The 72,089-nt window shown below is 36.1% G+C and overlaps 2 protein-coding genes across 2 annotated transcripts; one reads left to right on the top strand and one right to left on the bottom strand.

The window, feature by feature from the left end:
• Nucleotides 1-31,265: 31,265 nt before the first annotated feature.
• Nucleotides 31,266-31,679, top strand: LOC145061887 (uncharacterized). The gene has a single exon (XM_079009467.1). The coding sequence runs from the start codon at nucleotides 31,266-31,268 to the stop codon at nucleotides 31,677-31,679; it is 414 nt and encodes a 137-aa protein (XP_078865593.1).
• A 26,685-nt stretch (nucleotides 31,680-58,364) lies between these two features.
• Nucleotides 58,365-62,589, bottom strand: CRK3 (CDPK-related kinase 3). The gene is made up of 11 exons (XM_079008621.1): nucleotides 61,591-62,589; nucleotides 60,609-60,739; nucleotides 60,446-60,487; nucleotides 60,251-60,359; nucleotides 60,072-60,150; nucleotides 59,634-59,930; nucleotides 59,460-59,569; nucleotides 59,265-59,372; nucleotides 59,065-59,127; nucleotides 58,778-58,945; nucleotides 58,365-58,702 (listed from the first exon to the last, which is right to left on the bottom strand). Exons 1-11 carry the CDS (start codon nucleotides 62,164-62,166, stop codon nucleotides 58,571-58,573), a joined length of 1,815 nt encoding a protein of 604 aa, XP_078864747.1. The 5' UTR covers nucleotides 62,167-62,589; the 3' UTR covers nucleotides 58,365-58,570.
• Between the last annotated feature and the right edge of the window lie 9,500 nt (nucleotides 62,590-72,089).

The raw sequence follows: 72,089 nt of genomic DNA, 5'->3' as shown, positions 1-72,089 counted from the left end.
GATAGCAACTATTCAAATAATATGCACACATAGCACGTAATTTATATAAAAATACTTCATATCTATGTGTAAGCTAAAAGTAACTATGCACTCACTTGAAAGGTGGTGACTCAGGACTCGAACAGCGCTTCGATACTCTCAGAACAATTTTCCTTCAATAAAACCTAGTACCAATACCACTAGGGTTTAGTCTAATGATAACCGCGACAAATTAATTAGTCTGACTATTGTTATTTTTATTATATAAGCGTTAATAACACTCAATATAACTCATAATAATAGCCCAAATAATTATTTTAAGGACCTAATAACATTCCTATAATTATTTGAAAGCTATATTTAAAAATTGTGTAAGCGTAGCTCACTTACAGCGGATTTTAAATAAAACCAGAACTTTATTTGTAGCAGCGTTTTGAAACCGAAAGACACTTTTTCTTGGGACTCCGGGAGCCTTGGGGCTTCCTTCGGGAGCTAAGGGGTTTATCTAGTGTTTAGGGGACTCAAAAGGGGCTAGAGAGAGAAAGAAATTAGAGAGAGAGAGTGAGTTTTGGTGCAAGAAAAATGGTTTCACTCGCTGCCTTTTTATAGCCTGCGAGGCCTCGGTACGTTGGGCGTACCTCGGACCTACGCGGGGCGTAGTCATCGGATAAGGTTGCCAGCGAGCCTCTAGTTGTCTTACACTCGGAGCATATCAGAGCAAGGGTACGTGGGGCGTACAGACTTCGGACGCTGGGCTTAATGCGAGGCAACGTGTCCTTCATCCAAACCGAGCCGTGATCAGCAAGCGACGGTGAGGATTGAGCCACGTCATCGATCGAGCAACAGATTTCGCAAATTGCATTCTCGACTTCTAAAAATCATAACTTTCGCATACAAGATCCGTTTTCTACGTTCTTTATATCAACGAGAAGGTAGGAACGTACTCTACAACTTTCGTTTAGACTCCGTCGGCTAATTATGATTCGATTTCAAATTTTATATTATTAACAGGCCAGGACAGGATTGGTCCGTTAAATTCTCATAACTTCTTTATCCGACGTCCGTTTTCGCCCATCTTTTTCTCGTTACGCTACTCTTAAAGAGATCTTCGATTCTCATTCAGGTCGGGTCGGCTAAAAACCGCTCGATCTAATATTCGAATTTCGGGCTGTACACTACTAATCCGAAACTTCGAAAAATCATAACTTCTTCATACGAAGTCAGATTTGGGCGTTCTTTTTATCGATGTTCTAAGTTTAACATATTCTACGACTTTTGTTTAGAGCGCTAAGGCTAAATCTCACTCTATCGTAAATTCACTATTTACGCTTCCCGGTATCGTGTCGGTTCCGTTGCGAAACTTCGACGGGTCATAACTTCTTTGTTATAACTCGGATTTCGGCGTTCCTTATAACCCCGAAATCCTTGTTTCGACCACTACAACTTTATATAAAGATATCGGGTTTATCTCACACTTTAATTTTGATGCTTATTTTTATTCTTTATTTATTAAATATTTATAAATACATAATAAGCATAAAAATTCAATAATTCACATAATACTCAAATATTTCATTTTTATTACTTCAAAAAGAGTTACAATAGTTGACCTAGACTATTACATTGTCTAAAATGCTTAGCCCTGAAACCCGGGCATTACATCACGTGTGGAAATGGGAAGAACTGTCCATGGATTATATTACCAAAGTGCCAAAGACTGCTAGACAACATGATAGCATTTGGGTAATTGTCGACCGCCTAACTAAAAGCGCCTATTTTCTCGCCATGCGTGAAACAGCCTCTATGGAGAAATATGTGCAAGTATACTTAGATGAAATCATTGCGAGACATGGCGTGCCACTAAAGATTATTTACGATCGTGATACTCCCTTTACTTCTCATTTCTGGGCGAGTATGCAACGTGAATTAGGATCTCGGATCGCTCTCATCGCAGCTTATCATCTCCATACAGATGGTCAGACGGAGAGAACAATCCAAACAGTAGAAGATATGCTTCGTGCATGCGTTTTGGAGTTCGGTGGTAACTGGGACAAATACTTACCTTATGTTGAGTTTTCATATAATAATAGTTACCACACTTCAATCAAAATTCCACCATATGAAGCACTATATGGACATAGATGTCGTACTCCATTATGTTGGCGTGAAATAGGACAGAACATCCTTGGCGGCCCTGAAATGATTCAAGACACCACCTAGAAGATTCGAATTGTACAAGAAAGAATGAAAGCGGCCAAGGATCGACAGAAGCCCTATGCAGAAAAGAGGAGACGACCCATAAAATTCCAGGTGGGTGATTTCGTAATGCTGAAGGTATCCCCGTTAAAAGGCATTATGCGATTTGGGAAGAAAGGAAAACTAAGGCCTAGATTTGTTAGTCCTGTCAAAATCATCCAGAGAATTGGTAAGCAAGCATACCGCTTGGAATTACCGAAAGATTTGGTAGGTATTCATGATGTATTTCATGTGAGTTATCTGCGCAAATGTTTAAGTATATATGATGAAACTGTCCCGTTATCCGAGGTGAAACTGGAGAATAAGTTAACATATGTAGAACAGCTTGAAGAGATCATAAACAAAAGAACGACTAATTTACGTAATAAAGAAGTGGAGTTAGTGCTTGTCAAGTGGAAACACCATAGAGGCCCAAATTATACTTGGGAAAATAAGAATGAGATCAGAACGAAATATCCCCATTAGTTTAAATCGTTGTAATTCCGGGGACAAAATCTTCAAAAGGAGGAGGTATTTGTAACATACACGTTTAGTTATCGTGTTATGTAAAATTTCAAAGTGAAAAATATTATGAGATATTATGTGATTTTGAGTGTTGAGTTCTAATAGATAGTTTTTACTAGAATCGAAGTAAAAGTATGTTTGGAATCACTCGCAAAAAATATTGGAAGCCTTATGAGATTCCAATCTGATGTCAAATTTTGAAATTTAACAAAAATATAAAATTTGAAATAAGTAAAATTTTATTATTGAAAGTTGTAAAAAATCTCGTTAGAAACATTTATGTGAAAACCTCATTGAAATCCGAGTTATAAGGAAGAAGTTATGACTATTTGAAGTTTCACGATAGAACCGGCACGACGTCGCATGACGTAAAAAGTGAGTTTTCGATAAACTACTTTTTAGCCCGTATGATCTAAATGAAAGTCATAGTATTCTTTAAACCGAGAATTTTCATAGAAAGAACATCCAAATCTGACTTCGTATGAAGAAGTTATTATTTTCCTAAATTTCGGAAAAACAGTAAACAACTAAAAACTCGAAATAAAAATCAAGTAATTTTTAGCCGACGCAACCTAAACGAGAATCGAAGGTCTCGTCAATAGTAGTACAACGATAAAAAGATAGACGAAAATAGACATCGGATGAAGAAGTTATGAATTTTTAACGGACTTTTCCTATCCTGGCCCGTTAAAAATATAATATTAAAAATGAAGTCAAAATTAGCCGACGGAGTCTAAACAAAAGTTGTAGAGTATAATCTCACTTATGCGTGGATATAAATAACATCACAAACGGAGCACGTACGAAAAATATATGAATTTTTGAATTTTTTAAATAAAAATAAATGAAAATTCGAAGCCTTATCCGAAGGGTACGCGCAATGTACTTCGCTTCGTACGCCCAACGTACTTCAAATGTATGCAACCTGGAGTCGGCCACGTCCCCCACTTCTTCGCATGCAAACACGTATCACACAAGGTGACATGTCTGAAACCCGGCAACCGAGCAGCTGCCACGCCGCGTACGCCCAGCGTACTATGAGGCTTCGGCCAGCTATAAAAGGGATGCGAGGCTGCCGTGTTTTAGGTTACAAATTCTCACTCTCTTTCATTCTCTAGCGTCTCTCAAGCCCCTCTAACACCATCGAAGTCCCGGTATCATACCTGACTCCGGAATCAAGTCCCGACGCCCCGAAGTTCCTCAGAAAATTCTATTTTCAAGTTGAAACTTTACCCAAATAAAGCCGGTTTTCAACTAAAATCCTCGGTTTCGTCACAGAAAGTCATATTTAGAGCCAAAGAGCTGCCCAAATTATCATTTATTTCTTCGGTTATTTCACGGTGAGTTCAATATAGGGACAATCGTATGTTATGTGTTATACGTTCAATGTGCTTTCCCATGTTATTATGATAATGAGCTATTCCTTTGACCACGAAGTGTATGACATAAGCATCACTTCGGTATTGGTATGTAGCCTTTGGCCATGAAGTGTATGACATAAACATCACTTTGGCATTAGCAGAATACAAAGACAGGGCTGAAAGCATGTGTATTCTAGCAAAATGATATTCTGAAATTATATTTTATGCGCCACTTGGGCTGAAGTCTTATTGATGTATATCAAGTATTGAAATTCTTATGTCTCATTGATTACAAATCTTTAAATCTGATTATTCGTTGATATGGAAAGCCTGTCATATGATACTCATTTGCCTTTCTGGTTCCTTGTCCCTCTTTGCTTCTGTCATATTGATATGTATATGGTTTAATATTATATTGTAACTGTTATTGAACTCACTAAGCGTCACCCGCTTATCCCTCTCAATGTCTAAACTATTGCAGGTGATTAGCATCCAGTATAGTTTTGTACTGGTAGAAGATGTCGAATAGATAATATTATAACTTTTGTATTGTATTCCTGGGAAAGTATGTAATATATATATAACTTTGTAAAAATCATAATAGTCGGTTTGTATCCAGTCTATGTAAGTAAACTATCAATGTAAAATATTGTTTTATGAATATGCATGTTGCATGTTTTGGAGTAACAATATTGTGAAGTATGAAAGTTTGGGTCTTTCAGAAATACGAAAGTTTAGAAAGTTCAGGTTCTTTCAAAATCACATCTAGTTCTCCATGTGCTACATAGACCGAATCCATGTTTGTTTGTCTTTTTTGTGGGCTATATGTTCGACTTTCCACCTGACCAGTACGTCCAAAGAAAAAAAAACGGATCCCTTAGGTTCTTGGGCCATTGAAGGTGTGTCGACATGAAGAAAAAAACATGTGATTGTGTATGCATAACACCCATCAAATTTTAACCAAATTTTAAACTTTTCAAAACATTTAAATCCGAGAGTTATTACAATTTTTTTGTTTTCAAAATAGTCTTTATCAGAGTTTCCCAGAAATCTAACCAAAATGTGAGGAATTGTACGATCACGCCTTTGCCTTGCCGCAATCCCCTGATGTAACTGAAAGAATAAACTAAAACTGTAAGCCCGAAAGATTAGTGAGTTCCCCTAAAATACCCATACTCACACAATACAAATATAACCATAAACAACATACTATGGGTCCAATCAACCATCAGGTTGGTATACCCCAGGCCCTCAACCATCCGGTTGGAATGCCAATATACTATGGGTCCAATCATCCTCGGGATGGAACACCCCAGGCCCTCAACCTTTCAGTTGGAATGCCAATATACTATGAGTCCAGTCATCCTCGGGATGGAATACTCCAGGCTCGCAACCAACAGGTTGGAATGCCCAGATCTATTGGCTTTCGAACAAAGCAGATAAGCCTCAACCAATAAACAAACATGTGCACATGTAAAAAATAATCACATAACAGTCTATAGACAACAAACTGATATACCACATAACATATAATATTATCCTACCCTCTAGGATATATAACTAACAGGTCATACCACATATCACATACTATCATCCTACCCTCTAGGATATCGATCTAACAGATCATACTAGCATAACATAACCAATAAAAATTCAAAGGGCCGACCTTGGTGCCTTAGACCCTTGAGTATAGTGAGGAAAACTCACCTGACTAGTAATGCCGAAATGCTGAACTTCTAACCGCTGCCTCACGGGAAATCCCGAGTGACACAAGATAAATAGTACTAGGTTATTACCTGACATTACTCCCTTGACTATGTGTCCATATAATTCATAAAGTCCATTCTTTTTTGTTGGGCCAAGGCCCAACACCAAGTCCTTATCTTGATGGTCCATACACTAAAGTCCTTTATTGGCCTAATTTACCAAATTGGGCCCAACCTCCTTATTGGGCCTATCTCCATGATCCACTAACATAACCTGGCCCAAAATATGTTGTTTGTAGATTCCAACAAGGCCCAAATCTGTTTAGCCCACAAAACCTAAGCCCATATGACAAGAGCCCAAACAGATAGCATACGCGGGGCGTACCTCCCGGCTTACGCTGTGCGTAATGTCATTCTACGCTGACTGCCATCGGGATAGTTGACCCCCATACGTTGGGCGTGCAGAACTTACATCGGGCGTATGCAGGATTTTACTAAAATCCTAATAAGTGCTTAATGGCGTAAGCACTTAAGCCCATATCCCAGATCCATCGACCAAATAAGCCTTAACTCATCGTCTTAACCTATTAAGACCTTCTTACTTCATGCATGGGACAAGTCAAGCCTTTGGGAACTGATCTTTATCACTTAGCACCTCTCCTAAGGTCTGAAAGGACAGCTTATTTTGCCTAAACATCACATGCATATTCTTGGGACTCTTGGGACAATAAGACCTCCATAAAGTTAAATGTCTAGATCTATAAACAAGCAAGCACAAAGTTTCAATCTTTTTACCTTCTAGAGCTTTAATGGCACAACACTACTTCAGATCTACAACCTTGCTATCCTCTTCTAGCTCTTGAAGTAATGTCTTCACTTCCAATGTCCAAAATGCATACTAACTCACACTTCTTCACATACTCTAGGGTTTGGGACGTTTTCTGAAGTACGGAGGCTAAGGATGAGCAAAGGAATGAGCCATAAAGGTGATTATATACTCCTCAACCCCAAATATTAGGGTTTCCATCGAACATAAGTATGCCCAGCGTACATAAGTGTACGCCCAGTGTACTAGGGCGTGCCTAGTACACTTAGCGTACCCTTATGTACGCTCAGCGTACTATTTCCAATCCTACAGATGCAACTTTAGTCCTTATACTTCTCGCGACCCATCACAACCAACTCCAGGGACCAACAATGATAACTAATAAAAGGAAGAAGGGATTTCAAGATATACCTGCAAGATTCGGCACGTTACAACTCTCACCCACTTCACTTAGACTTCGTCCCCGAAGTCGGATGCAGCGAAAAGATCCGGGTAGTACTCACTCACATCGGACTTTGGCTCCCAGGTCCACTCAGATCCTCTTTGATGCTCCCATTGTACCTTTACCAAAGGCACCTCCTTGCTTCGTAGGATCTTCACCTTCCTCTCAAGAATAGCCATTGGTCTCTCCACGTAATTCAAGTGCTCATTGACCTGAATATCATCCAATGAAACTATCGCATCCTCATCCAGGATGCACTTCCATAATTGTGAGACGTGGAAGGTGTTGTGGATTTGACTCAGCTCCTCAGGGAGCTCAAACCTATATGCCACCTTAGCAACCCTGGCAATAACCCTGAATGGCCCAATAAAGTGGGGACCCAATTTCCCCCTCTTCCTAAAGCGGGTGACACCCTTCCAGGGTGAAACCTTCAGGAGTACCCTATCACCAACCTGAAATTCCAACTCAGATCGGTGCCGGTCAACATAGCTCTTCTACCGGCTCTGTGCAGTCTGCAATCGCTGTCTAATCTGTTGAATCCTCTCAGTAGTCTATAGAACCACCTCGGTTCGGCCCATCACCCTATGACCAAATTCACCCCTACAAACTGGGGTGCAACATCTCTGTCCATATAACATCTCGAAGGGTGGGGCACTAATGTGTGTGAAACAAACTAGTTTTAATCCTACTAACTTAGACACAAAATAAACACACGAAAGGCAATGTACCTATCGATTAGTAATATAGTTCAAGCAAGTAGGGTATCGAACACATGGAATGGTAAACAATTAAAATAAATGCTAATATTATCTAAATAAAACAAGTAAAAAAAGAGTTTTTTCTAATTTTGCAAGACTAGAAACTTAAATACTTTACTAACACGCAAACTAAGCAACTAATAGCTAAGAAAACAAAGATCAACTAAATTCAATGATTAAAAAGGCCTTCTGTTTAGGTTCGAATCCTTTGTTCCCATGGATGATTTTATGGTAAATATATCGGATTAATTCTTCATTGGTTACCGACTAAAGTGATTAGATTCACATTCGCTATAGCTAATCCTTAGAAAACATATTAATTCACGCAATGGCCAGTTGTCTAAATTAATGAATTTCCTAGTTTGTTGATTCGGGTTTAGAAAGACTTGTAATTAGCTAATCAAATTGGTGATTCAATTAACCTCTTGTTGATGGTGTATCACACGAGCTCACACATTAACTTACCTATCTTCAAGTTAATTCTAGTTTCACATTTGTTATTCCTAGACATACAACTATGTGGTCACGTAAATCATATGAAATTAGCAACTAAGAGATGTTCATACAACCTAATTACTGATTTATTAACAGAAGAATAGTTATTGTTAAGACATAAGGTTCTTTAACAAGCTTAATAAAACATAATCACCAATTAAAATTAATCCTAATCAAATAATCAATCCATGTTCACAAATTCATCTACCTAAACAGAAGTTATGAGTTTTTAGCTCATGATTACAGCATAAACAAGCACAAAAACGAAATCAATTGGTAAAAACATAGTTCAAACAAGAGATTAGGTAAGAGTAAACTTGAATTTGACTTGATTCTCCTTAAAATTGAATGTAGGGTTGATTCCCTTGCTTCCTACGCTCCAGCAGCACCTTTAGTCGACAATTGGCCTCCAAGGGTTCATCTATATGCTAGGGTATCGATCTGAAAGTCCCTTTATATAGATTTTCACAAAACAGAGGCTACTCGGCGAGTCTAGTGACCTACTCGGTGAGTCCGTCACTTAAAACCCGTGTACGGCAAGTCAGCGCGTCCAGAATCACGAAACTTCTGACCAACTCGGCGAGTTGCCGTACACGGGTTTTAAGTGACGGACTCGCCGAGTAGGTCACTGTACTCGCCGAGTTGGTCAGAAGTTTCGCGATTCTGGACACGCTGACTTGCCGTACACGGGTTTTAAGTGACGGACTCGCCGAGTAGGTCGCTGGACTCGCCGAGTAGCCTCTGTTTTGTGAAAATCTATACAAAGGGACTTTCAGATCGATACCCTAGCATATAGATGAACCCTTGGAGGCCAATTGTCGACTAAAGGTGCTATTGGAGCGTAGGAAGCAAGGGAATCAACCCTACATTCAATTTTAAGGAGAATCAAGTCAAAATCAAGTTTACTCTTACCTAATCTCTTGTTTGAACTATGTTTTTACCAATTGATTTCGTTTTTGTGCTTGTTTCTGCTGTAATCATGAGCTAAAAACTCATAACTTCTGTTTAGGTAGATGAATTTGAGAACATGGATTCATTATTTGATTAGGATTAATTTTAATTGGTGATTATGTTTTATTAAGCTTGTTAAAGAACCTTATGTGTTAACTGTTGGATTAGTGTCTAATTCCATAACTATTTTGGTATGTACTTTACCCGATGGTGCATGGTCCTTTTGGGTTGCCTTCACCAAAGCAACTTGATAGCATGAATTATGGAGAGAAAGGATTAAATATGATTTATTAATATATTATGATAATAATATATTAAAGGAGAAATCATATTATTTAATTAATATTAGTCAAGAATTAATTGGTAATTAGTTTTGTGACGAAAAAAGATTAATTAAACTTAAGGGACTGGAATTGTAATTATAAGATAATTCCAATTTGGGCTATGGATTGCCTTATATTAAGGAGTGGACGAATTCTATGGGGAAACCCATTAGAAATCGTCCAAGGCCTTAAGGAAAGGAGTCCATGGGTTGCTTAGGGCTTAAGCATCCAAATTAAGGTTCCCTTGTAAGATAACCCTAATAGCCTCACTATATATAGTACCCTTATGCTCCAAAAACGTGGTGAACTAAGAATCTAGGGTTCCCACACGTTTTTGATAGCCTCCTTCTCTTCTCTTCTTCATCCTCTTGCTCTTGGTGTTTGTGAACCATTAGAGGAGTGACATTTGTGACTCTAAGCTTTCTAAAGTCATTACAAGGAGGATTTGTGATTGTTATTGCTACATAACAATCAAGGTATGATCTAAACCCTAATTATATGTTATATTGATTATCATATGCTAGATCTAGGGTTTATAGTCTTGGATAAATTGCATGTACAATAGAGAAACCTAGATCCAAGCATTAGGGTTTGTATGTGCACATAGGATGTTCTTATGGCCAAAACCCATCAGTGGGATCAGAGCCTAGATTGGTTTCTATCGTATTGATGCATTGTATGTTTGTTCAAGTTAAAAAAATTTAATTTTTGTGGAACTAGCTGATGGACTCGGCGAGTAGCCTCCTACTCGGCGAGTCCATATGGGTACTCGGCGAGTTCGAGCGTCAGAAAGAGGGGATTTCGGGATTTCTTGCTGTTTTTCTCATGGATACTTTCCTTCTCTGTTTTAGACCATTAAAATCCGATTTTATTCATATTTTTGAGTATCTCCTTGATTAAACAAAAGATAATTACCAATTAATTAGATAATAACTTCCTTATATGAATAAAGTTGATTATTTGTATTAATTGGGTAACTTATTTTGCAAGAAATTGATATTAGGTCAAATATACATAATGATGAAATTAATTGTTTAATTTATATTATTTGTTATTTGATCCTTGTGTTATGAAAAGTTTCAATTTTCCCCCTTTAGGTTTTATAGTTTAAATTTGAACTCAAAAGTTTAGTTTTGAAATTTAAATAGTTGAAACCCTAATGTTTTGAAAAGGTTTCAAAACTTGCCCTCAAGTTTTGGAATTTAAATTTTGATTAAAAGTTTAATTTTGATGTATATTTAAATTCTAAACCCTAATGTTTTGAAATGTTTCAAAACTTGCCCTCAAGTTTTGGAATTTAAAAGTTGATTAAAAGTTTAATTTAGGAATGTTAAATTCTAAAACCCTAGTGATGTTTTGAAAAGTTCATATCACACCCTTATGGTTTTATTAATTAATTAAGGTGTATAATTAAAAGAGGTTTAACAAATCCATAAAAGTTTAGGTTTACAATTTAATTGAATTAAAAGTATAATTGTTAAATTTGACCTCCTAGTATTTTAAAAGTGTAAAAATACACCCTATACTATATATAACATTAAAAGTCTAACATTATATATATGTATGAGTAAAAGTCAGTCTTACCGTTAGTAGGCCTCATTCACGAAGCTGGTCTATAAGGGGTGTTTAAGGAAATTGCCTATAAAATGGCGATTGAATGGGTATCCACTCTTACCCACCGCACTCTTGACTAGTGGAGGGTCGTTAGCCGAACGGGTAGGATAGGACAAAACCTTCCATTATAAGTATAATGAAGTACTAAAGTAACTAAATGTTTTACAAATTCCCAATCTTAGTTACTTAGGCAAAAGTGAATTGATGCAATTCCATGAAATTACACTTTGTGCCCTTGCGAAAACGTTAGTGGAGCATGTGTGGTTTACCGGCACACTAAATAGTTCTAAGCAAAGGTAGCAAAGGGTGACTCAATGTTTGTCATAGTTCGGTGGAGCGTGTGTGGTTTACCGGCACATCAAATAGGTGACTGTAACATGTGAGGGCACCATGTAAGTTTGCATGGTTATTCACACATGCTTTGTGATCCTCGGCATCTCAGTCACAAACAAGAGGGGCATATCGAGATTTAAACATGCCATTGGATTAAACCCACGCTCACTTGGATCACTCCATGAATTGTATCACGAGTGATTGGTGAGACGATAACATATTATATTCTTGAAACCGAGATGTGTGAGTTGTATCTTGCAAATCGGTCGCACATTGATAATACGTAAACGCACCAGTAACTTGGTGTCATAAAACATATTGTTGTATGTGATTCGGTGAGTGAGTGCAAGCGAGCATTGAATCAAAGTTTATCCGTTCCTTTTATTCAAAGTAGGATAAAAGCGATATCTTTGGGCCCCTCGATGATTTAGTGATGACAAACGTAAATGCTCGGCCGGGCTAGGGCTAACTTGATTTGTTCAATTAGTCAATCGTCATAAATCGGAAGTCGAGAAATAGTACATAAAGAATGATTTGAAATCATGACTTATACGATATCTAGAATGGAGGAATATATGATCCCTTATCTAAAGGACACGCGTATCTGATAGTATCAGAGTTGACAGCGGCTTTGGAAAGCTACGATTGCAGATCAGGATCTGAAGTCATACGCAGAATAGTTATTAGACTTATCCAAGTGGGAGACTGTTGGATTAGTGTCTAAGTTCATAACTATTTTGGTATGTACTTGACCTGATGGTGCGTGGTCCTTTTGGGTTGCCTTCACCAAAGCAACTTGATAGGATGAATTATGGAGAGAAAGGATTAAATATGATTTATTAATATATTATGAGAATAATATATTAAAGGAGAAATCATATTATTTAATTAATATTAGTCAAGAATTAATTGGTAATTAGTTTTGTGACTAAAAGAGATTAATTAAACTTAAGGGGCTGGAATTGTAATTATAAGATAATTGCAATTTGGGCTATGGATTGCCTTATATTAAGGAGTGGACGAATTCTATGGGGAAACCCATTAGAAATCGTCCAAGGCCTTAAGGAAAGGAGTCCATGGGTTGCTTAGGGCTTAAGCATCCAAATTAAGGTTCCCTTGTAAGATAACCCTAATAGCCTCACTATATATAGTACCCTTATGCTCCAAAAACGTGGTGAACTAAGAATCTAGGGTTTCCACACGTTTTTGAGAGCCTCCTTCTCTTCTCTTATTCATCCTCTTGCTCTTGGTGTTTGTGAACCATTAGAGGAGTGACATTTGTGACTCTAAGCTTTCTAAAGTCATTACAAGGAGGATTTGTGATTGTTATTGCTACATAACAATCAAGGTATGATCTAAACCCTAATTATATGTTATATTGATTATCATATGCTAGATCTAGGGTTTATAGTCTTGGATAAATTGCATGTACAATAGAGAAACCTAGATCCAAGCATTAGGGTTTGTATGAGCACATAGGATGTTCTTTTGGCCAAAACCCATCATTAACAATAACTATTCTTCTGTTAATAAATCAGTAATTAAGTTGTATGAACATATCTTAGTTGCTAATTCCATATGATTTATGTGACCACATAGTTGTATGTCTAGGAATAACGAATGTGAAACTAGAATTAACTTGAAGATAGGTAAGTTAATGTGTGAGCTTGTGTGATACACCATCAACAAGAGGTTAATTGAATCACCAATTTGATTAGCTAATTACAAGTCTTTCGGAAATTCATTAATTTAGACAACTGGCCATTGCTTGAATTAATATGTTTTCTAAGGATTAGCTATAGCGAATGTGAATCTAATCACTTTAGTCAGTAACTAATGAAGAATTAATCCGATATATTTACCATAAAATCATCCATGGGAACAAATGATTCGAACCTAAACAGAAGGCCTTTTAATCATTGAATTTAGTTGATCTTTGTTTTCTTAGCTATTAGTTGCTTAGTTTGCGTGTTAGTAAAGTATTTAAGTTTCTAGTCTTGCAAAATTAGAGAAAACTCTTTTTTTTACTTGTTTTATTTAGATAATATTAGCATTTATTTTAATTGTTTACCGTTCCCTGTGTTCGATACCCTACTTGCTTGAACTATATTACTAATCGATAGGTACATTACCTTTCGTGTCTTTATTTTGTGTCTATGTTAGTAGGATTAAAACTAGTTTGTTTCACACACATCAAGTTTTTGGCGCCGTTGCCGGGGAACGGTTCTAAATACTTAATTTTATTTGCTAATTGTTATCATATATTTTTATTTTTTTATTTAGTTTAATTTTTATTTTTTTTATTTTTATTTTTATTTATTATGTATTTTCCAAATCTCGATGTTTTTGATGCTTTTCTTGAGGAAGTAATACAGGAAATTGAGCAAGAAGATGAGGAGTGTGGATCGGATGAAGATTTGAAGAAATTTGATAGATGGTTAGATAACTTCTTGACTAACGAACAAGAGCAATCTGAGTCACAAGAGCTAAATTTACTAGATGAAGAATTTAATCCAGAAAAAGATTTGGAGGAGCTGGAAAGGTTGCTAGCAGAGAGGTCGGACGAAGAACAAGAACAAGCTGAATTGCAGGAACCAACCTATGGTTTGACTATTACCACGACATGACCCCCTGTTCTTCCGGTTTGTGTTTCGAAGCATGGGGTGACGATTCCAACTTTGGAGAAATTTCTGAAGCGCGATCCATTTATGATTAGTATCCAACCGGTTCCAACCCTTGTCAAGATTGTTGGGTTTCATGAATTCGAGCTTCCTTAGCCAATTTTAGAAGAAATGAGCCAAATTTTACAAATTGGTCAAAAGAAAATATTTAATGCAATGGATGGAATGGAATTGATTTTATTAGAAGTTTATTAAGGTTGGAGTCCAGCTAAAGACTCGCACAAAAAGAAGCGCTTGCGGGAGGCAACCCGTCATTAGAGTTTGCTTTTCTTTTTCTTTCTAAACTTCTAGTATTTAGGGATAATTTAGGATTTTTATTTTGATTTATTTTTATTATTACTTGGTATTTGTTTTTTATATTTTTAGAATATAGGGTGAAGGATACAATGAACGAATAAAGCGTGAGGAAATAAAGTGAGGGGTCAAGTCATAGACGAGAAGATTAGAAGATTTGAGTGATTTTATAAGACTGATGGTTTTAACAGTTAAAAAGGAGTTTCTTCATTGAAGAATATAAGGAGGTGTATTACCTTAATACCTTCTGTGACCTCAAAAACAGACCTGAACCAGAAAGAAGAATTTGCACTATCAGAGCCGAAAACTCGTTGAGTGCTCCCTTATAACTCGACGAGTTCCAGTGAAAATTCACGATTTCTGCCCATATGACGATTCAACTCGGCGAGTCTACACATAAAACTCGACGAGTTGCTAATTCTTTTATCTTTGAGTCGATGATTTGATTCAATTCAAGGCGGCAATTGGCTATATTTTTGAAGACCATTTCTAGGCGATTCCAAGATTCTTTTTCCCACATATTTAGAGTTGTCAACCACACGAGACGAATGACACCCAAGGCGTTCCCATGTCTAAAGTCAGCTGAAGATGGAGCTTTAAATGATGAAGTTCAACCTTGCAACTACTATTCCAGGGGAGTTTGTTATAATTCCCTCTTTACTTTATTGTTCTTTATCATGCATAATATGCAATGGGGACATTGCATAAATTAAGTGCGGGGTAGGGGGTTGGTTATATTAGTTAAAATTTTAGTTAAATTTTGAAATTTTTGCATTAAAATTGCTAGGGCTAAATTAAAAAATTTTGGTAAAAGCAATTAGGGATCATGCTAGTATTATATTTGATGATTCTATGAAGACCCAAATGTTTAGTTGAGCCTATATACATTATAATGCATTTGTGGCCTCCCTTATTCCAGTGAAATCATGGGACAAAAACACGACCTCGCTTAGTTTGAAGAATGCAATATGTTTAGCATCGTGGTGAAAAAGTTTGAAGAATTTTTGGAGAATCAAAGTTAAAGTATGAAGTTCAAAGATCAAAATTTCTGAAGAAATTCAAAAGTTGAAGATACACAAAAATTAAAGATCGGATGTCAAATAAGTGAAGAATTTCAAAAGAGCTCCATAGTGGTATCATAAATTGTAATTGTCTAGATTATGTATGCTTGGGTTGCTCAACCAAAAATACCTTGAGGTTAAGAGGTTTTCTGAGGATGGATTCGGAGGGATGTATAAAATGAGTATTGTTTGGAAAAAGTGGGCGAATGTTTATGAGGATTGTGAGTATTTGGATTATGGGAGGTTATTAGGAAAAAATTTAGACACAAATGCATGCGTTGCGGTCTTGGCATAATGGCTGGGTTCGATTGGAGTTGTCTTATCTGATTCTAATGTGTTAAAATTCAGTTTTGCTTGGGGGAAAGCAAAAGTCAAGTGTAGGGTATTTTGATATGGGCATATTTAGTTATAAAATTCATGAATTATCTTAATAATTTATGTTGTTTTTATCTCATTTAATAAAAAAAAAGGTGCTTAATTAGTTTATAATTTCATTTTTCAGCAACAATGACATGCTCGGATGGAAAAGGAAGCGGAACTAGCGATTAGAAGCTTGGATCTTGGATTTTGAAGAAAGAAGGATGTTGCTGGACAGCTTGACCCCTCATCAGTGTTTTGGCCATATCTCATGAACCGTAACTCCGATTGATGAGATTCAAAATGTTTTGAAAACTAAACAGAATTTCGGACGACTTTCGTGCTTTGAGAAAATGGTGATTCCAAACGGACACGGCGAGTAGGCCATCAACTCGACGAGTTGGTCAGAAGTTTCGCAATTCTTGACTTTGCCTTGCCGTACACGGGATTTTAAGTGATGGACTCGGCGAGTAGGTCACTGGACTCGCCGAGTTGCCCCTGTTTCATTATATATATATATATATATATATATATATATATATATATATATATATATAGAAACGCTTCTCATTCGAACCCTAAGGAATGGGGGAAGTTTATGACGATTTCTTGACGCCAGAAGGGTTCTTCGAAGCTGTGGTTTTCGAGATTTCAACCTAGATATCAACTTGGAAGAAGATCAAAGGCAATAACACACTACTTTTATCTTAATCTTTTGCATAAACCATGTTTCAATCATTAGATTATGTTTTTAGTTTGTTATTTGTTGTAGATATGAGCTAAAAACTCATAACTTCTGTTTAGGATAGATGATTTTGTGATTATGGTTTGATTTATGGTAGGATTGATTTAATATTGGTGATTTTGTTGATTCTAGCTTGTTAAAGAACCTTATGTGTGAATGATAACTATTTTTCTGTTAATAGGAAGATAATTGAGCTGAATGAACATCTCTTAGTTGTTAACCTCATATGTTTATGTGACCACTTTATCATATGTCTAGGATTAATGAACATGAAACTAGAATTAATAATAAAAATAGGTAAATTCATGTGTGAGCTTGTGTGATGACCATCAATAAGAGGTTAACTAAAGGACCAAATTAGTTTTAATCCTAGTTTGAAAACTAAAGGACCATCAATAAGAGGTTAACTAAAGGACCAATAGGTAAATTCAAAAACTAGATGTGTGTGAAACAAACTAGTTTTAATCCTACTAACTTAGACACAAAATAAACACACGAAAGACAGTGTACCTATCGATTAGTAATATAGTTGAAGCAAGTAGGGTATCGAACACAGGGAACGGTAAACAATTAAAATAAATGCTAATATTATCTAAATAAAACAAGTAATAGAAAATGGGTTTTCTCTAGTTTTGCAAGACTAGAAACTTAAACAATTAACTAAAATTTAAACTAAGAAACTAAGAACTAGATAAACAAAGATTCAACTAAATTCACTAACGAAGGGAACTTCTGTTTAGTTCAACTAAATTGATCCTATGGTTGATATTATGGTAATAGTGCAATGGATTAATTCTTTTATTGGCTACCGATTTAAGTGATTAGATTCACGTTCGCTGCACTAATCCTTAGAGAACAAACTAACTCAAACAGTGGCCAGTTGTCTGATTTAATTCAATTCACTAGGTTATTTATTCGGGTTAATTTAGACTTGTAATGGTTAACTAATTTGGTAATTTAGTTAACCTCTTTTTCTTATTAATTCTAGTTTCATGTTCATTAATCCTAGACATATGATAAAGTGGTCACATAAACATATGAGGTTAACAACTAAGAGATGTTCATGCAGCTCAATTATCTTCCTATTAATAGAAAAATAGTAATCATTCACACATAAGGTTCTTTAACAAGCTAGAATCAACAAAATCACCAATATTAAATCAATCCTACCATAAATCAAACCATAATCACGAAATCATCTATCCTAAACAAAAGTTATGAGTTTTTAGCTCATATCTACAACAAATAACAAACTAAAAACATAATCTAATGATTGAAACATGGTTTATGAAAAAGATTAAGATAAAAGTAGTGTGTTATTGCCTTTGATCTTCTTCCAAGTTGATATCTAGTTTGAAATCTCGAAAACCACAGCTTCTAAGAACCCTTCTGGCCTCCAAAAATCATCCTAAACTTCCCCCATTCCTTAGGGTTCGAATGAGAAGCGTTTCTATATACATATATATATATATATATATATATATATATATATATATATATATATATATATATATATCATGAAACAGGGGCTACTCGGCGAGTCCAGTGACCTACTCACCGAGTCCATCACTTAAAATCCCGTGTACGGCAATGCAAAGTCATGAATCGCGAAACTTCTGACTATCTCGTCGAGTTGATGGCCTACTCGCCGAGTCCGTTTGGAATCACCATTTTCTCAAAACACGAAAGTCGTCTGAAATTGTGTCTAGTTTTCAGAAAATTATGAATCTCATCAATCGGAGTTGCGGTTCATGAGATATGGCCAAAACACTGATGAGGGGTCAGGCTGTCCAGCAACATCCTTCTTTCTTCAAAATCCAAGATCCAAGCTTCTAATCGCTAGTTCCGCTTCCTTTTCCATCCAAGCATGTCATTGTTGCTGAAAAATGAAATTATAAACTAATTAAGCACCTTTTGTTCATTAAATGAGACAAAAGCAACATAAAGTATTAAGATAATGCATGAATTTTATAACGAAATATGCCCATATCAGGCACCTATGGTGGAGTGGAAGTTGTTATTCTAGGAAAACTCTACAAGCGGTAGGTAGGAGTCCCAGCTCCCACCGAAGTCGATAACGCAAGCCCTCAGCATATCGAAGTTCATGATAAGAAGATTTAAGTTGATTCTCATGATGAATTTTTTTTTTTTTTGCTCGATTGGAGTTCAAACCGATGATATTTTGTGCTCTTGTGATTCGTTTGAATGAATGATTCCCTATCGGAAGTCAGTGATCCAAGAAATTCACAAGTATCAAACTCCAAAAGTTTTTATTCAAACTCACAAAGTTGATATTGTGGAAAGTGGTTTTGTTCATGAAATCAAGTCTTCAAGATGCAAAAAGATGAGAAAGAAAAAGAAGAAGAAGATCAAACGGAAGAACAAGCGGGTTTGTTCACAAAACTAGTCAAATGTTATTGTGAATTCTAAATTCGTGAAGAAAATTTGGGTTCCAAAGCAACAATCTCCAAATGTTGCATTGAATTCGAAGTCAAAACCCAAAAGTGTTGGTGGTTCTTTTAAAGATGTTCTTGGATCGTTGAAGAACACGAAGAACATGAAGAACGAGTTGTACAACACGCATCATGGGTGGTACAATGCTCAAATTGGAGATTTTCTCGATTCGAAAAAAGAACCAAGATCTTCTAAATTTGATTTGTTCGTTGAAAAAGGAACTCAATTCATCACAAAGGTGTCTCAAATTCTCAAATGGATTCCAAAACATCCATGATTTATATTCGTATTTTACGTTTTTCAAATATTTTGATCGATTTGCCTCATTGGATCAAATCCATTTCAACCCCGTTGATTGATCCAATTATTTTTGTTTAGATCAAAATCCGAAAAATAAAAATCAAAATCATTTTACTTCCATGTTCATGTGATCCGATACACTCTTGTTCATCCTGTCCGATTAGAAGCCCAAATGATTGAAATGTCACTTCCAAATGATCTCGAGTATTTGAAGTTTATGAAATGATTTGATTGGAGATTCGGATGTGATTTTCGTTCGAGATGGGTTTGGAATTATTGAATATTTTTGGGGTGTGATTTTATGCTCAACTTTAGTGTGATTATTTGGAGATTTATAGGCTCTTAATCATTCGTTGATGCTCAGTTTGTATGGTCTCACATCCTAGAACCCAAATTGAAGAATCATGGAAGAATTGAAGATTTGAAGTTCATCTCAACATGTGTCAGGCTTGAGGCTCGGATCGCATAGTTACTCGATTTTGGAAGATTTGAAGTGGGTCATCCATTCCTAACTTTGAGGGGGAAATGTTGGGGTACAAAGTTATCCATGTATGACTTTGTAAATGGTTTGACTTTTGTAGACCCACTTGCATGTGGTGCATTAGCCTTGTGAAATGAGATAGAGAGTGAGAGAAAGAGAGAGACAAGTAAACACCTCTATATAAGGTGGGTTCATACCACTTATAGACGTGTGCTTGAGAGATGTAAAATTGAGTGTGTAAGTGTGTATTATTTATGTAGATTTAGAACTAGATCCATTTTTGTAACACCATACATAATCGAATGCATCTCTTTAACACCGAAATCACCGTGTTCATTGTGCGTTCTTTAATTCCACAAGCCAAACCAATGTTCATAATTCACATCAAAAGTGCTTAATCTAGTTGTACGTTGGGCGTAACCCAGTATACGTCGCGCGTAGTCCCAATCCCAGTACGCTGTGTGTATTAGGATGCTACGCCGAGCGTACGCATCGTAGATGGGTCGAATCTGTTTTGGGCCTTTGATCCAATTGGGCCTCATTTGATTAATGGGCATGGTATATTTTGGGAATTATGAGTTATATCATCAGTTGTGGGCTATGGATATATTATTTGGGCTTTATTGGGCCAAGAGGCCCTTTAAGGATTTTGGACTTGGACTTTGGACCCATTAGCAAGGGATGGATAATTGGGCCTTATGGAAGGCTTGGGAGTTTGGGTTTCCCTTGGTTATTTAAAGTCCTGAAATTATCTAATATTATTATTCAGCACGGGAGGTTGCGGACTATTAGGAGAGCAACTTTTGTATTCAGCAGTCATAGGTGAGTCTTCTCACCATACCCATGGGTCTAAGGCACCAAGGTCGGCTCATTATGTGGTTGTGATATATGTGTTAGTCATTCTATCATTTGATATGATATTTGATTGTGTGTTTTGCGCCCATGGCATTGGACGTAAGACCATGTAAGGTAGCCCATGGCAGTCCTAGGTAAAGACCATGTGGCGTAGCCCATGGCATTGGATGTAAGACCATGTGGGGTAGCCTATGGCATTGGATGTAAGACCATGTGGGGTAGCCCATGGCACTCTTACAGGTTTTATGTATGCATGGCTTATGTGATATGTGTGTAGCTTTAATTAGCTAAATGGATATGTGTATGTGTAGTGTGTGGTATGCTCTGGGGAACTCTCATGATTTAAATAAGTTGTAATCAATGTTGTTTTGAAAACAAATATGTTGGGATTTCATGGTTTATGCAAATGTCTTTAATTAATTAAAAATGAAAATTTTCTTTGAAAAATTGAGTCTTTACAAAATAGTCCCCGGAGTTAGGTTGTTAGGACGAAGGGTAGGTCAGCACCCCAGAATGGCTTGACATGGGTAGATCAGCACCCCAGAATAGCTTGACACGGGTAGGTCGGCACCCCAGAATGGTCGGACCGGGTAGGTCGGGCACCCCAGAATTGCCCGACAGTATGTATGCTATGTGATTGTATGGTATGTGGAATGATGGGGGAACTCACTAAGCTTCATGCTTACGGTTTTCAGTTTTGGTTTCAGGTACTTCGTTTTTAAAGGTAAGGAATATCGACTCGATCGAAGCGCATCACACTATGGTTTTCCGCACATGAGATCTTTGGGATTATACTCTGATATTGTTTTATGATAACATGTTTTGATTATTTATACTTTGGTTTTGGCATGACATGATATTATGGATGTTTTATTATACTGTTGGTTTTATAAAAACATATTTAAAAATGAAAATTTTAACATGTATTTTTGGGATGTTACATAAGCCATGCCTACATAAAACCTGTAAGAGTGTCATGGGCTACCCCACATGGTCTTTACCTAGGACTGCCATGGGCTACCCCACATGGTTTTACATCCAATGTCATGGGCTACCCCACATGGTCTTTACCTAGGATTGCCATGGGCTACCCCACATGGTCTTACATCCAATTTCATGGGTTACCCCACATGGTCTTTACCTAGGACTGCCATGGGCTACCCCACATGGAATTATATCCAATGCCATGGGCTACCCTACAGGGTCTTTAAACATCCCAAAATTTAAGGCCAAATTTTTTTTTAAATAAGTTATTATAAAACCATAAGTGTAAAAACATCCATAATAACCTCTCATGTCAAAACCAAAGTGTCAATAGTCAAAAATGTTATCATAAAATAATATCAGAGTGTATTCCCAAGGATCTCATGTGCGGAAAACATAGTGTGACGCGCTGCGATCGAGCCGACTCCTTTCCTTTGAGACGAAGGACCTAAAACCAAAATTGTAAACCGTAAGCACGAAGCTTAGTGAGTTCCCCCAAAACCACATACCATACATATCAACATACTGCCTAACATATCTGAGTGTTGGCCTACCCCTTCAGTCACTTTCAACTGGATATTGTCTAGCGTGTAAACACATACTAGCATATTGTCATACATGACCATGAGCCATACATATATCATAATCAGTAAAGATGTTGTGTTCCAAACATAGTCTTGCCATTATGCCACGAGCTGCCACATGGTCTTTCTTGCAAAGTCGTGGGGCCACCCCTTCGGTCTCACAGACAAGTGCGGGGTTGGCTAGCATGTAGATATGCTAGGAAATATGGTGATATTTTTGGTATGTGGTTTTTGGGGAACTCACTAAGCTTCGTGCTTACGGTTTACAGTTTTGGTTTCAAGTACTTCGTCTCAAAGGAAAGGACCCGGCTCGATCACAACACATCACACTATGTTTTCCGCACATGAGATCCTTGGTATTACACTAGATATTATTTGATGATAACATGTTTGACTATTGACACCTTGGTTTTGACATGATAGGTTATTATGGATGTTTTTACACTTATGGTTTTATAATAACGTATTTAAAAATAAAAATTTTGGCCTTAAATTTTGGGATGTTACAAGTTGGTATCATAGCCTTGGTTTGAGGGATTCGGTCACGCTCTCGAGTGTGTCTGAACTCAAACTAAGGACTTGGTATGAAAATTTTCAAAACTAAAATCATTTTATAAAAAGGAGTTTGAAAAGAGAAAAGAACAAGGTGTGTGATGCGTGCAATCAGCCAAGCTCAAGTAAGTTTTCCCCAAGATACCTATACATGTTTTGATATGATATGTTATGATATGATTTTTAAAACTGCATGCTAGATTGGAGATAAGGATCTAGGATGATGCCTTATATGCCTATTGTATGTACTTAAAGACATGTATGTTAGTCTTGATCAGTCAGAGATAGGATAGCCTGTTTAGGTTATGCATGATTGTATGAGCCTTAGAATCTCATGCCAGTATAGATTCCTGATAAGAGGTTAAAATGATTTTATTGTAATATGTTGGTTAGATTTTCCGTTGTCTGAATGATGCTTGCGTTGTGCTTTGGGGGATTCTTAGTATTGTGAGCTAGCTATTAAGTGAATATGCTAAGTCACGTGTGGCACGGGCTGGATAATCTGAGAGTGATAGATTTGACCCTATTGCGCAGCCCTCATTTGAGTCTAACTGTTCTAGGGATGATTCTTTTACTCGAAGGATTATCTAATCTTTGTTTCATGTGTCTATGTTCATAAGATAGCTAGTTGACATTATTGGGAATCTTTTAGCATCTGAGGACTGGGTGGGTTCGGGAACCTAGGAAAGCCTAGGTAGGTTTAGTCGCGCTGTTAGCGAGCATTGAGGGTATCAGTTTGAGAAGGTGACTTGGAGGATTCGGGATGATTCTTAAGGAAAGTATGGATAGGTGTGGAAGTTAGTATTGGACCCGTACTACTGGAAGCACAGGATCCATACTCGAATCGGGGAAAGTCTTGGAGAGTCCGAGAAGCTTGTGGGATAAGGATTCTTTGGTATTTTCGGATCTTCAGAATGTCAGTTCAGTATGATGTGGAGCACCTAAGAATGAGATTCAGATTCTAGTTTCGGCTCAGAAACAGGGCATGGGCCAGTCAATGCGCAACCGCAGAAGTTCATCTCATCGGGGATTACTTGCAGAGTTATGGAAATGGACCTTGGTGGTCTTTTGTTCAGCCAAGGAAGGACTTTAGAAGCTCTTGGTAGTTGTCTCAGGGCTTTTTGGGATAGATTTGTTGCTGGTAAATTAGGGGTTCATTTGAAACCCTAGGTCTGAGAACCCTTAGAATCCATTGAGAAGGAAGATTTTATAGTTGGTTCCTGTCATCAAGACCAGGATTTCGTCAGATGTTCGCGGGTATGTCATCTTTTGCCACTTCAAGGTGGATATTGGGAATCTATATCGCTTCAGAATTATGAGAGAGTTGGATAATTCAGATCTCGAGTAGGTTCTCTTCTATTGCTTGGGTTTATCAAGGATTGTTAAATGCATCCTGCACGTCGAAAGTTCCTTGATGAACCTACGGAGGAACGTATCTAGCGGAGTGGGCTCTACGTGTACCGTTATCATTTTTGATCTTTGTCAGGATCTATGCAGGATTAGTGTTTAGATGATATCAAATCAGGGTTATAGCGATAATTCTCCAAGGAAGATAGAGTTCAATAGTTCTATCATGGTTCAGTTATGGCTGACAGTTGTGTATGGAAGAACTTTGGAGTTCAAGGCACCACCATTGCTAAGAAAGGATTAGTAGCATGAAGATGGGAGTGTTAGTTGTGGGGGTTGGATGCATAAGTGTCCGGTCATAGGATGTTCAAAAGAATGGTATTTTCACATTGGTTGTGTCCGGTTAGAGTTCAGTGGTGCTGCAAGATTGAAAGTGGGGACGAGAATTCGTCAGCTGGGATGAAGATTGAGGCCTCCAATTGTCAACATTGGAGGTGGACTGAGGTGTCAAACTGGACCAGGTTTCATGAGTACTCTTCAAGATTTCAAAGGATGGGCGATCTTAGGATGTAACCGGTGATTGATCACTAGCATTAGTAAGTAGGTTGTCATCAGTGGAATACTAGAAAGCGAGAAGGATTGGGAATCCTTCAATTCTCACAATCCATGAAGACTTATCCGAAGCTAAATGGGGGAGAATCGACCAGTTTTCCAGGAGAAAAAATAGGTGTGAAACTAGGATAAGTTTCGCATCCCCGTCAGGGGGAAAGTCGGTCGAGTGCCCGTCTAGGTTGAGGATTGGGTGTTATTTTGATGTTAACAGATTCTGGAATCTATCAGCCAGCAGCCACAACTTTATCCGTGGTACTTCAGCAGTGTGAGGTGAGTCTTATCACTTTTTGTATGGGTCTAAGGCACAAATTCCAGCCCATTTAGTTTATGTATGGTAGGAAGACTCGGGGGTTAGCCCTAGGCAATATGTATGGAAGACCAAGAGGTGGCTCTAGGCACACTGTATGCTATTATGTATGAAAGACCAGGAGGTGGCTCCTGGCACACTATATATTGATTAGATAAATAGAGTAGTATGTATGATAGTTGTCTTTATGATGCTTGCATGGAAGACAAGGAGGTGGCTCTTGGCATTTGTCTGTGAGATCGAGGGTGTGGCCCCCAACTTGGCAAGAAAGACAACATGGCAGCCCGTGGCATAATGGCAAGAATATGTTTGGCACATAGCATCTTTACCGATTATGATATATGTATGGCTCATGGTTATGTATGACAGTATGCGAGTTAGTGTTTACATGCAACACAGTGTCCGGTTGAAAGAGACCGAAGGGGTAGGCCAGCACCCAGATATGCTAGGAAGTATTTGTTGGGTTTTGAGCATTCTAAAACTCCTAAGTGTACATGCAACCCTAAATACCTTGGATCTATGTTTTCTCTATTATACATACAAATATGAACATCCAAGGTATTATCCTAATCTAGCATACAAAACAATGAATATAACAAGATATAATACATACCTCTTTGATGTACAATGTCTTCATGAAGCTTGAGTGCCTAGTGCCTCAAGTGTGACACCTCAAATGGTTCACACAACATCAATTGCTTTTGGAATAACCTTGAGAGAAATGTAGAACACTAGAAATCGGCTAGCCCTTCTCTATAATGATACTAGTGCCGATTTTGGTCAAGAATAAGATGCATATATAGTTAGGGTTACACCATGTAAACCCTAATTGACATGGCCTTTCATTTCCATGATCCATGGGTACAAAAACACCATGGAGCATCCATGAAGCATCATATGGGTTTTAGCCCAACTAGATAATCCATGGAGCATTAGCCCACTATATAAGTATGGATGATTTACACAATCAACGCATATATTTAATTAGTCTTCTTTTCACCAATTAATTAATCCTAGATTAATTCTTGATCAATACTAATTATATAATCTTATTAATATATTAGAACATATAATATTATAACCAACCTTAAGTGTTATTTCTCTCATTATAGTCTATCCAAATTCATGATGCCATGCAACCCAAATGGACCATGTCGGGTCGGGTCAAGTCTTACCAATTATAGTTATGGACTTAGACATTAATCCAACAGTCTCCCACTTGGATAAGTGTAAAACTATTATAGCGTATGACTTCAGGAACCAACTGGCAATCGTAGCTCCCAAAAGCTTCTGTCGAACTATAACCTTGCCGATGAACTCTGACCTTTGTCAATGACTTGTCCATTAGATAAGGGATCATATATTCCTCCATTCTATATATCATATGGACTGAGACATGGATTATAATCATTCTCTCTGTCCATTTGTTGTTTCCCGATTTCTGATTTATGACGACTGACTAATTGAACAAATCAAATCAGTCCTGGCCCGGCCGAGCACTTCCATTTGTCATCATCAAATTATCGATGGGCCCACAGATAACGCTTTTATCCCGAAGGTAAAAGGAATGGATAAACTTCGACTCATATGGCTTGTTCTACTACTTGTTGAATCATACACAAAGGCACGTTTGATAACACCGAGTTACGAATGTGTTTTCGTGCAATCAATGTACAACCAACTCATAGTAACAACTCATATCTCTAGGTTTGAAGAATATAAGATATTATCGTCTCATGATCACTCGTGATCAAATCCAGGAAGTGATTCCAATGAGCGCGGTTTGAATCCAATACTCAGAACTTATGAGCACTCATGAGTGTTGTAGCCCTTTTTCCAACATCTTAGACCGCTACAATCCAACCCATGACAGTCTTGATTCATATCTACTTCCAACATATGACCGACTGTAGATGGTTTGAATAACTTAGTCATTCCGGAAGAATAACCTAGTTTATTCTAGAAGTCAAAACATGCCAAATGAAACAGAAGAATAATTGAATCCAATATGGTATCAAAACCTATGAAGATAAATAAAACACCTTTTATTTATCACCATATGATTACACATTATTCATTGTATACTGTTTCAGCTATCAACTTTATTCTTGAATTTAAAACAATAGTTGTCCCATGCTCCAAGCATGTACACTATGTTTTCTAAACACTAGTCATGCCATACACCAAGTATGCATATTATGTTTGTCTATGATCTTTACTTTGTGAAATAGATCAATTGAACATAACTCCAATGATCCTCTTTTCACAGTCCCAAATCCTTACTGCAAATGCAGCATTCCAAATTCATGCCATTTACTAAAATCTGTTAGATTCTAAACTTATATGCATTGATCCTCTTCTAATGATTATGCACAAAGTTAGAAAGACTTAACAACAACCATTACAGAGCATTCAAAAGGATATCAGCTCCTTGGAAACATCCTTCTTGCACTAAGTTTCCTAATCTTACACATATTGAATAATTTCTAACTTTGAAACATTTCCATATACCATTTTAACTATTACTTCTGAACAAGAGTTGCCTCCTTACAGAATATGTCAATATGGTCCTTCCAGAATTATCACTATACTTCCAACTGTACTTGAGCAACCAATATTTGGTAAACCTTAGATTGTCCTCGACAATTGTTTAATCCTTTTAGTCATATCCAATTCTAGACCTTTTCCCTTATTAATGCCCTAAGCATTTGGAAAATTTTAGAAAGGATGAATATAGCACATGTAATCGATCCTATATCCGAAGCATATGGGACAGGATTCATGATGTCTCACATAAAGACTAAACCAGTCTTTTGCTATAACATTTCCATTTCTATTTGACAAGTTCTCATAATTCAGATTATGAAAAGGGATGCCATAATCATAATCGAATTTTAGAACGCAAATAATGGACCCATATACAGAATTTCCTTATGTTGAGCCATTCCAACATGAAATTCATATATATATATATATATATATATATATATATATATATATATATATATATATATATATATATATATATATATATATATATATCCTTGATTAAATGATTAAAACCTCATGATCTAAGCTTATAGATTTGAGATGAAGTATAATTTCCTCTCCCTTAATTATAGCAAAACAACTCTTTCCCAATTGAAACTTTTGTTTCCTATAATTACCATTGCTAACTTGCAATACTTATCATAATTATCATGCTCCCACTAACATGATGATTATTAGCATAACACTTATGCTCCCACTAGCTTTGACATGTACTCAGAAATCAGCTGGACTTCTAGAAATCAATACTTTATTGACTTTCTTACCAAAGTTCAGATTTCTGATACTAGATTGCTTTGATAAAACTTTATCAAAATCATACACCTTGCCTTAGATAGCACACTTGTGTGTCTAAACAATTTTAAGAACTATGAAAAGGGATGTCGTAATCATAGTCTCGATTGTTTAGACCTTTGCCACTATTCACAAGTCCATGTTAGTGTGCCGGTTAACCACACATGCTCCACTAACGCCTTTGAGAATGCAAATATCATAATTGCTATCTAGCTAAAATCTACTTAGTGAAAGTATTTCCTCACCATCATTTTCATGAATCGGAGAGAAACCTTATGACACTTAGATTTAATGGTGTATGTGTTATTATTCATGTGAATTGTCAAAACCATAGTCACAAGACAAGGATAATGACAAATCCAAACTCATATGGATTAAACTTGTGCAATCTTAAATTCTTGCCACCTGACAGCTCAAGGGCCTGCCATTGCTTCCAAGTTGTTGTGCTACCAATTGAGAACTCTGGACTCCGATTTAGGCGATTCAAGATGTTTCGGAAATTAGACACAATTATCTACAAGTTTCGTGTTTTGAGTTTTCACTAATTCAGTCGTTTTCCAATTCAAAATCAACGTGGAAGTTGGGGTTAGTTTGCTGGAAGAGTTCCAATTCGAAAATAAGGTGCAATGTGGTAGACTAAAGTTGTACAATGGTAAAAGTGAAAGATCAAGTGCTAAAGTTGTTCCATGCGGAAAGTTAAAAGCTAGGGGCTAAGGTTGCACCATTCATGAAAGTTGGAGGGGCAAGATTGTATTATGCTTTATATATATATATATATATATATATATATATATATATATATATATATATATATATATATATATATATTACGTGATCAATTGGGGGATTCGGACGGGAGATACAGAGAGGAAACCACAAGAAAAACCTACGCAAAGAAACCTACACTACCGTCGTTCCTTACACCTGATCCACCATAACAATCTTTCTCAATTATCATCCATGCACAACTAAAATAAAAGAAAGAGGGCATGTACGTCAGTGACGCAAAGAAACAAAAGTTCTGTTTTTGACTTCCCTGTGTAACCACGACAATTGGGTGCAAAACAATCTGGTGTTTTATTTTCCTTTTAAAGTCTTTACCTTTGAAATTAGATATGATTTTAAGTTATTTAAATAATTAGGATTTGAGTAATGATGATGTTTAACTTTTATTTGCTCACTGTTATGGTTTTTGATTTTAGTTTAATGGAGTAAACTTTTTTGTGGATTTGGTTGACCAGGGCCACATGGTAATTTTAATGTAGTTGATTTTGTTTGAACCAATTTTGTTGAAATCGAATAGCATATTCAAATGTGTGCTTATTTAAAAAATGTGAATTTTGACCGGTAATTTTGATTTTGGCTAGCACTTGATCAACATTAGTTAGGTTATTTTGCTTGGTTACAATTTTAATATTTACATGCAATATTGACATCGAGAGAAGCTGTATTTGGGACATCGTTTGAATATAAATGTGAGGTTTCATTATCTTGCTTAAACTTAACATAGACGTGTGTTAGGGCATTTTTAACAAAACCATTGAACTTAATGCTTTTTAAAATCATGAACTACATAGAGATATGAGTGAATGTTTTTAAATTGAATCATGAGATCGAGAGGTAACTGATAACTTTTTGTTGGTGTTAAGTTATTCAGTTCTACATAATTGGTTTGTCAAGTTAATTGCATTAGAAGAACCATTGAACTCGTATAAGTCAACTAAATCCCATTTTTCTCGTAATTGTTAATTCGTTGAATTTTTGGGTGTGCTTGTTTATTCGGTTATTTTAGTTTTCATTATTACCTTGCTGAATTTACTTAATTTTATTTCAATAGTTTCCTTAGTTTTATCAAATCAATCACTTTGTATTTTACAACTTCAACGATTACAACCCAAGAATCAACCCACATAACAATAACCCATAAAATTCAAATTCGTTGACCTTGTATTTTACAACTTCAACGATTACAACCCAAGAATCATACTCCAAACGCACCGTGATCACAAAAACTTGAAGATTTCTAGAGAGAGAAAGTGATTTTGAATTGGTTTTTCTAGAGAGAGAAAGTAAAAATCACTTGAATTCTAGTGAAGAAAATCAAATTTTGAATAGAATCAAAGATGAATTTGATTTCTAGAATCCAAACTCTTAATAACACGAAGATCAAAGATCAAAAAATGAATCACCAAATCAAGATTGCCACCATGGATCAATTCTTGATCAAATCAAGAACACCCGCTCTGATACCAATTGTAGTGTTGTTGATTATGATGGCATGTGCGGAATAAGAAAAGATCTAGTGAATCATCATGTATACTCAAGAACACAAGGAGTAAATAAATCTTTGTAAGCTCATATAAGATCTAGAAAGAATATACAAATGGGTTTATATAAATTTTCTCTCTCTAGTCTAACACTCCAAATGGTTCCTTTTATAATGGGAGTCACTCACTTCCTATTTATAGGAAAGACTCAACCCATTTACTCATACAAGAAGGTAACACTAAAACATTACATCCAAGAGTGACTTTGCACCCTAACAGAAACTACGACTCCCGAGGAGATTGTTGCATATGAGACTCACGAGCGAGATGCTACAAAAGTCCATTGCATCATGCTTGCCACCATAATGGCAGAACTCCAAAAAGTCCTATGAGGACTTCTACCCCTATGAGATGAATCAAGATTTAATGGATAGTACCATCAAAGTGTGAGGCAGGAGAGGTAAAAGATCATCACTTCGATGAACACGACCAAGATGAAAGACGGAGAGTCTGTCACTGCTCATCTCCAGAAGATGCAAAGATATGTTGACCGCCTGCAGAAGTTAAATGTAGACTTCAATGAGGAGCTAGCAGTTGACATAGTTCTTCACTCCTTACCTCCTTGCTACAACCATTTCTACATGACGTACCACATGAACAAAGAGGAGATCAAGTTAAACAAGCTTCAAGGGTTGTTGAGGACTGCTGAGAGCAACCTCAAGGATAAATATGTTGCATCAACTTATACTACTGCCCCTGTCTTGGGTATTGGGCAGGGGAAGGGTAAGAAGAGGAAGGCTCCTTCAAAAAACCACCATAAAGGAAAGTCCCACGATGGCTCCTCTTCTAGTGGAACCAAGGTTGGTCCCATTTCACCCACCTCTAACCTAAAGGATGCAGAGTGCTAATACTGCCACGAAAAGGGGCATTGGAAACAAAGCTGCCGAAAGTACCTACAAGATATCAAGGATGGAAAGATCAAGCCATCCTACACGGGTATTTACACTATTCAATCTAATGATTCATTAGATGCTATTTCTTGGGTACTTGATACAGGATCTGGTTTTCACATTTGTTTTGATTTGCATGGCCTAAGAAGAAATAGGGATGTGGAGCATGGGAAGATAAACTTGATCATGGGGAATAGAAGATCGTCGCATGTCACCAAGATTGGAGTTTACTCTTTAGTGCTTAGTAATGGATTAGGACTAGATTTGAATAATTATTTCTATTCGCCGGAAATGGAAAGAAACATCATTTCTTTTCATGGTTTGTATAGGAAAGGATGTAGATATTCATTTGATAATGAAAAGGGTTCTATTAATGTTTATCTCAATGGCGTTTTCTATTTTGAAGCATTGCCTTGTAATCGAATATATGAAATTGTGATGGTTGTAGACAACTTAGGAAATGATGTGTTGCATATCGATTCATCCAATAGTTTGGACAAAGCTTGCTTGTGGCATTGTCGTCTTGGACATCTTAACAAGAAACACATAGCCCAACTCCAAAAGGATGGATTATTAGAGTCATTTGGCCTTAGGGACGATGACGTGTGCGAGCCTTGTTTAGTTGGAAAGATGACCAAGTCACCCTCCACTGGTACTTGTGAAAGTGGTGAGGGTTTATTAGATCTCATACACACTGATGTGTGTGGGCCCTTTAGATCTACCACAAGGGATGGAGCTGCTTCTATGTGACTTTCACCGATGATTATAGCAGATATGGGTATATCTACTTAATCAAGCACAAGTCAGAAATCTTTAAAAAGTTCAAAGAGTTAAAGCAGGAAGTGGAGAATCAGTTGGGCAGGAAAATCAAGATGCTTCGATCCGATCGAGGTGGAGAGTACCTTAGTCTTGAATTCCATGACTACCTCAAGGAATGTGGAATAGTTTCGCAACTAACGCCACCTAGGAAACCGCAGTTAAATGGTGTAGTTGAGAGGCATAATCGAACTTTGATAGACATGGTTCGTTCCATGATGATTCGTGCTTCGCTACCTATCTCATTCTGGGGGTATACCTTAGAGACTGCCGCCCATATCCTTAATTTAGTCCATACAAAGAAGGTTTCCAAAACACCTCATGAGATGCGGGGGGTAGGGAAAGCTCCCTCATTGTCACGTATCAAGGTTTGGGTTGCAAGGCTTTCGTAAGACGAGAGACTCACGACAAGATCGAACCTTGTAGTGAGCGGTGTATTTTCATCGGCTACCCGCAGAAGTCCTTTGGATATCTCTTCTATAGACCGAGTGACAATGTTGTCTTCGTTGTGAGGATAGGGGTTTTCCAAGAGTGATAACTCATAAGCCAATGGAACAGTGGGAGGCAAATCGATCTTGAAGAGCGTCAAGAAATGAACGATGAAGGAACCTCTAACACTGGCGTTCAACATGAGTAGCAAACTCCTGTTGAACCGATTGACGAGTCCTTACCTCTTAGATGTTCCGAAAGAGTTAGAGTTTCACCCCAGTTTTATGGTTTCCATATTACCACTGAAGGGGATACGTTTATTAGTGATAGTACACTAGTAAATTTAGACGAACCTAATAGCTACAAGGAGGCCATGGTAGGCCCAGAGTCTGCAAAATGGAAAGAGGCTATGGACAACGAGATTTAGTCCATGTATGACAACTAAGTTTGGAATTTGGTTGACAATGTGGCAGGTCGTAAGACGGTCGGGTGCAAGTGGATCTTCAAGAAGAAGACCGACATGGATGGGAAGGTACACACTTATAAGGCGCAATTGGTTGCAAAGGACTTTACTCAAACTCCCAGAGTTGACTATGATGAGACCTTCTCACCGGTTGCAAAGATAAAGTCTATTAGGGTGATGTTATCCATTGCTGCAATTCATGACTATGAAATATGGCAGATGGACGTCAAAACAGCTTTCCTTAATGGGAAGTTGGCTGAGGATGTTTACATGAGTCAGCCAGAGGTTTTTGTCGATGCAAAGCATCTTAATAGAGTGTGTAAGCTTAAGAAATCCATTTATAGATTAAAACAAGCGTCTCGCAGATGGAATCTTTGTTTCGATGAGAAAGTCAAATAGTTTAGCTTCCTGTGAAGCGAGGATGAATAATGTGTATATGTCAAAGCCAGTGGGAGTATAGTTAGCTTCCTCGTATTGTATGTCGATGACATACTACTCATAGGAAACGGCATCCCAACCCTGCAAGAAGTTAAGTCTTGGCTTGGGAAATGTATTTCACTATGATGGACCTCGGAGAGGCTACCTATATTCTGGGAATACGGATAGTGAGAAACATGAGTAAAATACTAATAGGACTTAGTCAGACTACTTACTTGGACAAGGTACTAAAACGTTTTAGTATGGAGAATTCTAAGAAAAGGGACTTACCGATCCAAAGTAATGCCAAGTTGAGTAAGACTCAAAGCTCGAGTACCGAATTCGAGATAGCAGAGCTGAGCCGAGTACCTTATGCTTCTGCAGTTGGCTCAATCATGTATACTATGACTTGTACTCGCCCTAATATGGCCTTTTCTTTGAGCATGGTCAGCAGATATCAAGGGAACCCTGGCAGAGCACATTGGACTGCCGTCAAGAATATTCTTAATTACCTTCGGAGGACCAAGGAATGGTTTCTAGTCCTCGATGGGAGTGATGACTTAAGGGTGCGAGGGTATAGTGATGCTAGTTTTTAGACCGACCGGAACAACTACCGTTCTCAGTTGGGTTGGGTCTTTACCCTGAATGGAGGAGCAGTGACTTGGAAAAGTTCCAAACAGTAGACCGTAGCTGATTCAACGTGCGAATCAGAGTACATAGCGGCGAGCGAAGCGTAGAAGGAGGCGATGTGGTTGAAGAACTTCATTGGAGACCTTGGAGTTGTACTAGCCATAAAAGAGCCCATGGAATTTTTTTGTGATAATGAAGGAGCGGTTGCCTTGATCAAGGAACCGAGGGATCATGGTAGATCTTGACATATCGACAAGAAATATCATTTCATTCAACATCGGGTGGAAGAGGGACTCCTCGTAGTGAAGAGGGTATCGTCAAAGGATAACCTAGCAGATCCCCTTACGAAGGGACTGATTAGGGTTAAGCACTTGCAGCACGCTAGGAGCATTAGGCTGAAGGATGATATTAGTTTAGATTAGATAGCTTCGAAATGTGTAATATAAATTGTAATTAACATTTGATGATTAAATAAAGGAGTATTATTTATGAGAAAAGTTACTATCTTATGTTAATTGTTTACCTATTATTTCATTTTGCATGTTTTGACTTCCCAAATAATAAGATTATTCAAACAGTCCACAGTCGCTCATACTTTGGAAGTAGGCATGAAAGAAGACTGTCATGAATTGGTTTGTAGACTGTCTAAAGTGTATTAGACATAGCAAAAGTTTGTTGCAACGTTCATGAGTGCTTATAAATAACATTTGAGCATTGGATTAAACCCACGCTTGCTGGTATCATTTCATTGAATTTATCACGAGTGATCACAAGACGATAATATCATATGGTCTTGAAACCTAGACGTATGGTTTATTGTTTGCAAGTTGGTTGTGCATTGATAATGCATAAACGCATCAGTAACTTGACGTTGTAAAACGCATTGTTGTGCACGATTCGATGAGTGAATGGTAAATGCATATAAGTCGAAGTTTATCTATTCCTTTTATCCTAAGAGGGTAAAAGTGATATATGGGCCCCTCGATGATTTGGTTTGACTTAGGTGTCTGGCCCGGTCAAGACTTAATTGATGTGTTCAATTAAGCTCTATGTCAGACGAATTAGATATCGAGAAATAAACTGTTGGACAATAAGTATGACTATGCTCCATGTAATTGTCCGCACAATATCTAGAACAGAGGACTATATGATCCCTTATCTGAAGGACAGGTTACTGATAAGATCAGAGTTCGACAGCGTCTTTGAGAGCTACGATTGCTAATCGGATCCTGAAGTCGTACTTGCATTTATAGTTACTAGACTTATCCAAGTGGTAGAGTTTTGGATTAGTGTCTAAGCCCATAACTATATTTGGTATGTACTTGATCTGGTTGTGCATGGTCCTTTTGGGTTTCCTTCACCAAAGCAACTGGACAGGATGAGTTATGGAGAGATAGAGTTTATTATGGTTTATTAATATATTATATGAATAATATATTAAAAGAGAAATCATGTAGTTTAATTAATATTGGTCAAGAATTAGTTAAGAATTAATTATGTGGCTAAAAGAAATTAATTAAATAAAGGGGATTGGAACTGTCCATTATAAGATAATTGAATTTGGGATGTGAATCCTCATGGGCATAAGGGGGACGAAATTTGGAGTGGAAGCCCACTCTAATTTCGTCCAAAGGGGGCCTTATTCCATAAGGTTCTAAAGCTACTTAGGGCCTAAGTCATCCAATTAGGGTTTTGACTGAAACCCTAGCAGCTCAGCTATTTAAGGGACCCCAGGGCTTCAGTTTTGGCGACAACAAGAAACCCTAGAGTTACTATAGCTGAAATTGTGCCTCTCTCCTTCTCTCTTCTAGATCATCTTCTTGATTTGGTGTTTGTAAGCCATTAGAGGTGTTACACTTGTGACACTAAGCTTCTTGAAGATCGAAGATTCTTCCAACTATTGAAAGGTATCATCTAAACATGTTTTATTATAGATTTCGTTTTTCAAACTATGCAAGATTAGGGTTTACAAGCTTTGGATAATTTTCATGTACAATAGAGAAACCTAGATCCAAAAGCTTTAGGGTTTTGCATGTGCAAATATGATGTTCTTTTTCTCAAAACCCATCAGAAATGAGCAACTCCTACGACGGGCTTGAAGGCCTATAATGCGGCTACTGTTGCGCTTTCTCAATTGCCGATCTTTCTTCCTTTGAGACATCTTCCGTGCTGTTGTGATCACTGATGCGCTACGTCACCACCGTTGAATGTTGTCTGTTGGCGTCGTTGTTTCCGCTACTATCGTTGCATCGTTCCACAGCTCCATTCGTCGCCCTCTATCGTCATTCTCCTCCTCCAAGACCGAAGTCAGGCGTGGTGGGTGTTCTGCTCGTGTGTGTGTGTGTGTGCGTGTTTTGGGGTTGTTGTATGATTGTAGGTGTACTCATTAGCCGGAAAGCATGGAAAACCACCATGGTTGTAAACCATGGTGGCTGCCGCCACCTTTTTCTTTTCTGCCACCACCAGCCACCGTGAGGGGTGCATGTGTGTATGTGTGTGTGTGTTTTGTGTGAGAGATTGTATTTCATGGGTCTTTATGGGTATAATGTTGTATGTGCGATTTTTTGGCCGATAAATCCACCACCACCGTGAGGTGGTGGCTGCCATCGTGTTGCCGCCTTCTACCTCCACCAGTCGACTTTTTGGGTGGAGGTGTATACTTGTGTGTGAATGGATTTCTATTTGAGATTCTTGGACATGATTTGGGTTTAGAATAATAACCACCACCATGAGGTGGTGGCTTCCGCCGTTGACCACCACTACTGTAACATACACGTTCAGTTATCGTGTTTTGTTAGTTTAAAAAAAATATTATTAAATAGTATATGGTTTTGAGCATTTTGATCTAATAAGATATTTTTATGAGAATTGAAGTAAAACTATGTTTAGAATCATTCAGAAAAGTATTAGAAGTCTTATGAGATTCCAATCAAAAGTCAAATATTGAAATTAATGAAAATGTAAAATTTAAGTTGGAAATAAGTAAAAATAATGTTATTGAAAGTTGTAAATTATCACTTTAGAAACGTTAAGGCAAAAACCTCATCGAAATCCGAGTTATAACAAAGGAGTTACGACTTATTGAAGTTTCGCGACAGAACCGGCACGACGTCATATGACGTAAAAAGTGAGTTTATGATAAACTATTTTTTAGCTATAGTGATCTAAATGAAATTCGTAGTATTCGTTAAACCGAGAACTTTCATAAAAATAACATCCAAGTATAACTTCGTATGAGGAAGTTATGACTTTTCTAAGAATCGGTATAGCAATATACAGCTAAAAACTCAAAATAAATATCGTGTGATTTTTTAGCCAACACAACCTATACAAGAATCAAAGGTCTCGTCAATATTAGTACAACGGTAAAAAGACAGACGAAAACGGACGTCGGATGAAGAAGTTATGAATCTTTAACGGATTTTCTTGTCCCGGTCAGTTAAAAATAAAAATACTAAAAATAAAGTCAAAATTAGCCTATGCGGTCTAAACGAAAGTTGTAGAGTATAATCTCACCTACGTATGCATATAAAGAACGTCGAAAATGGAGCTCGTATGCGAAAGTTGTGAATTTTTGAAGATTTAGGGCAAAAAATCCGAGAAATTTTGCATGCATGGCTCAGAACCAGCCACGTACCACCCTCGCAAGCCTGCCTCGTCTCCAACTCGTGGTGTGCCCGAAGGTCGGAAGTGAGCCACCTCGCCTGCTCATCCGACGCGTGCCTCGCCCTCGCTGCTGACGCGTGTCTCGACCTCACATGCAAGCCGCGTGTCCTTCCCCCTTCCTTCCGGATCAGAAGCCTCGCACCCTATTTAAGGAGAGGTGTTAACCCTCCCGATTTTGTTTGGAAATTTCACACTTTTTACACCTAAATCCATTTTTAAGCTATACCAACATCCGCCGAAGTCCCGGGATCATACCTAACACCCAAAAAACGTCCCGAAGTGTCCGAAGACTCTGAGAAATTTATATTTTCGGTTTGAAGCTCAACCCTCGCAAGGCTCGGTTTTCATTAAAGCTCTCGGTTATCATCAAATAAAGTTAACTATAGAAACGAAGTGTTGTCCAAATTACTATTTTAACCTCCAGTTATTTCACGGTGAGTTCAATATAGGGACAATCGTATGTTATGTATTATATGTGCAATGTGCTTCCCCATGTTATTATGATAATGAGCTATACCTCTGACCACAAAGAGAATGACTATGCATCACTTGGGTATTGGTATGTAGCCTTTGACCATGAAGTGAATGATTAAGCATCACTTTGGCATTGGTAGAAGGCTAGGCAGGGCTGAAGGCCTGTAAATTGCAAGCCAAATGATCATTCGAAATTGTATTTCCCATACCACATGGGCTGAAGTCTTATTGATGTGTACCAAGTTATAATTGTTATGTCTCATTGGTTGTAAATCTTTGAATCAGATTATTAGTTGATACGGAAAGCATGTCATATGATAGTCATTTTCCTTTGTTGTTCTTTTTCACCCTTTGCTTCTTTCATGTTGATATATATATATATATATATATATATATATATATATATATATATATAATATATATATATATATGCCATAACGTTATATTGTAACTATTATTGAACTCACTGAGCATCATCGCTTACGCCTCTTAGTGTTTAATTATTGCAGATGATAAGCATCCAATATAGTTATGTACTGTTAGAAGATGTAGAAGAGATAATATTATAGCTTTTGTATTTATTGCATAAATTCCTAGGAAGTTATGTAATATATAAAACTTTGTAAAAACCTCGTTAGTCGGTTTGTATCCAGTCTTTTGTAAAAAAACCATATATGTAAAATATGTTTATGAATATGCATGTAGCATGTTTGGAGTAATAATGTTAAGTATATGAAAGGGGTGTTTCAGCCATGGTATCAGAGCAGTAGTTTAAGTGAACTAAATACCACAAATTGCTATTTAGACTTAAACCATCAGAAGTTCATTATATGAACGGCTTCATTAGGAGTATATGGATACCAACCATAGGAAAGAATTAAGTGGAGTATTCGATAATGATAAATCATAATATTTTAAAGTACTAAGATACTTCAAAAAATTTAGAACATTAGTTTAAGCGAACTAGGAATTGTAAGAATTTTTAGGCTTAAACTTGAATTGCTAAGTAATGATGGTACGATGTATGCCTAGTATACTTTAGGTTGAATACCTCACTTGCTATAGTGTGCACTAACATACTTTAAGGGAGATGCCTTATATGCTAATATGTGCTAAAGATAAATAAAATACCCAAAAGAGCGAACACGACTTGGAGATACGTAGTGTCACTCTTTCTCTTCTGAAGCATCCATGTGTCGATAGAACTGTTTATGTTTCTTCTATTCCATCGGCATGAAACTTTTCGAGGTGATAAGGAGGCTTACGATAGTTAGCATCGATAACTACAGAAGTAAACAGCCAAAGGATATCGTAAAATAAAATCTCTCAAGTGATACCGTAAATAGTGTATTAATACCTATAGAGTGGTGTTGTACATTCAAATTATGTTTGATGAAATAATAACACCATTTTATGAATGTTGTGTGATCAAAGTACATTCGGACGAGATGAATGTTGTGGTGTATTCCATGAAGTTGTTCCACCACTGATCAGATTGAAGTAGTGATTGCTTACAGAGTTAGAAGAGATGAAGATGGTGATAAATACTTCGACAATATCGAAATTGATGGTGTGCAAGATTTAGAAGAATTCAATGAAGATCAAAGGAAAGGCTAACAAAGTTTTCAAACTCAATAGGCCAAGACCTTGCCTAACATTGAGATATAGTATGCAGTTCGAGTAGTATGGTAAGAGCTAATGTGTAAACCTTTACAAGATGCTCAGACTTAGTATTTAATAATACTGAGTGACAATTGATTTCTATCACATCCTTATGAAAGTTCCATAGTGTGTTAAGCCGACTTTAACATACTTGATTAGGATGGTGAAATGAGTCATTTAGTTAGGTTGGATGACTTAGTAGTCAGAGTAAGGTAGAGTATATAGTTGAAGAAGATATACACTCATAGTGTTGTATGAGAAGAGATGTTGTTGTTCAGAATGACAGATGACCAAGTCGAAGCTAGTAGAACATGTTGAGATGCAGTTAAAATGAAGACTTCCTAGGATAGATTCCTATGAAGTAAACTGAAAAGATATACCTATGAGAAGAAAATTTTCTCATATAAAGGAATGACGATGTCATGAAAGGATAATGAAATGAATAAATATACATGGTGACTTACATGAGTTAGAAGATGATGCAGATAGTTAAAGATCATTTGTCTCCACGCTACTAGAGTAAATTCTGGTATAGTACATCTTGTAAAGTAGACACTACCTGAAAAAGAATTTATATGAATAATTTGGAATTGAAATTCCTATCGACCTTGAAAAAATATTAGGATATGCTAGATTGAGCATATGCATAAAAGAATTCTTGAAGGTGAATTTAAGAAATCCAAGATATATTTGATAGAAACGTGAAATCCCTAGTTGAGTCTAGGAGAAATTGTTGTATGTACTTGTTTGAACACACTCAGGTGTGAAAAGTTTCTTTGTGAAAACTTTTGAATGGTGACTCGGGAACTGTGAGACAATACTTGGGATGAGTATGAGTAGGTGTGAATAGTAGTAGAGGCCTACACTACTGGAAGCACATGACTCACACTTAGATCAGGGAAAGTCACAAGGTTACCAAGAAGCTAGAAATTGATTTCGTTTTTGTTCGAGTATGTCATTACCTTCATTTCGGTGATGACTAAGAAGATGATTTTCGTTCAGACCTTAGTGGTCATAAAGAATCCAGTCCGATAAATATAAATCTGCAAAGTGATTTGATTGGTTCAGAGAACCATGTTTTGTGTAACGACGAAACTTCCGTCGAAAATTGAAGAAGGAGATGGTCAAGGTAGTCGATAAAAGTATAACAGCCCTTATTAAAGGATTAAGCAACTATTAGCTAGAAATGCTACTGGTTATGAATACAGTATATCACATCAGAACATGAAGGAAGGTTTATTCTATGATAGTGTTTGACTAATAGAAATAAGAGTATGATTTGTTGTATATATTTTGTGTTGTGAAATCAAAGGTCATTAGAATATGACCATTCGAGTTGTTTTTGTAGCAAAAGTGAAGACCTTATCTTGGGTTGAGTTTGTAACCCAAATTCATGAATGAGTAAGAGTCTACAATGAGAATTGATTTTTCTTTAACTTAGAGATTAGGACCAAAGGCCCAATAGAGAATGAAGAACAAGTGCAAATTTAAGCACTGCCATCAATTAAGAGGTTTGAATTATTTGACAATCGTTTAGTTAAAGGTCGTACATTTCAGATTACCATAGAAGAGGCACGTGAGGACCCGAATGTTGTGACTGGTTCATTTCTTGTCAACTCTATACCTGCTCACATTTTATTTGATTCTGATGCCTTAGATTCTTTTATGTCTCATGAATTTGTGCATTCCTTTTAAATTGGTTGTTATACATTCACCCGATCATTTCGTGTAGATACCGCGGGAAGTGTATCATTACTTGCTGATAAAGTCTATAGAGGTTGTGTCATAGAAATTAAAGGTTATAGTTTTCCTAGACTACTCCGGATAGGCAAGTGGAATTCAGAACTGACTTTATGTGCTTCGGCGGCGTTTCGCCTTCTCTTCACTCTGGACAGCTTATCGGGGGCAATATCAGCTCCCGGGGCTTAAGTTTGGCTCGAAGGAATGCTATATAGAATAATATCATTTGAATGATTGTCAACCGACTGACTAAGAGTGCACATTTTGGTGCCATATGTGAAACAGATCCAACAGAGAAATACGCACAAGTATACTTGGATGAAACTGTTGCGAGACATGGTGTGCCGCTAAAGATTATTTCTGATCTTGATTGTAGCTTCACTTCTCATTTTTTTAAACAAGTATGGAATATGAATTGAGATCTCGTGTTGCTCTCAGCACAGCTTATCATCCCCAGATAGATGGTCAAAAAAAGAGAACAATCCAAACAGTAGAAAATATATTGAAGGTATATGAAGCACTATATGGTCGTAAATGTCATACTCCATTATGTTGGCATGATGTAGGACAAAAAGTACTTAGTGTCCCTGAAATGATTCAAGACACCACTAACAAGATTCAAATACAAGAAAGAATGAAAGCGGCCCAGGATCGACAAAATTCCTATGCAGAAAGGAGGAGACGACCCATAGAATTCCAGGTGGGTGATTTCATAATGTTGAAGGTATCCCCATGGAAAGGCATTATGCGATTTGGAAAGAAAGAAAAACTAAGTCCTAGATTTATTGGTCCTTTCAAAACCATCCAGAGAAATGGTAGACAAGCATACCGCTTGGAATTGCCTGAAGATTTGGCAAGTATTCATTATGTGTTTCATGTGAATTATATGCGTAAATGTTTAAGCATATATGATGAAACGGTTCCGTTATCCGAGGTGAAACTGGATAATAAGTTAACATATGTAGAAGAGCCTGAAGAGATCGTAAACGAAAGAATGACTAATCTACGTAATAAAGAAGTGGAGTTGGTTCTTGTCAAGTGGAAAAACCATAGAGGCCCAAATTAAACTTGGGAAAATGAGAATGAGATAAGAGCGATATATCTCCATTTATTTAAATCGTTGTGATTTCTGGGACGAAATCCTCAAAAGGAGGAGGTATTTGTAACATACACATTCAGTTATCATGTTTTTGTTAATTTAAAAATGAATATTATTAAATATTATATGGTTTTGAGCATTAATTTCTAATAAGATAGTTTAATGAGAACTAAAGTAAAACTATGTTTAGAATCTTTCAGAAAAGTATTGGAAGTCTTATGAGATTGCAATCAAAAGTCACATATTGAAATTAACAAAAATGTAAAACTTAAGTTGAAAATAAGTAAAAATAATGTTAATGAAAGTTGTAAATTATTACGTTAGAAACGTTTAGGCGAAAACCTCATCGAAATCTGAGTTATAACAAAGGAGTTATGACTTATTGAAGTTTCACCACAGAACCGGCACGATCCCATATGACATAAAAAGTTAGTTTATGATAAACTACTTTTTAGTTTTAGTGATCTCAATGAAAGCCTTAGTATTCATTAAACCAAGAACTTTCATAAACACAACGTCCAAATCTGACTTCGTATGAGGAAGTTATGATTTTTCTAAGATTCGGTATAGCAGTATACAGCTAAAAACTCGAAATAAAGATCAAGTGACTTTTTAGCCAACACAACCTAAACGAGAATCGAAGGACTCATCAATAGTAGTACAACGGTAAAAAGACAGACGAAAACGGACGTCAGATGAAGAGGTTATGAATTTTTAATGGATTTTCTTGTCCCGGTCAGTTAAAAATAATAATATTAAAAATAAAGTCAAAATTAGCAGACGGAGTCTAAACGAAAGTTATAGAGTATAATCTCACCTACGCGGCATATAAAGAATGTCGAAAACAGAGCTCGTATGCGAAATTTAAGAATTTTTTAAGATTTGGGCACAAAATCCGAGAAATTTCGCATGCATGGCTCGGAACCAGCCACGTACCACCCTCACAAGCCTGCCCCGTGTCCGACTCATGGCGCGTCCGAAGGTCGGAAGCGAGCCACCTCATCTGCTCATCCAACACGTGCCTCGCCCTCGCTGCTGACGTGTGTCTCGACCTCGCATGCAAGTTGCGTGTCCTTCTCCCTTCCCTTCGGATCAGTAGCCTTGCACCCTATATAAGGAGAGGTGTAAACCCTCCCGGTTTTGTTTGGAAATTTCACACTTTTTACCCCTAAATCCATTTTTAAGCTATACCAACATCCCCCAAAGTCCCGGGATCATACCTAACACCTGAAAAACGTCCCGAAGTGTCCGAAGACTCCGAGAAATTTATATTTTCGGTTTGAAGCTCAACCCTCGCAAGGCCCGGTTTTCATTAAAGCTCTCGGTTTTCATCAAATAAAGTTAATTATAGAAACGAAGTGTTGCCCAAATTACTATTTTAACCTCCGGTTATTTCACGGTGAGTTCAATATAGGGACAATTGTATGTTATGTATTATATGTGCAATGTGCTTCCCCGTGTTATTAAGCATCACTTTGGCATTGGTAGAAGGCTAGGCATGGTTGAAAGCCTGTAAATTGTTGGCCAAATGATAATTTGAAATTTCATTTTCCATGCCACATGGGTTGAAGTCTTATTGATGTATATCAAGTTGAAATTGTTATGTCTCATTGGTTGTAAATCTTTGAATTGGATTATTCGTTGATATGGAAAGCATGTCATATGATACTCATATGCCTTTGTTGTTCTTTGTCCCCCTTTGCTTCTTTCATGTTAATATATATATATATATATATATATATATATATATATATATATATATATATATATATATATATGGCATAACGTTATATTGTAACTGCTATTGAACTCACTAAGCATCACCGCTTACCCCTCTCAGTGTTTAATTATTTCAGGTGACAAGCATCCAGTATAGTTATGTACTGTTAGAAGATGTAGAATAGAGAATATTATATCTTTTGTATTTAGTGTATAAATTCCTAGGAAGTTATGTAATATATAAAACTATGTGAAAACCTCGTTAGTCGGTTTGTATCCAGTCTTTTTGTAACAAAACCATATATGTAAAATATGTTTATGAATATGCATGTAGCATGTTTGGAGTAATAATGTTAAGTATATGAAAGGGGTGTTTCAGCCATGGTATCAGAGCAGTAGTTTAAGTGAACTAAATACCACAAATTGCTATTTAGACTTAAACCATCAGAAGTTCATTATATGAACGGCTTCATTAGGAGTATATGGATACCAACCATAGGAAAGAATTAAGTGGAGTATTCGATAATGATAAATCATAATATTTTAAAGTACTAAGATACTTCAAAAAATTTAGAACATTAGTTTAAGCGAACTAGGAATTGTAAGAATTTTTAGGCTTAAACTTGAATTGCTAAGTAATGATGGTACGATGTATGCCTAGTATACTTTAGGTTGAATACCTCACTTGCTATAGTGTGCACTAACATACTTTAAGGGAGATGCCTTATATGCTAATATGTGCTAAAGATAAATAAAATACCCAAAAGAGCGAACACGACTTGGAGATACGTAGTGTCACTCTTTCTCTTCTGAAGCATCCATGTGTCGATATAGAACTGTTTATGTTTCTTCTATTCCATCGGCATGAAACTTTTCAAGGTGATAAGGCGGCGTACGATAGTTAGCATCGATAACTACAGAAGTAAACAGTCAAAGGATATCGTAAAATAAAATCTCTCAAGTGATACCGTAAATAGTGTATTAATACCTATAGAGTGGTGTTGTACATTCAAATTATGTTTGATGAAATAATAACACCATTTTAGGAATGTTGTGTGATCAAAGTACATTCGGACGAGATGAATGTTGTGGTGTAATCCATGAAGTTGTTCCACCACTGATCAGATTGAAGTAGTGATTGCTTACAGAGTTAGAAGAGATGAAGATGGTGATAAATACTTCGACAATATCGAAATTGATGGTGTGCAAGATTTAGAAGAATTCAATGAAGATCAAAGGAAAGGCTAACAAAGTTTTCAAACTCAATAGGCCAAGACCTTGCCTAACATTGAGATATAGTATGCAGTTCGAGTAGTATGGTAAGAGCTAATGTGTAAACCTTTACAAGATGCTCAGACTTAGTATTTAATAATACTGAGTGACAATTGATTTCTATCACATCCTTATGAAAGTTCCATAGTGTGTTAAGCCGACTTTAACATACTTGATTAGGATGGTGAAATGAGTCATTTAGTTAGGTTGGATGACTTACTAGTCATAGTAAGTTAGAGTATATAGTTAAAGAAGATATACACTCATAGTGTTGTATGAGAAGAGATGTTGCTGTTAGGAATGACAGAGAACCAAGTCGAAGCTAGTAGAACATGTTGAGATGCAGTTAAAATGCAGAATTCCTAGGATAGAATCCTATGAAGTAGAATTAAAAGATACACCTATGAGAAGAAAATTTTCTCATATAAAGGAATAACGATGTCATGAAACGATAATGAAATGAATAAATGTACATGGTGACTTGCATGAGTTAGAAGATGATGCAGATAGTTATAGATCGTTTGTCTCCACACTACTAGAGTAAATTCTGGTATAGTACATCTTGTAAAGTAGACACTACCCGAGAAAGAATTTATATGAAGAATTTGGAAGTGAAATTCCTATCGACTTATGAAAAATATTAGGATATGCTAGATCGAGCTTATGCATAAAAGAATTCTCGAAGGTGAATTTAAGAAATCCAAGATATGTTTGATAGAAATGTGAAATCCCTAGTTGAGTCTAGGAGAAATTGTTGTATGTACTTGTTTGAACACACTCAGGTGTGAAAAGTTGTTTTGTGAAAAATTTTGAATGGTGACTTGGGAACTGCGAGACAATACTTGGGACGAGTATGAGTAGGTGTGAATAGTAGTAGAGGCCTATACTACTGGAAGCACAGGACTCACACTTGGATCAGGGAAAGTCACAAGGTTACCAAGAAGCTAGAAATTGATTTCGTTTTTGCTCGAGTATGTCATTACCTTCGTTTCGGTGATGACTAAAAAGATGATTTTCTTTTAGACCTTAGTGGTCATAAAAAATCGAGTCCGATTAATATAATACTGTGAGGTGAGTTGATTGGTTCAGAGAACCATGTTTTGTGTAGCGAAAAAACTTTAGTCGGAAGATTGAAGATGGAGATGGTCGAGGTAGTCGATAAAAGTATAATAGCCTTCATTAAAGGATTAAGCAACTATTAGCTAGAAATACTATTGGTTATGAATACATTATGTCACATTAGAACATCAAGGAAGGTTTATTCTATGATAGTGTTTGACTAATAGAAATAAGAGTATGATTCGTTGTATGTCTTTTGCGTTATGAAATCAAAGGTCATTAGAATATGACTATTCGAGTTGTTGTTGTAGAAAAAGTGAAGACCTTATCTTGGGTTGAGTCTATAACCCAAATTCATGAAGGAGTAAGAGTCTACAATGAGAATTGATTTTTCTTTAACTCAGTGATTAGGACTGAAGGCCCAATAGAGAATGAAGAACAAGTGCAGATTTGAGCATTGCCATCAATTAAGAGGTTTGACGAGTTTGACAATCGTTTAGTTAAAGGTTGTACATTTCAGATTACCATAGAGGAGGCAAGCGAGGACCCGATTGCTGTGACTGGTTCCTTTCTTATAAACTCTAGACCTACGCACATCTTATTTGATTCTAATGCCTTAGATTCTTTTGTGTCTCATGAATTCACGCATTCCTTTTAAATTGCTTGTTATACATTCGCCCGATTATTTCATGTAGATACCGCGGGAAGTGTATCATTACTTGCAGATAAAGTCTATAAAGGTGTGTCATAGAAATTGAAGGTTATAGTTTTCTTGCTAACCTGATTTCTATCTCCTAGCCTTAGTGGATTCTTGTTGCTGATAAAGTCTATAGAGGTCGTCATTTTATGTGAAAAAACCTAATTAGGTTTGGGTTCTTGTTGGGCCATTTCTTGGACTAAGTTGTTGTAGGCCTTAGTGGTCCAATTGGGAACATGTTTATGGACTAAGGAAAGTTTTGGGCTTTTGGATAAGGCCCATTAGAAAGGCTTGGTCCCAATTTGGAAAATTAGGCCATAGATGGGTCATAATTGGGCCTTGGTTGATTATTCAGATTTTGGGCCTTCAGAGTGTGAGTTTGGGCCTTGGTCTTGGACCAAGCTAGGTTAGGGGTAAAATGGTGCTTTTACCATTAGAACCCAATTATTAATTGGGTGTTGTTTTGATGTTTACGGTTTGGGGATTTGTCAGCCAGCAGCCACAGCTTTATCCGTGGGACTTCAGCAGTGTGAGGTGAGTCTCCTTACTGTTTGTATGGGTTGAAGGCACCAATGTCAGCCCATTTGGTTTATGTATTGTAGGAAGACCCAGGGGTTAGCCGTAGGCATTATGTATGAAAGACCAGGAGGTGGCTCCTAGCACACTGTATGCTAATTGGCTAAGTAGAGTAGTATGTATTCTAGTTGTCTTTTGTGATGCTTGCATGGAAGACATGGAGGTGGCTTTTGGCACTTGTCTATAAGATCGAGGGGTCGCCCCCAGCTTGGCAAGAAAGGCCACGTAGTGGCTCGTGGCATAATTGCAGGACTATGATTGGCACATAGCATCTTATTTGACTATGATATATGAATGATATGTATGGCTCACGGTTATGTATGGTAGTATCCGGTTGAAAGAGACTGAAGGGGTAGGCCAGCACCTGGATATGCTAGGCAGTATGTTTATTGTATGGTATGTGGTATTTGGGGAAGTCACTAAACTTCATGCTTTCGGTTTTCAGTTTTGGTTCAGGTGCCTCTAGTTTTCAAGTTAAGGAGCTCGAGACGATCACGACGCATACACCCGTGTTTTTCCACAATGTGTGATTTTTGGGAATGAACTCTAATAAATGTTTTATTTGAAATGCTTTTCTATGTATGAACAAAGTGACAATAATGTTTTAGTTATATTAAAAACGAAATTTTTACTCCTAAATTTTTGGATGTTACACAACTCAAGTGTTGATGAAATTCTCCGCCTCACAAAGGAGATTTATCAACTACTCTTCAACAAGGAGATCCCAAACAACCAACATCTTTGTGTAAAAATGAAGTCCCAGATCAATGCAACTTTTCAAAAGATAGATGGGATCAAGCAATGGTTTGAGGAGAAGCAGGAGCATGCTTCCTCAAAAGGGGGGAAGTGAAAACACTCCAAGATTTCATCAAGAACAAGGTCCTTCACACTTAAACACCCCTCGGTTCATCAACATCAAACACCACCAAGAATCCAACCTTCTCCTACCGAAGAGCACGACAAACCACCTACTCCTCTCTCTTCACCCCCAAAATCACCACAAAAGTCTCCTCATCAATCTCCATACCAATCTCCAACAAAATCAACTTCTCATCACTCCAAACTCATTAAAGAAGAGCTTACGTCGTCTGATCATTCAGACGACTCCCCGGCAACAACGTAAAGGAAGAAAAACTGGATAGCAACAAGTTTGTTGAGGGAATATGGAAAGAGGAAGGGTTCGACACGTCCTTTGATGAAACAATGATAAATTAATGGGTGAATCCAACCCATAGGCTTCTGGATGCATACTACATTCTTCATCTTACTTATGCTCAACCGCATTCGAATGGCTACTAGGACATTCCCATCTCTACCAACTCAAAATACTTTCATGTCTTTGAACCCCTTGATCTTAATCTTCCTGATGCTCGAAGACTTCCAATAGAATTTGAATGCTTGATCCTTTTTCATGCCAAGCATGGTTCTGATTTTGAAAAGATATGGTCTAGTGATAGACCAGAAGGGGCAAAGAATTACAAAGTGAGAAATGTCATGAAAACTAATTTTGTTCAGTATACCCTGACCAAAAGAGGAAATGACTACATCAAAACTCAGGCTGATTTCGTCTGCACGAACCCCGAGGAGATATTTCTGATTGCAAGGGTATTTCAAATCAAACCTGAAAAACATCCAAAGATGAAGATTGTGTGTGGAAAAGCTTGTGAATTTCTTAAGCCATTAGTATGCGACTTTGGGAAGATTGATGTTGAAATTCACCTAGTCCTTTCCAAGAAGTTCAAATTTCCTGACTTCTAGCCTGCACTAAGCTTTGCTGAAGGTTTTCAAGACATGTCACTCGGAGCAACAAATTATCCAAAGTTAGGGGTTATATACAAGAAAGCTCACAGTGGTCTCAAGTACTTCATACCGGTAACCGCAATACATCGGTTAACCAATAACCAACTGGATACCACATTGGCTTCAATTCAAAGATCAAAGAATACAACAGATGAAGTCAAGTTTGAGATAACTAGAAGAATCCTTTAGTTGAGTGAAGTAAGAAAATTCTGGCGGATCATAATCAAATTCCTGGAACTTAACAAGTGAAGAAGAAGAAAGCTGAAGAGATCACTTTAGGGGAAATTGTTGATACAATAAGTGACCCTCTTTAGCTAAGGAGCCGTAGTCTGGATTGTAGTTGATACCATAGTAGATGTTGTCTACCGCAATTGAAGAAGCTATGTTGAACCGCAACTGCAACCGCAACCGTAGTGAACCACAACCACAACGGCTACCGTAGAAATGAAGATTGCATGAAGATATGTTTAGTTTTATTACTGACTTAGTGTACACACTTTGTATTATCCAGTGAACCTTTGATGGTCACTAAAGTCAGTAGTTTAATAGTTGTTTATTTCAATATATAACTTTTTAGGACTCGAAAAATAGAGTATCCAACTTCATGTAAATTACACACACATCTTCATGATCTTTCTGAACTATCATTGCAATACAAATATCATTCTTCTCTATTATTATCTTCTAATAAACAGAGTTTCGCTTCACCTTAAGATGTTCGCATTTACTAACTTATGTTTGACTACAAACCTTGTCATGAATCATCTTGGTGTCTACTTGATATAATTTGTTGTCATTTATATTTCCGCAACTAACTATCTAACTTATTATTGTTGAGTTAACTTGATCCTTGAGATTAACTTATTCTACAACTTATTATCTTGTACTAACGTTTGTTCAAGTGTTCCTCAAAATATTTTCTCTCAACAATGATTATATATCCTTATTTTGGGTTTTGTTGTGTTTTGGCCTCTTTCGGGGGATGATGATGGAGTAAAGTCATTTTAGGGGTTGTTCTTTGACAACCTGTAATTTATTCCGTCACTAAAACCGTTCCCGTCAAATAAAATCGTCGTATTAAATTCGTTCCGTTAATAAATTCGTCGTTTTCGAATTATTTCCGTTTTCGTTATTAAATTAAGTCATAATATTTGGGTTGTTTATTATGACTTAATGGATATTCAAACATAATAAATACTCTAGAAAATATACAAAATTTAATATTAGTAAATTTTTAATTTCGACCATAACGAGTTACGGCAACTTTATCGGGTGCGACCAAAAGCATCGTATATCGTCAGTATCGGGAAGAATTCCACCGGGTCCCAAACCTAACCACTATATAAAGGTTGTGTGGGCAACATTTGAAGACTTTTTCCCATCTCACAACTTTCTCTCACTACTCTCTCTCTAAAATCCGAAACTTAGCCAAAATTATCCAAAACAAGCTCCAAATCTCTAAGGTAACTTCCCTAACTCATGAATTAGCATCTTAGACCTTCAAATTCAGCATTTTTATGAGGAATGGGACCATAAACAAGTGTTTACGGTTTTGGAGCCTCCTTAGGCCGTGAACACCTCATATGAGGGTTTTGAAGCCTCAAAACCCCTCCAAAACAATTCTAGGGCTTAGATTCGACTTAGAAACTTGCATGCATGGACTAAAGACCCACAAATCATGACATTTGATGTATGAACATGAGTTTACAGCCCAAGAACCTTCTTGGACCATAAACCCCCATACATTAACCATAAACACCTCTTAAGGTGTTAAAAATGCCCTTAAACACCACCACAAGCTTCCAAACGTGTCTAGGACCTTCTATTTCATCATTTGAAGCACCAAATCATACAAGAAGGGACCAAACATGAGTTTACGGTCCAATAACATGCTTGGACCGTAAACCCTCATTCATAGACCTTAAACACCTTGTTGGGTGTTAGTTTGCCCCTAAACACCTCCAATGGACTTCCATGAGTGCATAGAACCTTGTAACCCTTCAAGAAATGCACCAAAACATCCTCAAATGCATCAAACTTGATTTTATGGCCCAAGAACATTCTTGGACCGTAAACCCACCTCCTTAGACCGTAAACACCCAACAAAGGGTGTTAAGGTGCCTTTAATCCCTTGAAAAGCTTGGTTTTGGACCTAGAATCACATGTGATTGAATTACAATCATCAAAGCCCTTAATTCATGGACAAACATGAGTTTACAGTTGTAAACTCATGATTTTAAGGTAGTAAACTCCCCAAGAACATCTCCTTAGACCTTAAACTCATTTCCCAAGGGCATTTCAAGTCCCGATCACTCCCTAAGCCATGGAATCAACCCTAGAACTTCCCGTGTGCATTGTTTGACCTTTTGGCATCCAAGAATCCACCATCCATGAGTTTACGGCCGTAAACTCATGGGAATATGGTCAATGGGCCGTAAACTCCTCAAGGAGTTTACTCTTGAAGAGTAAACTCCATATTTAGGCCCTACACACCCTTAGATGCTACCCGAATCACTCCTAACACTTGAATTGAAGTGTTTTCACATCTTGGAGTACATATTCATGTCTAATTAGTGGTTCAAAGTCTAATTAGACACATTTTTATATCATTTCATATTGCATAGGAACCTCGCGCATTATCAAGCCCCGAACCGACGTCTAGCATTCAAACCGACTTGTTTTCTCGTCTGGTGAGTTCATACCCCTACCCTTTTTCACTGTTTTTACTGTTTTCAGGGGGAATACAAGAAATGTAAAAGGGATTACTTGTACTCAAAACTTGTTTTACTTGTGTGTGTGTGTGTGTGTGTGTTTCATATCTCATATGCTTTTAACACTGATTATTATAACTGATAACCGGAACACGTAAACATTTTATTTGTGAAATGGAATATAAACTGTTATGTTTTATATATTTCACAGATGGTTTTCCATATTTTATCATTTAAAAACATGACATTTGAACTTTGAACATGAAAGTCAGTACACTGTTTTGTCCTCGATAACACTCCACAGACATACGCGAGTGGAGGATAATCGTATTATTACTAGTAAATTTGTTAATCCTATATAATTGGAGACAGGTCCTCGTTGAACACTCCACAGAGATACGCGAGTGGAGGACCGCAACCGTAACCAAAATCTCTTAGATAGGGAGCATGACTTGAGTGTATAGATCTATACGGGGCTGACTACCCCACACCTGGCTGCTAGCTACAGTCGAACCGAAATGGTTCAAGGGTGACGAAAGTCATAAGGTGATGTGGACTACTTATTGCCATATCTAGTATATCGTATGGTTATGGAACTCGCAATTAGGGTAACAGAGATTTACTTAATAGTAATAATGAATAAAGTAATTAATTTACTTTGTAAATATTAGTTTTATATATGTGTTAAAACTAATACATTTCACAAGGACAACCGGGTTTTCAGTATACATATTTCATATTTGGTAACCAACATTTAGGAAGATATGGGATTTTCCAGGGGAAACATTTGTACATAACCAGAAACGTGTAACAAACCAGATAACTAAACTTTACATTTCACAAGGGTAAACATGTTTTTCAGTGTACATCTTTACATTACATTTTGGGATTCAATAACCAACTTTTAAGAAAATATGGGATTTTCTTAGTGTGCAACTTTTTCAGAAACGGAAAGGAACTTGTACATTTTTCACAAAACAAAACCGCTTATGAAATCACCAGCATTATGCTGATTTTCAAACTGCTTGTATTCTCAGGTCCGTATTAGACAGGTACCCGATGACTCCTTTTGGCGAAGATGGAGCGCGTTCAAGACACGTCTTGCTTTTGTTTATATATGCATATGTATAACAATGTACAACTTTACTTTTGAAAAAACAAAATGTAAACTTTTAATATATGTAATGTAATGGTTGTTTACTTTACTTACTATGTGCATTGGATTTGATACTCAACGTGGAGTCAACCCCGGAAATGTTTCCGCCTTCGGTTTTCGGGGTGTGACATGTTCCTTCAATTATTAAGTCCATTCCAAGCTTAAGAGCTTCATTTAGACATGCATGAATGTAAAGTTGGCAGTTTTACGTGGTTTTCCAGCTCAAGGAAGTCAGATCAATGTTTTGGAGGCATGTCCCAATGGAGTAAGTGCTTAATGTGTTAAGAGGTGGGTTTTTGATAAACTCGGCGAGTTGGCTCAGTTTTCCCCAACATTTTTAGATTGATAGATGAGCTCAGAGAGGTGGTGGGTCAACTCGGCGAGTTGATTTGGTTTTTCCCGATCTGTGCAGATTAATGGAGAAACTCAGCGAGTTAGGTCAACTTGGACCACTGACTTTGACTTTCGATCTATGTCTTTGACCAAGTTTGTCCCAAGGGGTGCTTGAAGTAATCTGAATTGTAATAAGGAAAAGTATGGGATTAGGATAAGACCCATATGGAGTTGGGCCAAATTTGGAAAATTGGGCCATTAGCGGGCCTTTGTGGATCTTTTGGTTTTGGGCCTCAATTTTGGTGCATATTGGGTTAGGGGTAAAATGGTCATTTTACCCATTATGGATTATGGCATGAAACCCAATTGCTAATTAGGTGTGTTGATTGGTATCGATAGCTCGGGAAGCCGGCAGGGCAGCAGTTAGGGATTTCTTTCAGGGAGCTTCTGCGTTCGTGGTGAGTTGTCCTCAGTGTACTTGCGGGTCAAAGGCACCAATGTCGGCCCATTGGATTGATATCCTGTTATGCATGTTATTGATTAATTGTTGTGATCTGTTAGATCGGTATCCTAGTAGATAGGATGTTGCTACGTTATTATGATCTGCTAGATCGGTATATGGTAGATAGGATGTTGCTATGTTGTTACGATCTGTTAGATCGGTATCCTAGTAGATAGGAACTTGTTATGCTTAGTAATCTGTTAGATCTGTCTGATATATGTTCTGGCTATATGTTTTCCGGTAGTATGTGTTAGTGTAGTGAGGTTGGGTTGAGACTGTACTGCTTGGTGTTGCCAGTCAACAAAACCGGTAATGTTTATATCGGTACATTATATGTATGCTTATCTGTTATATATATGTCGACATGGTCTGTGTGTGTGGTTAGGTTGAGGCGGATCTGCTTTGTGTTGAAGGCCAACAGACCCAGGGCGACCCGAATAGACTGAAGGCCAATAGGGCGTATCAGTCAGGCTGAAGGCCTGGAGAACAGTCCAAATAGGCTAAAGGCCCGGTGAGGCGTACCAGTCATGCTGAAGGTTTTGCGAGCATACCAGATAGACTGTAGGCCGGTTGGACGTTCCAGTCAGACTGAAGGCTCTGTGGCGTACCAGATAGACTGTAGGCCGGTGGGGCGTTCCAGTCATGTTGAAGGCCATGTATGCATGGTGTTATTTGTATATGTTATCTGGTTGGGTGTTAGTAGTTTGGAGAAACTCACTAAGCTTGATGCTTACAGTTTTGGTTTCTTTGGTTTCAAGTACTTTAGTGAACCATGGCAAGGTGAAGGCGTGACCGTAAACATCCTCACGTTTTGGACTTATGATTTCTGGAAAACTCTGATAATGTGAATGTTTTGAAAACTATGTTGAAAGAGATTCTGATTTTTAATTAATGTTTTGGGAACATCGGTTTTTTGCAAACACTTCGATAGAAGAATGGTTGTTTTGAAAAGTTTAAATTTTATGAGATTTTATGGATGTTACACCAACTATAGATTTGTATACATTTACTCACTAAATTATTTTTATGGTTGATATATCATTGAACTTGTTAAAATTGTTCTAAAAAACAATATGATCAAATTTTGTTGGTTTCTAACATCTTTCCCTGATCAAATATGAGTTTTGTGGCCAAGTATGAATTTTACGATCATCTTCCTCGCCAAACATGGATTTTACGGTGAGGTTTTCAAATTCTAAAACCTATATCTTATGACCAAAACTCTCAAAAACATTGATGAACAATTTTAGACAAAAAAAAAATTGTTAATGAACAAACAAAATTTGAAAACCCTAGAAATCTCAAGAAATCTAATGAACGATTCTTTGAAAATTTGATTCTTAATATGTTGATATTCTAATTGTTCATCACAACTTTTGATGTTCAGAGATTTGATTCTTAATGTCTTATTGTTCATCAGAGTTTCAGATCTGTCATGGTTCTGAAATATAAACAAACGGAATCTGAAAACCATATAACTTCAAGATATCTAAAGAACGATATAAAACCCTAGAACTCATAAGAATGATTTGACGAACCCTACAACGGTTTGGAGAACAACTGAACAAACAAACGCAGATATGATGAACATCAAGAAATCTCAAGAACGATATAATGAACGAACATAAATAACAAACCCATAATCAAAAACCCTAGAGCTTGAAAACCCAAATATATTAAACCCTACAACTCGAATCTTATGGAAATCGAAAACCTAGCAATCAAGTTTCGATTTGTATACATTTAGATTTCAAGGGTTTTTTGTTTATGATATTTCAAGAACATGATTTCAAGTGTTTTTATATCTGAAAAATGTGTGGCCTTCAAGAACTCATAAAACTCACCAGAAAATCAATGTTTAGCGGGAGACAATGACCGAAAAACTCATATTTGGCTGATATATATATATATATATATATATATATATATATATATATATATATATATATATATATATATATACCCTACCATATTGGGAATTTTTGAACAGTTTCAATAAATTTAACGGTATATCGAACATAAAAATAAGTTTAGCGGCTAAATGTATATACACTTTACTAAGTCCGACGATATTCCATTTACAAATTAAGAGATAGATCATTGTTACGATTGTTATAACTAATGTTTTTTTATAGTTTACCCTACTGTTTCATTTTTATATTTGTAAAGTAAAACAATGTCAATAACCGAACTTACTATTATTTTATTAGAGCATCGATGTATCCATTAAAGATTACTTTGATTTACATGTTACAATCACACATACACACAATAGTCCCTCTTCTTCATTTAACGCCAAATCAATTCGATATAAGACTATGCCCATTGCTAAATAAATGTTTGTTGGGTTGGTCTAAAAACATTAAAAAAAATCAAAAGCTTTCAAGAATCCACCGAATATGTCATTATAGTTTAGCCATTTCTTTATTAATTTCTTCTTTTTGCAATGTTGGATAAACAAAAATATATATGAGTGTTTACTAAAATCTAATATTGAAAAACAAAGAAAATTATTTCTAATTATATTATATTTCTTTTCTTCTAGATATATGTATCATAAAAAAAAATTATAAGAAATTATCAAATATTATAATTTTTATTCCCTAATATCGATATATTTTCATATCCAATTTCGATCTTTATTTTTTATCTCTTTCGCGTTTATATTTTTTTTCATGTATCCTTCGTTACAAATACTATGTATTTTGTACATTCTAAATATTTAATTTTATATTTCATGTTATATTTGTAATTTGATTTATCATTTTTATTATGTTTGAGGAATGTTATATATTTTTATATCTATTTTTTAATATTTTTATGTCTTAAATAAATAAATTATATGTTTCTAAAATTAATAATACTTTTATTAAGTTTTATTTGAATAAAAAAGAAATATAAGTTATATTTATTTAATAAAAAATGATTTCCATTTGGTTGTTAATGGAGTGAAAGTTTGGATTTGGTTGGATTGTGTAAATGGAGGAAAAGAAATTAGTTTTTTAATAAATAGTTATATTGGGTTGGGTTATGAATGGTGATAGGATATATTCACAATTTTTTCTGATAACATTATGTGAGACTTGACTTGGCAATAAATAATTCCAAGTTGTGGCAGCGTGTATCAAAGAAGTCGCGCAATAACTTGTTTTCTTTGAAACGTAATTAGGTTAGTATTTAACCGTTTGAAACTATCCTAGATTTTTTTTGACATATACAATATTACATACCTCCTGGCTCCTCCTATAACAAAATCATCAGTAGCACGATATGAAATAGAAAGCTATCCGTATTCTGTTGTGGTTGTGGAGTTGGATGGGATAGATGAGATAGTCATACCAAACCGTAACCAATCTTATGTTGGAGGGAAACATTTGTTGAACCACAAAAAATATTCCAAAAAAAAAACAAACAAATCAACATGAAAATAAATAAATAAAATCTCTTCCACACCTATGATTAAAGGTAAAAAAGAAAAAGAAAAAGAGAGGCTTTGAGGTTGTGACTTGTGTTTTCGTCTCTACTATATAATATATATAGTATATTCATTTCTACACAAGTTATGAATGGCAAAATAAAAGGAACAAGAATTTAATATAATAGAAAATCTAGTGCTAGTAATTAATTATTAATGTCTTGTGTTGGAGCTGCGAAGAGTGACTCCATGCAAAAATTTGGTATATCCAAGCAAACTCAGTTTACCATCGCTTCTAATCCAGTCCTTGATTATGGAATGTGCGGTGGGACCCACGTTAAGCTCCTACAGCGTGATCATTAATAATTAAAATAAAAAATTATAATCAAAATAAACCATAAATTAAGAAAAGAAAAATACCCGAGCAAGTTCCTCGACAGAGACGGTACGGTTACCCTCCTGTTCGAAGTAGTCAAATGCTGTTGACCCGATCTGGTCCCAAGTCCCCAGCGCTTCCAATTGGTATGTGCTGATGGCTGCTGCACAGAACTCTTCAAAGTCCATCTTCCTGTAAGACAGGGGCGCCATCTACAACACCACATAATAATCATTAATTAGTCATATCATTCTATCACATAAAGCCAAGGTGGTGGTAGTAGTAGTAGTAGGTTAGATGAAATGTGATTATGTGATGATAGCTGACCGACCGCATTTAGAATATCAGGGACCCTAGACTCCTTCATCGCATCCGTAGCATTTCGCAGGAGAGCCTGCACGCACCAAGTAAAATGAATGGCTGTGTATATTCATATTCATATTCATATTGTGATTATTATTATTATTATTATTATTATTATTATTATTGTTAAGGCAGAAAAGGTGGTGTTGTGTTCTGTTTAGTGTTTACCATTCTGAAGTTGTCAAGTGACACACGCCCGTCTTTGTTTGGTTCCAAAAGCATAAACTGAGCTCTTAGGTAAACCAATTCATCCTCTGTCAGAGCTTTTGAGAGTGCCTTCCAGTTCCAGTGCAAACAAATAAAATATTCAGAAGCAAATAAAAATATTCGGAACCAAAAACCAAAATGCAAATAAATTAATACCTTGAGTGCAGCCCGTTTGAATGGAGACGCATGAAGATACGACTTCACCAATTTATATATCAATATATCTAAAGGAATTGGATGGTTTTCGCTCGACAACCATGGATGAGCTGTCGGTGGTTTTCAGTTAGTTGTTTGGAACTAATAATATTATTATTAAAATTAAAAACTTACTCAGAGCTTGAGCAGCACTCATTCTCTTTCTGTAGTCTTTATTCAAGAGCCTTTTAACAAAATCTTTGGCTTCCGGTGATACAGAAGGCCATGGTATATCATCAAAGTTAGGATCTGCTCTTAATACTGCCCGGAATATCCCAGATTCAGTTCTTGCCCAGAATGGTCTGCTTCCACATAATAATATATAACAGATCACACCAATACTCCATATATCTGCCTCCAGGCTATAAGATCTATGAAGCACTTCTGGTGCAACATAATATGCACTTCCTACAATATCATTAAGCCTTTCTTCTGCAATAATAACCAAATATATATATATATATATATATATATATATATATATATATATATATATATATATATATATATATATATTTAATTACACACTACACCATCTATCATCATCTATCTCATTCTGTAACCTTTCTTTACCTGGCCTGATGAAATCAGAAAGACCAAAATCAATGAGCTTCATATCAGAGTCTTCACTTTTCAACATGAAAAGGAAGTTCTGCACACAAGACAAGACACAACCCAAGATATTTTAATTTTAAAACAGGGCTTCTCAAATAGGTAAAAAGAAAACACCCATAATATACGATTTTTATAACCTCTGGTTTTAGGTCACGGTGTACAACGCCTTGCAGGTGACAAAAAGCAACGACACTTAGGATCTGGACTATTATCAATTTTGCATCTGATTCTGTGTATCTTCCACCTCTGCATTCAAAACCAAGTGTCTGTGTCAGAACTCAGAAGGGGAACTATACTTATCAATAAAAAAGAAAAAAAGGATTTGGTCATACCTGGACAATATTCGATCAAGTAATTCTCCGCCTTCACACAATCTGTTTGTTCAACAAAAATAAGTTATAGAACCCAACCAATTAAGCCATGACTTCGCATGTTGTAAAATTATACAAAAATAATATAGCATAGAAAGGTAAAAGAGTCAATTGAGGGACGTACTCCATGACTATGTATACATTGTTTGTATCTTCACATGCATCGTAAAAGTGGATCAGATGCTTATGCCCCGAAAGAGCTCTCAATATTTTTACTTCCCTACGCACATCCTCGATTGAAATAGCAGTTGTCATCTACAAAAGGATGATACTTAAGATACTATGCAAACACACACACACACTAACAATAGTTCATAATTTGAATTTAAATGATTCACACATGATAGGAGTTACCATGGGGTAAAGCATACCATTAGAACATTCTAGGTAAAAAAAATATGCTACGAATGGTTTTACGTAAACTTCATAAGTTTTATTGTGTTACCAAATATATCCCTATATCAATTAACGTGCGCCTGAGATTTAAGCATGACCTAAAAATAATCATTAGTCATTTTCCTAAATCCCTGGACATTCCAACATCACATCTTTTGCACTTGTATACTTAGATCCCAGGGGAACATTGGCAAAATAGAACATGTCAGCTCATAAGATTACAAAAGGGCCTCCATTTCAGCGAGAAAGGAAGAGTTTGAAAGAAAGGGGAAAAAAAATTACACACTTTTTTCTAGTTTGAACCTCCTCCAACAATCACGTAAAATATGAATCATGGGGTTTGTATGATCTTTATCCTTCCTCATGTTATTTGTCTGGAAGCTAAATATAGAAAGCATTCAAGCAATACCAAGGGACATACATTGACAAAAGAGGACATATGTTGGCTCATATCATTAGGAAAACACCTATCTTTTGGCAAGGAAACAAATTTGCTACTAATTGACAAGAATTGTATACTTGACTAATTCTGCAAAACAACCAACATAAGCAAGCAAACATTGAATCACAACAAATTTTTACTCTGACTCTGGTTTTTATATTACAGTCTACATTGACAATAACATTACAAGTCGCAAGTATGCAGCAGCAAATCAAATGAATGTATTTACTTATTTAGATTGAATGCAATTGGGCTATCTAACAAATACCTTGACTTTGGAGATGATCTTAACAGCCAGAGCATGATCCTTAAGTTCCCCTTTCTTGCCCCTGGCGTGGCATGTATGACCGAAATGCCCTCGTCCTATCTCCTTCCCCAATTCGTACTTTGCTCCAAAATTCTTATTGTAACCGAAATTCTTATCAAGAGACTGCACTTCGGGTTCTACTGCTGCGCCATCCTCCGGAATGGGACCTTCCCTTGGCTGCTTTGCATGCCCAAATCGCCTGGCGAGCGAAGCCTTGATGTGCTTAGCTGGTGAGGGCGGCGGAAAAGGCCGTTTAAAGAACCTACGCCCGGGAGTTGACGATCTCGCCGGAGACGGAGAGACCCCAGCTGGTAACGGACTGGCTATTCCATGAGGGTAGGGACTGGACCATGGACTCGTCCCTGCCGAGGATCGGGCCGGCGTGTTTTTCACGGAGGGGACGTTGATGACGCCGTTGTTAGCGGATGAAGGGAGTGGAGACTGAGGGTAAGGACGTTGTTGCTCTCCAGCGGCGATGATGGTGGTGGGGCCGTCGTTGTCGGTAGTAGGAATTGTCTTGCCGTAGCACTGCCCCATCTTAGCGCCGGTGTTTGTCGGAAATTGATCTTATGATCAGGGATCAAGGCAAAGATGAAAGTCAAAACATCCGACAAAGCAAGGGGTAGGGATCTAATGAGGAAGCGTCGGAGAAGATAGAAAACGTTAAAGTCAGGGAATTTGGGCCTGAGAAGACAAAAAGAAAACCGAAAAAAAAAACAAAAGAAAAGGATTGAGCGAGTGACAGAGATTGTCTGACAAGATCTGAGATAGGAGGAGGAGGAAGAGGAGGAAGCGTATCTAAATCAAGGAAGCAGACATGGAAGGGATTTGGTTTGGGGTTGTGATCTTCTTCATTTCTTTCGCTGCTGCTGCTGCTGCTCTCTCTCGTCTGCAAGAAAGAAAACCCTTCCGAGTAGTTGGGTTTTGTCCTTATTACTTAACTTTTGCTGTTTTTAAGTTTTTATTCCCCCCCAGACCCCCCAACTTAAACTAATTCACTGTCGATTCTATATATATATATATATATATATATATATATATATATATATATATATATATATATATATATATATATATATATATATATATATATATATATATATATATATATGTTCAGGTTCATTTGAGACCATTCTAATTTTGTGAAACCGTGAGACCAAATCTAAAAATAATTTTAAAATGCAAAATAAATGAAAAAATCCAAAAATTCTTTTTTTAAATATTATTTTCAGAACTTGAAATAACTAAAAAAAATCCCGTTTTTTTTTTTTGAAAAATACGTGAAATATTCTAATACAATATTACACTGACATATTCTAAAAAATAATTTTAAAATACAAAATAAATGGAAAAATCTAAAAATTCTTTTTTTAAATATTATTTTCAGGATTTGAATTAACTAAAAAAATAAAAACAATAAAAAAAACCATTTTTTTTTTAAATACGTGAAATATTCTAATAGAATATTACATTATACATATTCTAAAAAATAATTTTAAAATGCAAAATAATGGAAAAATCCAAAATTTCTTTTTTTTAATATTATTTTCGGAACTTGAATTAACTAAAAAATAAAAACAAATAAAAAAATGTGTCTCACAGTCTCACAACATTAGGTCGTCTCACATGAACTTAACCCTATATATATATATATATATATATATATATATATATATATATATATCCTTATACTAATAAAAGAGTAGTTTTTTTGTCATGTGTTATCATATTAGACCTCTTAATTAATGTGTTGTCACTTGTCAATATATTAGTTTTCTATTTTAAATTTTTTAGATCTCCTCATTAATGTGATGTTATTTGTCAATGTATTTATTCTCTATTTTAAAATTTAAATTTTATATTAATGTTTTCATTAATTCACAAATAAAAAATGTCTAATATATATTAAAAATTAATTTTACATATTTATTTGAATCAACGATTATAATTTCGCATAATTAAAAAAATATCTCTTAAACTAATAATTTATTTAAAATAACTGATTAATAATTTCAAGTTTTTACTATAAAAGTTTAGTTAATTTTATAACCGTGGTTCCCACAGGTTATAAACAAGTATATATATATATATATATATATATATATATATATATATATATATATATATTGATAGGTTTTAGCCATAAGAGCATCCTATGTGCTCATATAAACCCTAATGCTTGGATTTAGGTTTCTCTATTGTACATGCAATTTATCCAAGACTATAAACCATAGATCTAGCATATGATAATCAATATAACATATAATTAGGGTTTAGATCATACCTTGATTGTTATGTAGCAATAACAATCTCAAATCCTCCTTGTAATGACTTTAGAAAGCTTAGAGTCACAAATGTCACTTCTCTAATGGTTCACAAACACCAAGAGCAAGAGGGTGAAGAAGAGAAGAGAAGGAGGCTGCCCAAAACGTGTGGAAACCCTAGAAGGAAGCTTGTCCACGTTTTTGAGGCATAAGGGCTCTTTAAAGAGTGAGGCTATTAGGGTTATCTAACAAGGAAACCCTAATTTGGATGCTTAAGCCCTAAGCAACCCATAAAGGCCTTGGACGATTTCCAATGGGTTTCCCCATAGAATTCGTCCAACCTTAGAATATAAGGCAATCCATAGCCCAATTGCAATTATCTTATAATTACAATTCCAGTCCCTTAAGTTTAATTAATCTCTTTTAGTCACAAACTTAATTCTTATTAATTCTTAACTAATATTAATTAAACAATATGATTTCTCCTTTAATATATTATTCCCATAATATATTAATAAATCATATTTAATCCTTTCTCTCCATAATTCATCCTATCAAGTTGCTTTGGTGAAGGCAACCCAAAAGGACCATGCACCATCGGGTCAAATACATACCAAAATAGTTATGGAGTTAGACACTAATCCAACAGTCTCCCACTTGGATAAGTCTAATAACTATTCTGCGTATGACTTCAGATCCTAATCTGCAATCGTAGCTTTCCAAAGCCGATGTCAACTCTGATCCTATCAGATACGCGTGTCCTTTAGATAAGGGATCATATATTCCTCCATTCTAGATATCGTATAAGACATGATTTCTAATCATTCTCTCTGTACCATTTCTCGACTTCCGATTTATGACGACTGACTAATTGAACAAATCAAATTAGCTCTAGCCCGGCCGAGCATTTACGTTTGTCATCACTAAATCATAGAGGGGCCCAAAGATATCGCTTTTATCCTACTTTGGATAAAAGGAACGGATAAACTTTAATTCAATGCTCGCTTGCACTTACTCACCAAATCACACACAACAATATGTTTTATAACACCAAGTTACTGGTGCGTATACATATTATCAATGTGTAACCGATTTGCAAGATACAACTCACACATCTCGGTTTCAAGAATATAAGATGTTATCGTCTCACCAATCACTCGTGATACAATTCATGGAGTGATCCAAGTGAGCGTGGGTTTAATCCAATGCTCAAATCATATTCATAAGCACTCATGAACGTTGCAGCAAACATTTGCTTATGTTTAATACTCTTTAGACAATCCACACACCAATTCATGACGGTCTTTATTCATACCTACTTCCAACATATGAACGACTGTGGCCCGTTCGAATAATTTGACTGTTCTAAACCAATTAAATTATTCAGGAAGTCAAAACATGCAAAGTGAAACACAAGGATAATACTAATCCCATATGGCCTCAAACCTTTGAGTATAAATAAAACACCTTTTATTTATCACCATATTGATTACTCATTATTTGTTGTTTCGGGTAATCAACTTCTTACTTGAATTATTACACTTGTCCCATGCTCTTATCATGCACATACTGTTTACTTATGGTTCTTACTTTGTGAAATAGATCAAATGAACACATTTCCAATCATACTTATTTCACAACTCCAAATCCTTTTTCATAAGTGAAAGAATATCAAATTCTTGCCACTTATAGAATATGTTAGATTCTAACATTTTATGCAATGATCCTCTTCGTAATGTCATAGCACAAAGAGTCACAAAGACTATTGCCAACGATATTACAAAGTCCTCTATCGGAGATTGTTACAATACAATTCCTTAGATATGATGTCTTTCACTCAAAGTACATTCTTTTGAACATCCTTTTGCATAAAAGTTTCTAATCTAGACATAGATTTTCAATATTCATTTCCCAATATGGACACGTTTCCATATTTTCCATATGACAACTCATTCTTAATAAAATCTTATCTATTTATAATAAGGTCGATATGGTCCATTCAATACTATACTTTCAACTACTCACAAGCGACCAATCCTCGGTGAACTTTGGATTGTCCTTTGATAGTTGTTTAATTATCTTAGTCAAAACCGATTCTTGTCCTTTTTCCCTCTAAATGCGCTAGACATTTGGAAATTTTTAGGATGGTCAAATATTATAGCATTTGCAATCGATCCTATACCCGAAGCGTATGGGACACGATGCATAACGTCTAACATAAAGATTTGACACTTTATCAATCTTCTGCCATAATGTTTTATGTGCTACGTTCTCAAAATTCAAACTATGAAGAGGAATGCCGTAATCATAATCGAAATTTGAGAACGCACTATGTATCCTTGACTAAAATATTAACATTCCACAACCTAAGCCTTTAGATTTAAAATGAAGAATAATATTCTCTCCCTTAATTATAGCAAAACAACTTTTCAATTATTGCGACTTTGCAAAGTATAACTCTTGTTTTCTATAATTAATATTGCTACCTTGCAATACTTTCCATAATAATCATACAATCATAACATTTATGCTCCCACTATCATGATGATTATTATAAACATAACATTTATGCTCCCACTAGCTTTGACATGTATTAAGAAACCAGCTTAACTTCCAGAAAAACAATACTTGTTGAATTTCTTAAGTTCATGTTTCTAATACCTAATGCTTTGATAATCCTTTGTCCAAGCTTATACACCTTTCCCTTAGATAGCTCATATGTGTGTCTAAACAATTCAGACTAATTGCCAAATCTCACAATTCGAATCATGGAAAGGGATACCGTAACCATAATCGAATTCGAGAATTCAATTTCACAATCACTATCTCCTAAAATCTTTCTTAGTGAAATCATTTCCTCACAGTCACTTTCATGAAGGAGGGAATCTTATGACACTTAGATTTTAATTAATGGTGTATGTGTTCCTATCCATGTGAATTTGTCAAAACCAAGGTTTACGACAAATTCAAACTCATATGGATCGAACTTTCTTAATCTTGATTTCTTGCCTTATGGTAGCACAGCTGCCCACCATGTCTTCCAAGTAGTTAAGCAGCTCACCTTTTCCTATCAATGTACCTTTCATTGATCAAGGTCCTTGCCTTTTATGCATTCAAATGAGAACTCATAGGGCTCACATGCATAATTAACTCAATTGGAACGGCACAGAAACAAAATAGTGTCAACACAATAGGTTGTAAACCTCAACTCATGTGCTAGTGATGATCGATAAGGTCTATTTTGATTTGTTCTTGAAACCTTTCAAGACCATTAAGACTCCCGCTGACTCCTTGACATATAAGATTCTCTTGTCAATAAACATTTCTTGACAAACAAATATTCAAGAGTCAGTGTACTTTTTATCAAAACACTTCATAAATTGGTCCTAGTTGGTCTTTGTCTTATCTAAGACATCACAACTTTCCACATTTGATGAATGTTATAAACCTTCTTAATACTTATCACTCAATTTCACAATCATAACTCTAAGACTTGTTTTGGAACGAATTATGATTGACTTCTTGATTTAACCATTTCTTCAATTCTTGATTTCTCTTCTTAGACATACAATTGTACTAAGACTCACTTAGAGGATCAATTGAGATATGGTTCTTAATCATTAAGACCTATCATAAAGCATAAAAGGTACTCTCCCTTCTTCTTGGAATGGAGAAACTCTTATCTTTCTGCCTACTTTATTCTTCTTATTCGTTCTGCTATTGATTTAAACCTTTTCAATCAATTCAGAATTACACTTAATCTTATAAGTACAATCATATTTACTAAACCCTTAGTAAATCATGACGAATATCTTGGTTAATCTTGTGGTGGACTTGATCAACACACAACTTTGTGTACTCGATCTCTTAGTCCTTCACTTGACGCGTTGTCAATGAATTAGTCTAATTTCCAAATATGAAATTTCTCATTCATCGTGCAACCAAGTTGCATGATTCCAAGTTTCTATCCAATTGAAACTTGGGCGATGAGAAACTCTCCCTATTTGGTAAATTCTCGACATTTCCACAAACAACATAACTAAGAATCAAATCCATTATTACTAATATTAGAAACCTTCAAACATCAATTTTCATGCATGCCATTGCAAGGATAAATAAATAATATAAAATCAAAATTTATTTTATTACGGAAAAATTTGTTCTTACAATGAAATTCATTGAAAAGTTATGCTAATACATATTTCTTAGCAATCTAATTTTAACTCTAAGTAGTAGCTCAAGAATCTAATCTTCAAGTAATGTGATCGAAATCCATTTCTTCACGGTTAGATTCTGCTCACTTCTTCCCTTAAGCTTCCTCTCTTTTCTTCGATCCTACAAAACATCAATTGTAATCTTATCACATTATGTATTAAAAATCTAGAATAGGAGCTTAAAAGAGTTAGTCAATGGATTTTACCTAAAGCAGAGCCATACGTTTTGACTCTCCCATCTCTTAGATCTCTTAGGTAAATAGGGCAGCTTCGTCTCCAATGCCCATTCTCTTGGCAATAAAAGCAAATTGACTCTTTTGGAACAGGACATGGAACTACTTCAGACATTTCCTTTCTCTTATGATCAAACTTTTCGATCATAGCATGTCTTTTGTTGCCATTGTCTATATCCATAGAGGTCTTGAAGGCAGATTCACCAATCAACTTTGCTTTTCTATTACGCCAAACCATTGCTGATTCAGCAGCAATAAGCATATATGTGAGATCTATAAGGGTCACGTCACAGTTCATCATTTAGTACTCTCTTACGAACTCACTATACGAGTTAGGAAGTGACTGAAGAACCCAATCACAACCATCTCCTCACTGACAACGGATCCCAACATTCTTAACCTATCAATGTGTGACTTCATCCCTAGGACGTGTGCACACAACGACTTTCCCTCTTCATGTTAACTTGCCAAAAGGGCTTGAGTGAGCTTGAACTTTTCAAGCCTTCGAACTTGTGGGTTATGGAGAATAATTAAAGGAGGTGGAGGAAGTGAAGCATGATTTCTTGTTCCTTGATCGAATCGTGGAATATCATGTTCATGTGGAAAGCTTGTTCCACGGGATTTGGGAAGACCATAGTTGTCGTACTTTGACATCTACAAAACGGGAGAAAACAAATTCAAGTTAGTTGATTGATTGAGTCCTTAGTAAATCACCCAAATGAGATACTAAGGCTAGGACCCAACACAATACGCTACAACCTAGAAAATGGACGCCGTAATCTAGTTGCAGAATATTTGAAGGTAAGTGAATGACGATTCACTAATTTCCACCACGAAAAACAAAAAAGAAATTTAAGTTATAAATCTATGAAAATTCCTAGATCCTTTGAGATTCATTGAACATTTCAATGGCATGTTTAAATCTCGATATTCCCCTCTAGTTTGTGACTGGGATGCCGAGGATCACAAAGCGGGTGTGAATAACCATGCAAACTTACATGGTGCCCTCACATGTTACAGTCACCTATTCGATGTGCCGGTAAACCACACACGCTCCACCGAACTATGACAAACATTGAGTCACCATTTGCTACCTTTTCTTAGAACCATTTAGTGTCCCGGTAAACCACACACGCTCCATTAATGTCTTTGCAAGGGCACAAAGTGTAATTTCATTGAATTGCATCAATTCACTTTTGCCTAAGTAACTAAGATTGGGAAGTTGTAAAACATTTAGTTACTTTTGTACTTCATTATACTTATAATGGAAGGTTTTGTCCTATCCTACCCGTTCGGCTAACGACCCTCCACTAGTCAAGAGTGCGGTGGGTAAGAGTGGATACCCATTCAATCGCCATTTTATAGGCAATTTCCTTAAACACCCCTTATAGACCAGCTTCGTGAATGAGGTCTACTAACGGTAAGACTGACTTTTACGCATACATATATATAATGTTAGACTTTTAATGTTATATATAGTATAGGGTGTATTTTACACTTTTAAAATACTAGGTGGTCAAATTTAACGATTATACTTTTAATTCAATTAAATTGTAAACCAAAACTTTTATGGATTTATTAAACCTCTTTTAATTATACACTTTAATTAATTAATAAAACCATAAGGGTGTGATATGAACTTTTCAAAACACTACTAGGGTTTTAGAATTTAACATTCCTAGATTAAACTTTTAATCAAAATTTAAATTCCAAAACTTGATGACAAGTTTTGAAACATTTCAAAAACTTAGGGTTTAGAATTTAAAAATACATCAAAATTAAACTTTTAATCAAAATTTAAATTCCAAATCTTGAGGGCAAGTTTTGAAACATTTCAAAACATAAGGGTTTCAACTATTTAAATTTCAAAGCTAAACTTTTGAGTTTAAATTTAAACTATAAAACCTAAAGGGGGAAAATTGAAATTTTTCATAACACAAGGATCAAATAACAAATAATATAAATTAAACAATTAATTTCATCATTATCTATATTTGACCTAATTTCAATTTCTTGCAAAATAAGTTACCCAATTAATACAAATAATCTAATCTTTATCATATAAGGAAGTTATTATCTAATCAATTGGTAATTATCTTGTGTTTTGGCAAGGATATTCTTTAAGAAACAATAAAATTCGTATTTTATAGGTTTAAAACGAATATGCAAATTATCCTTAAGCAAAACAGCAACAAAATCCGAAATTTCCTCTGTCTGACGCTCCGACTCGCCGAGTCACACTCTGGAACTCGCCGAGTAGGGCTGACTCGCCGAGTCCAAGAAGTGACTCGCCGAGTCAGGTCGAACAGTAAGCTAGAATATGATTTTCAGCAACATAATGCATCAATACAATAGAAATCAATCAAGGCTCTAATAGCACTGATGGGTTTTAGCCATAAGAACATCCTATGTACTCATACAAACCCTAATGCTTGGATCTAGGTTTCTCTATTGTACATGCAATTTATCCAAGACTATAAACCCTAGATCTAGCATATGATAATCAATATAACATATAATTAGGGTTTAGATCATACCTTGATTGTTATGTAGCAATAACAATCTCAAATCCTCCTTGTAATAACTTTAGAAAGCTTAGAGTCACAAATGTCACTCCCCTAATGGTTCACAAACACCAAGAGCAAGAGGATGAAGAAGAGAAGAGAAGGAGGCTGCCCAAAACATGTGGAAACCCTAGAAGGAAGCTTGTCCACGTTTTTGAGGCATAAGGGCTCTTTAAATAGTGAGGCTATTAGGGTTATCTAACAAGGAAACCCTAATTTGGATGCTTAAGCCCTAAGCAACCCATGGACTCCTTTCCTTAAAGGCCTTGGACGATTTCCAATGGGTTTCCCCATAGAATTCGTCCAACCTTATAATATAAGGCAATCCATAGCCCAATTGCAATTATCTTATAATTACAATTCCAGTCCCTTAAGTTTAATTAATCTCTTTTAGTCACAAACTTAATTCTTATTAATTCTTGACTAATATTAATTAAACAATATGATTTCTCCTTTAATATATTATTCCCATAATATATTAATAAATCATATTTAATCCTTTCTCTCCATAATTCATCCTATCAAGTTGCTTTGGTGAAGGCAACCCAAAAGGACCATGCACCATCGGGTCAAGTACATACCAAAACAGTTATGGACTTAGACACTAATCCAACATATATATATATATATATATATATATATATATATATATATATGTATATATATATATATATATATATATATATCCTCCCATCCGCTCCCCTCCCCTCCCCTCCTTTGAGCTTTGAGTTTTGAGTTTTCACAGTTACTAAATTTTCATATATTATTAAAAAACCTATTTACTTCTTCTTAGTTTAATATATAATGTTTTAAATTTCATTAATTATTTACCTACTTTCCTTTTTACTAGATATTTTTTTTTTTGGAGAAATTTAATATTTTCCTATCTTTTTTCCTAAGTATCTATTTTACTCATTACATTATAGACAAATATCAAAATTAAAAACAATGATTAAAAACAAAAATCATTGTATCTATATGCCATAATCTTATATGTATATGTTATAATCTTATATGAATAGGACGATAAGTAAAAAAGAAAATGTAAGAATAAATTTAATTTTTCTTTGCTTAGCCTTAAACAATAAAATATATTCATTTTAACAAGAGACAATTACAAAATAAATAAATAAAGACCATGATTCATCTTACTAAATACACGCAATGATGATGATTATGATGATG

This window comes from Lactuca serriola, chromosome 7, assembly GCF_051521515.1.
Source record: "Lactuca serriola cultivar US96UC23 chromosome 7, Lser_US96UC23_V15, whole genome shotgun sequence".
NCBI lineage: Eukaryota > Viridiplantae > Streptophyta > Magnoliopsida > Asterales > Asteraceae > Lactuca > Lactuca serriola.
This window is presented reverse-complemented; position numbering and strand designations above follow the sequence as displayed.

Excerpts from the sequence above, each read along its gene's own strand:
- CRK3 (XM_079008621.1), bottom strand. The coding sequence starts at position 62,166 with ATGGGGCAGTGCTACGGCAAGACAATTCCTACTACCGACAACGACGGC. Across the intron at positions 59,570-59,633 it reads GAGTGCTGCTCAAGCTCTGA|CTCATCCATGGTTGTCGAGC; the intron begins GTAAGTTTTTAA and ends AACCACCGACAG. Across the intron at positions 59,373-59,459 it reads TCAAACGGGCTGCACTCAAG|GCACTCTCAAAAGCTCTGAC; the intron begins GTATTAATTTAT and ends TGGAACTGGAAG.
- LOC145061887 (XM_079009467.1), top strand. The coding sequence starts at position 31,266 with ATGAAAGACGGAGAGTCTGTCACTGCTCATCTCCAGAAGATGCAAAGA.